The 72089-nt window shown below is 36.7% G+C and overlaps 1 pseudogene; it reads right to left on the reverse strand.

Annotated features, from left to right (window-relative positions):
• Positions 1 to 13760: 13760 nt before the first annotated feature.
• Positions 13761 to 45571, reverse strand: LOC133055536 (tigger transposable element-derived protein 1-like; annotated as a pseudogene).
• Between the last annotated feature and the right edge of the window lie 26518 nt (positions 45572 to 72089).

Below are 72089 nucleotides of genomic sequence, written 5' to 3' on the forward strand. Positions count from 1 at the left end.
AAGATCCCCTGGAGAAGGGATAGGCTACCCACTCCAGTATGCTTGGGATTCCCTGGTGGCTCAGTTGGTAAAGAATACACCTGCAACGTGGGAGACCTGGGTTCAATCCCTGGGTTGGGAAGATCCCTTGGAGAATGGAATGGCTACCCACTCCAGTATTCTGGCCTGGAGAGTTTACAAAGAGTCAGATACCACTGAGCAACTTTCACTTTTAAAATTAATACAGGTTTCTTTTTTTTACACATTTTGTGTTTTAATCAGAAAATGTTATGAGTTGTTTTTAGAAAGAAGCAAAGTTTTTGTAAAAATAAGTCTTTTATCTCTTACACCTAAATCAGGGATTAGAGTTGATTTCAATATATAATGTTAGATATATTAAAGTTATAATGTTAGCAATACATATAGCATTTGTTAAATGAAACCTCTTCTGTTTGACTTAATAAACAAAAAATACTTTAGTTATTTGAAGCACATTTAAACCACATTTAAGCACATTTTAAATAAGATTTTTCTATTTAAAATAAATACTTCCTTATTTAATAATCTATGTATTCAGTTTATATATGTATAGAGTTTCTTTCTTTAGTATATATAAAATCAATGATCTTTCCATGCCAGAAAAAGTATCCAAAATGAAGAAAGAGATCAGAAAATATTATGATGATTATTTTATGAAATATAGACTTGAGAAGCATTATGTCACATCCAAATTTGTTTGACTTTGTATGTATAATTACATACATGTAATTATGTATGTAACATGAAGTAATATGACGTTGACCATCAATACAAGAAATATTTATTGTGTACTACTAGGTTCTTTAAGTGAAAATGCAGTTTTTCTTAGTTTTTATGAATGGCAGTGTAAGGGCTGATAAATATGAAATATACTGATAGTGAATGGAAAGCTCATGATGAAGGAATTATATGTTATGAATATGAAATAAATATTCTAGGAACTAAATGGTCATTCTAGATATGACATTGTAAGAATAAATAGAAAAAAAGCATTGTTTCTCCTGAAACATTTGACTGGTGAAAAATTAGATATGCTCTGTCTTAAAATTACGTGGTTATATGAATGGGGTGACTCATTTACATGAAAAGAAACAAACACAACAAACCCGTGTAAATAATGAATGGCAGTCAAAATGTACAATGTTCTGTTTTCCTCCTTGAATGTATTACTCTAAAATAGTCAAAGGTATTTTCAGTGGTGACCTTGTGAATATAATTAGCATATTGATAACTGCCAAAATCCATCTTCATATCTACATTTTAGTTTTCATTGGTAACTATAATTAATAAATAAATTTGCTAGGTTTTATATAGCTTCTTCTGTCAAGACATCTCCATGGTGCCAATCTGGCATGGTGGTAGTCATTGGATTAATAATTATGTCTGATGGCTCAGTCGTAAAGAATCTGCCTGCCAATGCAGCAGATGTGGGTTCAATCCCAGGGTCGGGAAGATTCCTTGGAGAAGGAAATGGCAACCCACTCTAGTATTCTTGCCTGGTAAATCCCATAGACAGAGGAGCCTGAAGGAGTCCTTGGGGTCACAAAAAGTTGGACATGACTTAGAGACTGAACAACAACTGATTAAAAATGACTTGGGCTTGGATTATGATTTACACAGTCTATATCTGGAAAAAGATTAAAGTAAAACTGAAAAAATATCATGAGAAAAATAAGATACTAGAAGATTTAAAGGAAGAAATTCTGTTGTCATGGTTTCCTTATAAAACTTATGATTCGGGATATGTTATTTGCTTTGCCTTTGAAGATTAAAAAATATGCAATTTAAAATATGAAGCTAGAAATATGCTTTTGAGAATTGTCTTCATTGAAGGCATAGTTAAAATCCCATGATTAGAGAAAATGGACAAAGAAGGGATAAAGGCAAGGCTGCCCAAGGTATTCAGCTTGCTGCTGTATACAAGGTGTGAAACTTGCATTATTCCATTTCATTTTATCAGCTGGATTGTGATGCAGGTTTTATTTCCCCTTACTACAGATGAATAAACTTGGGGTCACACAGGCTATATAATCTGTCAAAAATGCCAAAATTTATAGAGTGTAGATCAAGGAATTGACCTGATGGGGCTGAATCTAAAGTCCATACTCTTAAAGAGAAAACATGTATATGGAAGATATAATAACATGCAGGGCCAAAGCAAGGCCAAAAGAGATGCAAAAGATGCTACATATTTACTAAATTCTGAACTTAACATTTTCCTTTTGTTGAGTGAATTTCATTTGCTGCCAACTAAGTTTTTTCACAGGGGCAAATATGACAACCTAAAATTGAATTGCTTTCTTGAAGAGTGAGGTCATTGCCCTTAGATTATGTGCTATGAATTAATCCTGTAGTATCAGTAAACAGAAGTTCAGCATCCACTTTGTTCTTTACTATTAATGATATTCTCACAGTGTGTATTCCTACCTGATTTCATGTTTGCTTTTCCCTTCAAAAACCCAGGTGAAACATAGTATCAACAATATTTGTAGCAATGCCTTGTTTGCAGTAGAAAAAACATGCTCACCTTTAAGATACAGTCACAGAAAGACATCTAGGGAGAACTATATCCTGGAGGGCAGAGTAGATGGTGATTAAGTCACTAGATTTTGTACTGAAGGTCCAAATATGTTTTTAAAATATTAAATTTTTTTAAATCAGAGAATAAGTGCTTTGCAATATTATCTTAGTTTCTGCTGTATGACAAAGTGAATCAGCTACAGGCATATATATATCTATTTCCACTTAAACTAAACCTCCATTCCAACCTCCCCAGCCCTTTCCTCTGGGTAATAACAGAACACCAAGCTGAGCTCCCTGTGCTATACAACAGCTTCCCTCTAACTGTGTTTTACACACAATAATGTATATATGTCAATCCTACTCTCCCAATTTGTCTCACCCTCCCCATCTCCCCTTGTGTCCACACATCCTTTCTCTCTGTCTGTATCTCTTTTCCTACCATGCAAACAAGCTCACCTGTACATCCTTTTAGATTCCAATCATCAGCACTTATCAGTGACAAGACAGTTGTTTAGTTGTTAAGTCACTCAGTCATGTCTGACTCTTTGAGACTCCATGGACTACAGCATGCCAGGCTTCCCTTTCTTTCACTATCTCCAGGAGCTTGCTCAAACTCATGTCTATTGAGTCAGTGATGCCATCCAACCATCTTATCCTCTGTTTCCCCCTTCTCCTCCTGCCCTCAATCTTTCCCAGCTTCAGGGTCTTTTCCAATGAATTGGCTCTTCGCATCAGGTGGCCAAAGTATTGGAGCTTCAGCTTCAGCATCAGTCCTTGCAATGAATATTCAGGGTTGATTTCCTTTAAAGTTAACTGGTTTGATCTCCTTGCAGTCCAAGGGACTCTCAAGAGTCTTTACCAGCACCACAGTTTGAAAGCATTAATTCGTTGATGCTCAGATTTCTTTATTGTCCAACACTCACATCCATACATGACTGCTGGAGAAACCATAGCTTTGACTATATATGGCCCTTTGTCAGCAAAGTGATGTCTCTGCTATTTAATATGCTATCTGGGCTGGTCATAGCTCTTCTTCCAAGGAGCAAGCATCTTTTAATTTAATGGCTACAGTCACCATTTGCAGTGATTTTTTAGCCCCACCCCCCCAAAATAACGTCTGTCACTGTTTCCATTGTTTTCCCATCTATTTGCCTTGAAGTGATGGGACCAGATGCCATGATCTTCATTTTTTGATTGTTGAGTTTTAAGCCAACTTTTTCACTCTCCTCTTTTGCTTTCTTCAAGAGGCTCTTTAGTTCCTCTTCACTTTCTGCCATAACGATGGTATCATCTGCATATCTGAGATTATTGACGTTTCTACTGGCAATCTTAATTCCAGCCTGAGCTTCCTCCAACCAGGCATTTTGCATAATGTACTCTGCGTATAAGTTAAATAAGCAGGATGACAATATACAGCCTTGATGTACTCCTCTCCCAATTTGGAACCAGCCCGTTGTTTCATGCCTGATTCTAACTGTTGCTTCTGACTTGCATAGAGGTTTCTCAGGCGTTAAGTAAGGTGGTCTTGTATTCCCATCTTTTTATGAATTTTCCACAGTTTGTTGTGATCCACTCAAAGACTTTAGCGTCATCAGCAAAACAGAGGTAGATGTTTTTTCTGGGATTCCCTTGCTTTTGTTATGTTCCAGTGAATGTTGGTAATTTGATCTCTGGTTCCTCTGCCTTTTCTAAATCTAGCTTGTACATCTGGAAGTTCTTGACTCACATACTGTTGGAGCCTAGCTTGAAGGATTTTGAGCATTACCTTGCTAATGTGGTGGAAAACGGCTAACAGTTAAATTATGATAGCTACCACTTACTGAGTTCCTCTTGTGCTCTAAGCAATACAGTGCATACTGTACTCTGATTTTCTCAAATCCATATGACAATGCTTTAAAATAGCTATTGCTCCTTTCCTTTTGCAGTGAAGGCAGCTGATGTGAATTATAGTTTTAAATTAGGTCTGCTCAACTCCAAGTTACTTACTGTTACTCACTGCCATCTGTGTTTTCTCCAAATGATGTTAAATCTGTTCCTTGATTCTTCTCATTCACTTATGTTTCTTCCATCTTCATGCGAACCTGATTTAAGAAGTCTCACTACTCTTCTGACCTCAGCATCTTCTCTTGATTCCTTCCCATCAATATCTAAGACTCAAGTCTTTGCTATCTCAGATGGTTCCTTTCATTCTTAGGCAAACTTTGTTGCTGTATAGAATCCCTCAAAACTTGTTTACTACCCAGATCTCAGTTGAATACAATGGTGACTGCCACCATCACTCCTGGGAAATTAACAGCTTATGCAAATTTTAAACAATCAGTTTAAAAAATAAATAAATAAATAAATAAATAAACAATCAGTTTTACTAAATCTTATAAACCCTAGTTAGAGTTTATTTCACTCGACGACTCTTAACAGCATATCACATTCTTGACCACACTCATTAATCCACACAAAATGCTGGTTAATAGATGGGCATTGAATTTAGTTTTTTTTTTTTTCTTCAGTCACTCAGTCATTTCCTGTAATGTCCATGGGGTACTGAGACAAGAATGCTGATGTGGTTTACCATTCCCTTCTCCAGGGGACCACGTTTTGTCAGAACTCTCCACCATGACCCTTCTCTCTTGGGTGGCCCTACACGGCATGGCTCATAGTTTCACTGAGTAAGACAAGGTTGTGACCCATGTGATCAGTTTGGTTAGTTTTCTGTGATTGTGGTTTTCAGTTTACATGTGTTTGAATCTAGCTTACATGTGTTTGAATCTCTGTCCCATCTCTTAACTGTAAAATTCTGAACAATGTTTAAAATTTTTTTTGGAAAATGCATAGGGATCTATTTGGAAAAGACAAAACATGCAGACACAAAAATATATTGGCATGCATGTAATTAAAAATCAGAAGCAATAGAAAGTTTCTCATGTCTACTTCAGATTGGATTCACTGGGAGAGCTTTTCCAAAGAGGCTGTATTTAGGCTGATAATCTCAGACCAATCAGAATGAACAAGCTTGCTCTTTTTAATAACTCAAAAGGCCTCTATGTCTAGAGAATCCTGAGCAAATAGGAGAATAATATGACATGGGTGGGAGAGATAAGCTAGTGTTAGAAGATGTAGGTCTTTGCAAACAGAGGTAAGGATTCCATATTTTAGTCTAAAGGTAAAAGAAAATGAATGTAGAGGTTTAAACATAGAAAGAAGAGCCGTAATTTGAGTTTTAAATGCTTACCCTTGCTGTATATATATAACTGATTTTATATGAGCAGTTGATCAAAAACACTCATTAGTAATCTACATCTCATTTTACTATAAATCTGAAATTCTTAGAAGAGTATGAGACTAGATTTAGAGATCTCTCTTTTACATCAAGAGAAAATCAAATGAAAAACACTTAGCTCAATAATGGGTGAGCAACTGAAGCATTCAGTCCTGATGGCTTCTGCTCTATTATCTATACTGATGAATTAAGAATGGAAGGTTGTAACCAGTTCCCCCCACCGAATGTTGGTAGGAATCCTCATGCCATTCATTGATGAAATTCTTTGAAATTCACCAACATTGGTGAATTTACTAATAACTGTTCAAAAAATTTTCAAGAACAGTTCAAGGGATTTTTCTCATAGTGATTTATGGTTGTTAAAAGGATTAATGTGAAAATGCAACATTTATAACATAGTAGGTGCTTCTGGTGAGGGCTTCCCTGGTGGCTCAGTGCTAAAGAATCGCCTGCAATTCAGAAAATCAGAGTTTGACCTTTGGGTCAGGAAGATCTTGGAGAAGGGAATGGCAACCCACTTCAGTATTCTTACCTGGGAAATCCCATGGACAGAGGAACCTGGTGGGCTATAGTCTGTGGGGTCACAAAGAGTTGGGCATGACTTCATGACTAAATAACAAGAACAGTAAGGTGCTTCTGGTATGGATAGATATAGATTTATATTTATTTGTATATTTATATACTCAATGCAATATAGGGCTCTCATTTTCTGTAAGCAAAATGGAAGGCATACGTCACTACATATAGTTTGTTTAATTGTATGGCAAAAATTACCCAAAACTAGTGTATATATAGAAAAAGATTAGCTTGGGAAATATTTGCAGCACAATGATAGCAAAGGATTAATACTTACCATAAAGAATAGCAAATGTGCATTTATGCTTATCATAAGAATAACAAATGCAAACTAATTAAAAGACAATCAGTAATATTGGCCAAAGGATATGGTGTTTTGAATACAGGGAGTATAAATGGCCAGAAACATATGAAACGATACTTACTATTAGTAATCAGAGAAACACAAATTAAAATATAGCACATTAGCTTGACAAAAATTGTTAAAAGGAAATGCCATCTAGTTATGGGGATAATTCTCATTCTGGTGGATAGAGTAGAAATTCAAGTGATCTTTGGAAGTAAACTGGGAATTGGCTTTAAAAAAAAATCTGTCAATAACTGTTAAAATTTAACATACTATAATATTTGACCCAGAAATGACATATTTTAAAATGACCTTATAGAAATAAAATAGCCAAAATATAACATACATGCAAGAATTTTTACTCCAAGGATCTTTTTTAATCTTTTAAAAATGTTTATTATTTTTTAATTTAAATTTTACAATGTTGTGTTGGTTTCTATCATACAACAGTGCACATCAGCCATAATTATACATACGCCCTCTCTCTCTATAGCCTCCCTCCCCTCGCCTTATCCCATCCCTCCAGGTCATCACAGAGCACCAGATTGGACTTCCTGTGCTACACACAAACTTCTCACCAACTCTCACTATGTTGATGCTACTCTCTCCATTCTGATTCTCTCCACTTTGTCCACAAGTCCATTCTCTACATCTGTGTTTCCTTTCCTTCCCTACAAATAGGTTCATCAACACAATTTTTCTAGATTCCATATATATACATTGATATACTATATTTATTTTTCTCCTGACTTCCTTCACTCTGTAAAACAGGCTCTAGGTGCATCCACATCACTAGAACTGACTCAAATTCATTTTTTTATGGCTAATATTACATTGTATAGATGTACCACATCTTCTTTATTCATTCATCAGTTGATGGACATCTAAGTTGCCTCCATGTCCTTCCCTGGTAGCTCAGCTGGTGAAAAATCCACCTGCAATGCAGGAGGTCCTGGTTCAATTTCTGGGTCAGGAAGACTTTGGAGAAGGGATAGGCTACCCACTCCAGTATTCTTGGGCTTCCCCAGTGGCTCAGCTATTAAAGAATCTGCCTGCAATGCGGGATACCTGTATTCAATCCCTGGGTTAGAAAGATCCCCTGGAGAAGGGAAAGGCTACGCACTCCAGTATTCTGGCCTGGAGAATTCCATGGACTGTGTAGTCTATGGGTTTGCAAGGAGTAGGACGCGATTGAGCGACTTTCATTTTCATGTACATTGGGATATATGTGTCTTTTTCTATTATGGCTTTCTCAGAGTATATGCCCAGTAGTGGAGTGACTGGGTCATATGGTAGATGTATTCCTAGTTTTTTAAGGAATGCCCATACTGTTCTCCATAATGGCTGTATCAGTTTACATTCCCATCAACAGTATAGAAGGGTTCCCTTTTGTCCATATCCTCTCCAGCATTTATTGTTTGTAGATTTTTTTGATGATGGTCATTCTGACTGGTATGAGGTGATGCCTCATTGTTAGTTTTGATTTGTATTTCTCTAGATGAACAGGGAGGCCTGGTGTGCTGCGATTCATGGGGTCGCAAAGAGTTGGACACGACTGAGTGACTGAACTGAACTGAACTGAATATTTAGTGATGTGGAACATCTTTTCATGTGCTTATTGGCCATCTGTATGTCTTCTTTGGAGAAATATCTGTTTACGTCTTCTGCCCATTTTCTGGTTGGGCATTTTGTTTTCCTAATATTGAACTGTATGAGCTATTTGTATCTCCTGTAGATAATCTTTTATCAGTTGTTTTGTTCTGTAAGGATCTTTCTATACATGGATTTTATTATGTTTATAGCAACAAAAAGAAAATAATAATAATCAGTGCAGAGTTATTTTCAGTGCAAAGTTTCTTTCATAGTTATTTAGTAACTATATCAAATCTGAATAAGATGCATATTAATTTAATGAGAAAAAAAGGCCATTATATTTTTAAGTTCAGGAATTTATATAAATTATAAAAATACATTAATGTGTATAATAGCTAACAGACTTTATGGTAAACAACTATACCAGTAAACCATGCATACATAATGTGTACATTTTAATGTATATCCATATGAGAATTCATGAAAGTATGAAAAAGTACACCTCATGCTGTTATTGGTTAATTCAATATGGTGGAAGTAGATTAAGAACACGTGCCTTATACTTTAAATTGATTTGTCAGCTTAAATAAGCATTTCTACTTTCATAATTTATATAGGTAATAGATTTTTAAAAATAAAATATAAAATTTTAATGGAATAAATGGAATAGTCAGCTTTTACAAAAAAATATTTTGAAATTCTTTTCTGTATTTTCTGGCTTCAGACTAAATTTCCAATGCTGCTTTTTCAAACTCACTTTCATCGTAAATTGTTTATTTGAATATTTCTCTGATCCATGGTATCACAATTCTAATTAAAGGTTAAAATAACTGAAGTGCAGTTTGTGCTCCACAGAGCCCTAATATGGCTTAGAATATGTAGCAATTTGGCAGATGAAGCAAACACAAACCTACTTTCTTTTTAAGAAATGAGAATTGTATCACTTCAGTAGAAGACATTTTTCTTTCAAGTTTCTCTGCTTTTTCTGAATATTACAAAACATTGCAACATAATCAAATAACCAAACAGTGCTTATTTATCTTTTTAATATAGCAGTGCTCTGCCAGCCAGTGTACCAAAGAAATTAAGCAGCAATTATCACTTTATCCCTGCTGCTCAGAAACTAATAACAATACATTAATAATGAAATATAGTTAAATATAAAGGGTCATGTAACAAGATGAAGCAATACAAGAAGTAAACACTATACAATTAAATACAGACCTTCATAGATTCTCATCACTGAGACTGGTATGGCTGTAAGAAGAGCCAGAATTATGATTAGGAAAAAGAGAATGGGTGAAGTTAAAATACAGCAAAGATATCTAGACTGTAGAGAGATGTGTTAGGATCTTATATTAATTGATTCTTACATAAGGAATAGGCTGAAAATGTCAATTCCAAAATATAAAACAAGTTCAGTTCAGTTGAGTTGCTCAGTCACATCCAACTCTTTGCAACCCCATGGACGGCAGCCCACCAGGCCTCCCTGTCCATCACCAACGCTCAGAGTTTACTCAAACTCATGTCCACTGAGTGGGTGACACCATCCAACCATCTCATCCTCTGTTGTCCCCTTTTCCTCCTGTCTTCAATCTTTCCCAGCATCAGAGTCTTTTCAGATGAGTCAGTTCTTCACATCAGATGGCCGAAGGACTTTCAGCTTCATCATTAGTCCTTCCAATGAATATTCAGGACTGATTTCCTTTAGGATGGACTAGTTGGATCAGTCCAAGGCACTCTCAAGAGTCTTCTCCAACACTGCTGTTCAAAAGCATCAATTCTTCAGTGCTCAGCTTTCTTTATAGTCCAACTCTGACATCCATATGGGATTACTGGAAAAACAATGACCTTGACTAGATGGACCTCTGTTGGCAAAGTAATGTCTCTCCTTTTTAATATGCTGTCTACGTTGGTCATAACTTTCCTTCCAAGAAGTAAGCGACTTTTAATTTCAAGGATGCCATCACCATCTGCAGTGATTTTGGAGCCCCCCAAAATAAAGTCAGCCACTGTTTCCTCATCTATTTGCCATGAAGTGATGGGACCAGATGCCATGATCTTAGTTTTCTGAATGTTAAGCTTTAAGCCAACTTTTTCACTCTCCTCTTTCACTTTCATTAGGATGGCCTTTAGTTCTTCACTTTCTGCCATATAAGGGTGGTGTCATATGCATATCTGAGGTTATTGATATTTCTCCCAGCAATCTTGAATCCACCTTGTGCTTGATCCAGCCGAGTGTTTCTCATATGTACTCTGCATATAAGTTAAATAAGCAGGGTGACAATATACAGCCTTGGCGTACTCCTTTCCTGATTTGGAACCAGTCTGTTGTGCCATGTCCAGTTCTAACTGTTTCTTCCTGACCTGCATACAGATTTCTCAAGAGGCAGGTCAGCTGTTCTGGTATTCCCATATCTTTCAGAATTTTCCACAGTTTATTGTGATCCACATAGTCAAAGGCTTTGGCATGGTCAATAAAGCAGAAATAGATGTTTTTCTGGAACTCTCTTGCTTTTTCAATGATCCAGCGGATGTTGGAAATTTGATCTCTGGTTCCTCTGCCTTTGCTAAAACCAGCTTGAACATCTGGAAGTTCACAGTTCACATATTGCTGAAGCCTGGCTTGGAGAATTTTGAGCATTACTTAACTAGCATGTGAGATGAGTGCAACTGTGCAGTAGTTTGAGCATTCTTTGGCATTGCCTTTCTTTGGGATTGGAATGAAAACTGACCTTTTCCAGTCCTAGGCCACTGCTGAGTTTTCCAAATTTGCTGGCATATTGAGTGCAGCACCTTCACAGCATCATCTTTCAGGATTTGAAATAGCTCAACTGGAATTCCATCACCCCCGTAAACTTTGTTCCTAGTGATGCTTCCTAAGACCCACTTGACTTTGCATTCCAGGATGTCTGGCTCTAGGTGAGTGATCATATCATCATGATTATCTGGGTCATGAAGATCTTTTTTGTACAGTTCTTCTGTGTATTCTTGCCACCTCTTCTTGATATCTTCTGCTTCTGTTAGGTCCATACCATTGCTGTCCTTTATTGTGCCCATCTTTGCATGAAATGTTCCCTTGGTATCTCTAATTTTTTTGAAGAGATCTCTAGTCTTTCCCATTCTGTTGTTTTCCTCTATTTCTTTGCATTGATCACTGAGGAAGGCTTTCTTATCTCTCCTTGCTATTCTTTGGAACTCTGCATTCAAATGGGTGTATCTTTCCTTTTCTCCTTTGCCTTTTGCTTCTTTTCTTTTCACAGCTATTTGTAAAGCCTCCTCAGATAGCCATTTTGCTTTTTGCATTTCTTTTTCTTGAGGATGGTCTCGATCCCTGTCTCCTATGCAGTATCACAAACCTCCATCCATAGTTCATCAGGCACTCTGTCTATCAGATCTAGTCCCTCAAATCTACTCTTAGTTTCACTGTATATTCGTAAGGGATTTGATTTAGGTCATATCTGAATGGTCTAGTGGTTTTCCCTACTTTCTTCAATTTAAGTCTGAATTTGACAGTAAGAAGTTTATAATCTGAGCCACAGTCACCTCCTGGTCTTGATTTGCTGACTCTATAGAGCTTCTCCATCTTTAGCTGCAAAGAATATAATCAATCTGATTTCGGTGTTGGCCTTGATTCATGGACCTATCATTCCAGGTTCCTATGCAATATTGCAGCGTCGGACCTTGCTTCGATCACCAGTCACATCCACAACTGGGTGTTGTTTTTGCTTTGGCTCCGTCTCTTCATTTGCCTGGAGTTATTTCTTCACTGATCTCCAGTAGCATGTTGGGCACCTACCAATCTGGGAAGTTCGTCTTTCAGTATCCTATCTTTTTCCCTTTTCATACTATTCATGGGGTTCTCAAGGCAAGAATACTGGTTTGCCATTCCCTTCTCCAGTGGACCACATTGTGTCACTACTCTCCACCCTGACCCATCCATCTTAGTTGGCCCTCCATGGCATGGGTCATAGCTTCACTGAGTCAGACAAGGCTGTGGTCCATGTGATCAGATTGGTTAGTTTTCTGTGAGTGTGGTTTTCAGTCTGTCTGCCCTCTGATGGAGAAGGATAAGAGGCTTATGGAAGCTTCCTGATGGGAGAGACTAACTGAGGGGGAAACTGGGTTTTGTTCTGATGGGCGGGGCCATGCTCAGTAAATCTTTAATCCAATTTTCTGTTGATGGCTGAAGCTATGTCCCCTCCCAGATATTTACCTGGGGCCAAACTATGGTGGAGGTAATGAAGGTAATGGTGACCTCCTTCAAATGATCCCATGCATGTGCTGGTACACTCAGTGCCCAGCCCTGCAGCAGGCCACCACCGACCCACGCCTCTGCTGGAGACTCCTGCACACTCACAGGCCAGTCTGGGTCAGTCTCTTGTTGGGTCACTGCCCCTTTCTCCTGGGTCCTGGTGCACAAGGTTCTGTTTGTGCTCTCCAAGGGTTTATTTCCCGGTCCTAGGTAAGTTCTGGCAGTTTTATGGTGGGGTTAATGGTGACCTCCTCCAAGAGGGCTTACGCCATACCCACGTCTGCTGCACCCAGGGCCCCTGCCCCTGTGGCAGTCCACTGCTGACCCGGACCTCACAGGAGACGCTCACACATAGTTCTGTCTCAGTCTCTGTGGGGTCCCTGGGTCCTGGTGCGCACAAGGTTTGCTTGAGCCCGCTGAGCGTCTCTGGAGGGATTGGGCTTTGATTCTTAATGCGAATTCACCCCTCCCACAGTCTTGCTGGGGCTTCTCCTTTGCCCTTGGACATGGCATATCTCCTCACAGCTGCTCCAGCACCTACCATCTTAATGGGATTTCTCTGGCCTCGGACGTGGGGTATCTCCTCAGCACCGGTCCAGGGAAGCAGCAGCCAAGCGCAGCCACAGCTCCTGACCTTGGCCGTGGGGTATCTCCTCTCAGCTGCTGGCTCCAGGGCCTCGCTGGAGGTCATTTCAGTCCCATGCAAACTCATCTACAGTTGGAGAAGGATGGGGCAGCAGACCTGACATGTGCAAGGCTCAGCAAAACAGTGTCTTCTGACTTTGCATACAGGGAATTTCAGCCAGGGTTTGGACGGCAGTATCCAGGGAAAAGCAGTTACTGAAGAGGAATTCCTGTCCTCAGTGGGATGAACCTTGTGGTCATAGGTGTGTGGCACCCGCTCTGCAGGCAGAGGTGCCTGCTGTCCTGCGCTCCTCGCTGCAAGGCTGAGGTTCCAACTGGAGGCTCTGCAACTGCTCCTGGGTTGCAATCTTGGTGGATCTGGAAGGGATCTCTCCGGGTGGTGGTGGGCGCCGATGAGACATAGTAGGAGAGTTGAAAAAACTGCTCTGCCTGGGAGCTGGGCGGCCTGGCCCCCGCAGGACTCCCAACGCCCCGGTTTGGGCGCCCCTGGTGCTCGAACATGCTGACGGCCCGCGCAGGTGCCCCGCCTAATGCCGCACAGACACTTCCGCCCTCGGGGAGCGCAGGACGCCCTGGGGCAGCCCGGCACCGCTGAAGGCAGATCCACCCGCGCCGGGCACTCTGGGGGACACCGTGTCTGGAGGGGCGCTGGCAAATAACATACAAAAAAATAAATAAATAAAAACTTCAAAAAGTAAATATACAAACAAAGCCTAGATTCTCTGCAGGACAGAGTCAAGTAAACAGAATTAACCATTGTCTAAAAGTGTCCTAGTTGCCCTACATTTTGTAAGTGGATATGTCCACTGACTGCAAAAGAAGGTAAGGATAGGTAAAATCCATTCACTTGAGGTTAAAGGACATGGAACACCATATTAAGTTAGACGAATAAGGTAGGATGGCAAAAATCCTAGTCACCTAGGGATTATTTGAAAAAATCCAAGAAAAAATCCCACTGTTGGCATCCAGTCTCCATCAGTCTCATCTTTTTTGTTGTTGTTGTTTCAGTTTTTGTGAGCAGAGCACGATCATTGATTGCTTTTGTTCCTGATTGTCACTTTGAATGTGTTTGTGTAGCAGAAAGCCTTGATGTTAAAGATGGTGTCTCCCTCTAAAGCAAAGAACAGGCTTACTTATTGTTTGGGATAATAAAGATAATAACTCTCATAAGTAGATCTGAGGACATACATATTCACTATTTTTGAAAGAGCTGTGTTCCATAAGCTTAGCGTTCCTCTCTCTAAAGGACATCTACCAGGGTTTACTTGTGTTTCCCCTGGAACTCGAGACAAGGGAAACTGATACATATGGTCTGCTGCTTACTGTGCTCTGGGTAAAAAGTCCTTTATCTTTGACCCAGGAGTCTCCCGTCTTCCCCCCAGCATCTATGAAATTTAGCAGGTTAACTTGTGAGCTTGCAGGTAGAGTAAAACCGCTGACTCTTCACAGATTTTAGTAGTATTGGTTACAATGGGGCAATTATACAGACATAGATTTTTGGAAGAGGAAATATGAGGGCATCTTGGCACAAATAAGAGGATTCAATTGAAATTGATGGAAATCAGCAGTGAACATATTGTATTTTACAGAAGTATTTGTTTACAGTGGGTTGGAAACTTCAAAAAAAAGAGAAAGAGAAAAAAGCAGGGGGAAGGAAGGTAGAAAGGAAGAGATGGAGGGAGAAAGGGTGGAAGGCTGTTTACTATTATGGTTTTTGAGTCACTGCTTTAAGGAAGTATTTTGGATTCAAAAATGCATGTGGATTGTTATAACAAGAAGATTGTTCGGGTCTGATAAATCCAGTGCTATTGTAATTCTAGTTAATAAATATTGTGATTTGCTTAATGTGTGTGGATTTAAAATTGTGTTTGCTTAAGATATTTTGATTCTAACAAGTAATAGATGTGCAAGTTCAGCTTTAGGCTTTTCATTATTTCTAGTTAACAGATGACCTAGATAATTCTTCCCAACAAAGTTTGACCTTTCATTTTAAAATGTGTTAGCAAAGCCATTCAGTATCTTGGCATATCATTTCAAATCTATATGATTTGCAGGCAAGTATATTATGTGTGCATTTCTGTGATCTTTCTCTATAGAAAGTCCCAAATCAAGAGATTTATGGTAACTTTAGGATGATAATTTTTTTTTTTTTTTTTTAGGATGATAATTTAAAATAAATGATAAGGAAGTTCTGACTTACATATGTAGCTGTTATATGTGGAAAGCTTGTTAATGTAAGCAATATTATTATAATTTTGCAGACCTTCCTTGACTTTATTGGTTAAAGATTGAAAAATATCTCAAATGAGACATTTTGGTTTTTGTAGTGTTAAAGGCTACATTTTAAAGAGGTCTTAGCAAATTCTGTCAAAAAAGTAAAGTAGATGATTGAAAAAAACAACAATGAACACATCCATGTGCTAGGTTTCATACTGAATCTTTTCAAATTCTGTGACTTATTTGAGCTTACTTTATTTATTTTTTTTCTTTTGGATAAAACTCAAATATTATATAATATAAAATGTGTACATTACTGAATAGGAACAGATTTGGGAGGAAAACAGAAAAAAAAAAGGGTGGATTGGTCCTATATGTCTGAATTATCTTACCATATTCCTTTTCTTTTTCAATTTTTAATTTAATTTTTTATTTATTTATTTTTTAAATAAATTATTTTATTTTTAAAATTTTATTTATTTATTTATTTATTTATATTGTAGTGGTTTTTGCCATACATGGATATGAATCAGCCATGGATTTACATGTGTTCCCCATCCTGATGCCCCCTCCCGCCTCCCTCTCCATCCCATCCCTCTTGGTCTTCCCAGTGCACCAGCACCGAGCACTTGTCTCATGCATCCTGGGCTGGTGATCTGTTTCACCCTTGATAGTATACTTGTTTCAATGCTATTCTCTCAGAACATCCCACCCTCGCCTTCTCCCACAGAGTCTAAAAGTCTGTTCTATACATCTGTGTCTCTTTTTCTGTTTTGCATATAGGGTTATCGTTACCATCTTTTTAAATTCCATATATATGCATTAGTATACTGTATTGGTCTTTATCTTTCTGGCTTACTTCACTCTGCATAATGGGCTCCAGTTTCATCCATCTCATTAGAACTGATTCAAATGAATTCTTTTTAATGGCTGAGTAATATTCCATGGTGTATATGCACCACAGCTTCCTTATCCATTCATCTGCTGATGGGCATCTAGGTTGCTTCCATGTCCTGGCTATTATAAACAGTGCTGCGATGAACACTGGGGTGCACGTGTCTCTTTCAGATCTGGTTCCCTTGGTGTGTATGCCCAGGAGTGGGATTGCTGGGTCATATGGCAGTTCTATTTCCAGTTTTTTAAGAAATTTCCACACTGTTCTCCATAGCGGCTGTACTAGTTTGAATTCCCACCAACAGTGTAAGAGGGTTCCCTTTTCTCCACACCCTCTCCAGCATTTATTGCTTGTAGACTTTTGGATTGCAGCCATCCTGACTGGCATGTAATGGTACCTCATTGAGGTTTTGATTTGCATTTCTCTGATAATGAGTGATGTTGAGCATCTTTTCCTGTGTTTGTTAGCCATCTGTATGTCTTCTTTGGAGAAATGTCTGTTTATATCTTTGGCCCATTTTTTGATTGGGTCATTTATTTTTCTGGAATGGAGCTTCAGGAGTTGCTTGTATATTTTTGAGATTAATCCTTTGTCTGTTTCTTCATTTGCTATTATTTTCTCCCATTCTGAAGGCTGTCTTTTCACCTTGCTTATAGTTTCCTTTGTTGTGCAAAAGCTTTTAAGTTTCATTTGGTCCCATTTGTTTATTTTTGCTTTTATTTCCAATATTCTGGGAGGTGGGTCATGAGCTTCCTTTTTTTAAAATGTGTTCTTTGGTTAACATTTATTAGCCATACCCTGCTGATAACAAGAAATGGATTTAACAGGCAGCTGGATGAGTGTGAATGTAGCATAGCTGAAATCACTGAGTGGTGATCCAAAGACTAATTGTCCATAGCTCCACTACTTATTAAACATGTTACCAAATAAAATTTATATTAAAATTCTCCTTAAATTATTCTGTAATGTTATTGGGTTCCAGTATCATTGTGCACTGAAATATTGGTTGGTAATATGTATATACATATATATGCATATATCTATACATGTATTGTATGTGTGTATATACACACACATACATGTATATAGTAAACGTTGTTGTTGCTATTGTTCAGTTACTTAGTCATGTCTGACTCTTTGTGACCCTATGGACTGCAACACTCCAGGCTTCCCTGTCCTTCACCATCCTTCACCATCCCCTGGAGCTTGCTCAAACTCATGTTAAACACACAAAATCATTTACAACATTAATTTGTGGAGCTCAGTATTCAACCCATCAGCACTGAACTGATGCTAATCCATAATCTTATACTGAAAAAAACTGAGTGACAAAGGAAATGTATTTGAAAACATAACTTAGATAAAAAATTATGATTTCCTGGTGTTGTTGGATTTATAGTACTGTTTATCAGTTCTGTCTGATCAGCATCAGGTCCCATACTCTTTAGAGACTTTTCCAAATGTTTGTTTCATTATTAAAAAAAAATTCTGCAAATCTATCCACTTCATTCTTAAATCTGCGTCTATAAAATACTTGCCTCTTCTAATATTCTATAGTGAAGACTGAGTTGTATATACGCTAGCCAGTTCCCAGCTCACATAAGGTATTCTATTTATCATATCCCCTTTTCCTATACTGAAATCACTACCTATCTACCAGTTTCTCTTATACTGTAATCTGTTCAAATATTCTTAAATTACCCTCCTTTAATGTCTCATGTCTTTTTACTTTCCATCTCAGGCACACAACTTGCAAGAATAATTCCCACTCATGATCCGTAGGTAACTGTGGTCTATATACCAGCCCTAGTGGCAAAGGCAGACGACAACCTGATTGCTGTTTGAGTGGGGTTCTATCTTTGTCTTACTTGAGCTTTCAAGAGTTTGACACTCTTTCTTTTTAAATACTCAGATTCCAAAACAGTATGTTCTTATGTTCTCCCAATTCATACCTCTCTTTTTGTTCTCTTAATTAAAGAAAAGTTGATCCTCTTTTTCTTTCTCTTAGACATGAGTGTCTTTGCAACTGATCCTTTAGAATATTTTTTTATTTAGCATTAACAACCCTTTTATAATTTTGATCCAACCTTTTCAATAATAGCTACCAAATCTTTTTCTAACCCAGACCAGTCATATTGATGTTTATGGAGCTTAGTAGGTACATATTAAATAATTCATTAAATATTGACCTACATTTCTGAAGAACATTTCAAGTATATCATTTTATGAATTCAACTAATCATATTTTTCCCAAATTTGTTATTTTCTTTCAGTGGATCTTTCTATTTCCCAAACAGGAACTTAAGAGTCGTGCCAGAACCTTCCCCAGTTATTTTCCCTGTGTCAGCTTAACTATGGAGTCCTGTCGATGACTTCTTGCTGTGTTTCAACTCTATTATTCTTTTCTTTTAAATGTTAACTTAATCTCTCATCAACTCTTTTGCAAATTATTATGTACCCTCCTGCTTCTAGTAGTGCCCTTTTCGTCTTTATTCTTCATATTGCCATCTGAGTCTTTCCTTTACAATACAAACTTTAGCTTGATTCTCCTGCTTATAATGGTTATGACCCCTAATTTCTTATACTATAAAGCCTAAGTTAGCTTACAAATCCTTTTTTCTTATGGTTCCTATGTAAATTTCTTGCTTCATCTCTTTTAAACTTATTTTATGTTTTAACAGAGTAGATATTTTATATACCCATTCCTTTTAGCTAGGAATACTTTCTCACACACACATGCATACACACACACACACACACACACACACACACACACACACACACACACTTTGTATTCCTCATCTGCCTGACAAGGATAGCTTGAAAAGCTTCTCTATGTTCATACTTGGGTTCAATTACTACCATATCTGTGACAGTGCATGCATTGTGTTTCTTACTATTGAATTTATTCTATTGAACTGTCACATATTTGTGTCCATATTTGTTGGATTACCATAGTGTTCTAGAAGCTTCTTCTTGCAAACAGCATCTTATTCTGTCATGCGTCTTCAGTGTCTGGCATGAAGGGACTCAAGAAATGTATGAATAAATAAGCATTTATGTTTGTGAGGAATGATATTTGGCTAATGTAGAAAGCTAATGAATCATCATCCAAATACGCACTAATAACATTTCACAAAGAGTTGTGAGCATGCTACAAAGAACCTGAATTCTCTTTGCTCCAAATTAGTGTGTATTCATACTTCCCATCTGGCTCTGTCTTATTATCTATGACAAAGATATCACATAAAAATCTCTCTAAATTCAAATATAATCCTCTGGATATAGATATCACTGAACATATAGACAATCTCCATACTATAAAAGTGTTCTACTAATTTTTTTTTCTCTGAATTCAGCCATTTAGAACTAAGGAGCTCTTTTCTATGAAAGTACTATTGTGAGCTGTTTTTTTTCCCAAGCTGGTCTCAAAAACCTATTCTACCCATAAAATATCTGATTATAATGGTGAGCTCTTTTTCAATTGTACTTAACTATTATTCTACAACGAGTGTGTTCAAAAACATACATTATCCGCTTTTGAAGACTTTCCATCTCCCACCAAAGTGTTCTTTAATCAAAATACTTAATCTTAGGCAAGAAACAGGATGTGGATTTGAGGTTTTTATGTTTCAATAGGTTATCTACATTTTTGCAATAGTGTTTTCATGCACTTGAAAATGTAACCATCTAGTCTTCCTGCACACAGTGGTAGATGCTATAACACAAAGATCTAAGACACTGGCTAGGTTTTAAGAACATTAGAGAAAATAGGGAACTCAGTATCCCCACTTGCCTATCACATAAAAAACTCAATAATGATAAATGTGGCTGGAGAGATATGAGCTTTTGAATATCATGCTAAGAGGTTTACTCTTAAGTAAGATGCACTAAGATGTCATTAAAAGCTTTGAACACACTTTAGGTAGTTTAGGAAGTTTGGGATTGACATGTACACACTGCTATATTTAAAATGTATAACCAACAAGGACCTCCTGTATAGCACAGGGAACTCTGCTCAAGATTATGCAGCAACCTAAATGGGAAAATAATTTGAAAAAGAATAGATACATATATATGTATAACTGAGTCATCTTCCTGTATACCTGAAACTCACACAGCATTATTAATCAACTATACTCCAATATAAGATAAAAAGTTAAAAAAAGAGAACACTGGCATAAATTGATAATTATAAAACAATCTGCTTATATGAATATATAATTTGTATGACAATTATATCATAAAGGAGGAAGAAATAAAGGGAGCTATATTGAAGCCAAAAAAAAAGAAAATCCTTTGGACATTTACTTTAGGAAGTTTAGGAAGCAATAGGTTTGAAAGCTTAGTAGGGAGAATGACTGTTAGAGGACCAGTTATGCTGCTGCAGTAGTTCAATCTTTTTCCTTAAAATTGAAGAACTGGAAGCAAATGTCTCCAATGTCGAAATAAAAGCTTATGTGGGCGCAAAAGTGCTCTGTGAAACTTTATGTGTAATGGTTTCATAAGATGAATGTTACTGGTTCTTAAAACGTCAACACTCTCAGGAATTACTACATATAAGATATGCAAGAAAGTGCAAGTAGTTCACATTGCTGCTGCTGCTGCTAAGTCGCTTCAGTTGTGTCCGACTCTGTGCGACCCCATAGACAGCAGCCCACCAGGCTCCCCTGTCCCTGGGATTCTCCAGGCAAGAACACTGGAGTGGGTTGCCATTTCCTTCTCCAATGCATGAAAGTGAGAAGTGAAAGTGAAGTCGCTCAGTCGTATCCAACTCTTAGCAACCCCATGGACTGCAGCCTACCAGGGTCCTCCGTCCATGGGATTTTCCAGGCAAGAGTACTGGAGTTGGGTGCCATTGCCTTCTCCTATAGTTCACATTAGGTACCTTTATATTAGGCTCCTAAAAACAAATTACTATCATTTGAGAAAATATCTCCTTTTCTTGGTCTTTCACAATGACGTATAATCAGGTTGCATGGAAATGTGCACCATGAGGATGAAAATGCTTTGAAAAAGTATGTGATTTCCCATCTCTTATACAGAAAGCATGGGTGATTGCACAAAGTATTATAGGTATGTCAGTTCTGAAAGTCTGAAAATAATGCTACCAAGTAATAAAAAAATTAACAAAAAAAGTAAATTTTAAAAAATGGAAACAGATGCTTAAGTAAATTCTGATATTAAGCATCTCAGGGCACATCTAACTTTTTGGATCACTGAGATCCCAATCTGAAGTAGCTGCTTACAAGAAAATACTAAGCTCTATGAAGAAATGTGATAATTAAAGAATGTTGTGGCCACATGTAAGCCATCACACTCTGGCATTTTCCTTTCCAAGATTCCACAGCAGAAGAAATTTAAGCATGTTGGTTTATGGCATCTATCTTTTTATATCAAAAAGGGGAAAAATATTTGGCATATTATTTTTTCTTTTTACATACATATATACACACACAAGAAAAATGCCACCATTTATACTAGAAAGCTGTATTATACATAAGATATGTATTTTAAAATCCAACTGAAACTTTTGAAGGGAAGTTTCTTTTGACACTGAGAAAACTCCCTGAATATGATGAGCTTACTAAGTCTCCCTTTCTTTGCAAGTTGAAAGCTATAGAATTTTAGATACTGAATCCTTGGTAAGCTATATCATTTTGATGTCTGCTTTTCCTTTCAGGCCTTTGACTAGATAGTCAAGCCATTGTTTACTGCCCAAAACCTGCACATATTCTTATCTCAAGCCACTTTTTCTTCTACATAAAGTAGGTGGCCAGGTACCCTACTCACAGTTTGGCCCACTGGAAAGGTATTGTCTGAATATCTTCCAGAATCACCCCTGAATGCGACTGTCATGTAGCTCCCGTCCATTCTTCACATTTGCTTTTAAATAAAAATGACCTCTCTATCCATAAATTGGAAATTGTGAAGTTTCCATCTCTGTTAGCTACTGGTATGGACTTCTTACCTCCAATATGTAGAAGAGCCTCTGGTGCTACTCTGGTGGGTGACCTGGGGTGTCTGGAATCCTGTTCACTCAGGTCATCTATGTCTACCCTTCTTGCTAAATCTCAAATATAGTATTTATGTTTAGGATGAACAGCTCTTTGGCTTTGCCCAACTTTAATGACTTGAGGATATGAGCAGCTGTGTGAGCTGCTATAACAAAATAATACTGACTGGGTAGCTTATAAACAACAGAAATTTATTTCTCATAGATCTGGAGACTGGAAGTCTGAGATCAGGTTGCCAACATGGTTGGGCGAGGACTCTCTTCCAGATTATGAATTCTCTTCATAACCTTGCATGGTAAAAGGGACTGGGATCTCTCCGAAGCCTCTTTTATAAGATCACTAATCCCATTCATGAGGGTCCCACCCTCATGACCTAGCTGCCTCCCGAAAGCTTCACCTTGTAGTGTCATAGCCTTCAGGAGTTAAGACTGTGACATATGGATTTGGGGTAGACACAAACATTCAGACCATAGCAGAGAGTCTGACAGAAGTCATATTATAGGAGCCAGGAGCCGTCCTGTCAATTGGTGGCCTATCATCTAGTGATCCATCTTTCCAAAATCCCAGCAACATGCCAAGAACTGTTCCTAGAAAGGTATGCATGTATCTGCTGAGGATGGTTTGACTTAGTTCCAGAATCCCAGGGGACTTTGTTGTCATTCTTTTCACAGGGACTTGACAAATATTACATACTGTATATTTTCCAATCACTGACATCTGTAGCACCACAAGGCTTAAGGTGTCACATTGCCCCAGTGGAAGAACAGCTTGCTTTATACTTAAGACCTGCTGTACACTCCTTTTGTGTTTCAGATGCTACTCGAACTGGGTAGCCTCTGGCATTCAAATCTGTGTCACCCAGCATGTCAGACCAGAGCAATATTCCCAGGTCTAATATGTTGCCTCAAGAACTCAAAGAGACTATCAAGAACTGTGTTTCATTCATTTTGGGTAGGGATTGACATGATCCTGAATAAAAGCTGACTGAAGTGGAAGGTCACTGAATCTTAATAGCATTTATCTTCCACAGTCTGGGCATATATGTGATACACCAATTTAGCTACCACTTGCTCATCCAGATGTCATTGCTTTAATGGATCAGAGTGATACACTGTGGACTAAGGTGGCCCATTGTGAACTGGGCTTCAGCCAGAACTTCACTTATGACCTGGCCCCACAAAGCTTCTTTCTAAGAGTGTGATCATGATGATACTTCGTGTTTCCAGGTATCAGCGCCACCTTAGTCTTTATGTCCAATAAGCATCAAAATGTGTAAGAGCCACGTTCTCCAGTGTCCCTGAGTAAACTGGCTATCTTTCCTTTGGGCAAGGCCTGGAGGAAATCATTACTATCTATAGTCACCACAGTGCTGTAAGGTCCTCTGTATTAGAAACCTAGAAATCAGTTCAGTCAAAGAATTCAAGTTTAAAAATTGGCTCAGGGTGGAAACCTAAGCAGAAAATCATATTTTAAGTATCTAGCTTCTCTAATTCTTGCCTTATTCTAGGTCTAGATGTTAAGTAATATCTTTTTTGGCTGCCCATCTATTTTGTTCCCTAAAACACTATATTCTGTGAACCATTTCCACAGTTCTTTGCAAGTCAGTCCTTTTTCTATCCCTCCAATCTTACCACTTGTTAAGACAATTTTAGATTCCTGATCTATTTTGTAGTTAAGTGTGGTTAAGGAAAATAAATCAGTTTCTTGAAGAGATATCTGTACTCCTATGTTCATAGCAGCATTATTCACTATAGCTGAGGTATCGAAACAACTTATTCTCTATTGATTGGTGAGTGGATAAAGAAAATGGCATATAGATACAATGAAACACTATTCAGCATTGAAAAAAAGAAGGAAATTCTATCACTTATGACAACACAAATGAACTGTAAGGGCATTATACTAAGTCAAATAGGCCAGACATGGAAAGTTAAATACTATATAGTGTCATTTATATGTGGAATCTGAGGGGGAAAGAGTGTCAAATTTATAGAAACAGAGAATAGAAAAGTGGTTACTAGTGGCTTGGGGAAAGTAGGAAAGTGAAAGTATTAGTCACTAGTCATGTCCAACTCTTTGCAACTGCATGGACTCTAGCCTGCCAGACTCCTCTGTCCATGGGTTTCTCCAGGTAAGAATACTGGAATGGATCAGCATGCCCTCCTCCAGGGGGTCTTCCCAACCTGGGGATAAAACCTGTGTCCCTTACATCTCCTACACTGGCATATGGGTTCTTTTACCACTAGTACCACCTGGGAAGGCCAGGGGAAGTAGGAGAGGTTGGTAAAAAGGTACAAATTTTTTCAGTTATAAGTTGAATAACATTGTGTGTATAATTGATTACACTGTGTTATATAGGTACTTAAGTAAAGAATCCTCTCACAATGTCTATATATGTCAAATCATCAAATCATCATGTCATGCACTTTAAATATCTTACAATTTTGTCAGTTATATCTCAGTAAAACTGGGAAAAACCATGATTAAAATAAGTACCACAGCCACTATAGAGAAAAATATGGAGATTCCTTAAAAAACTAAAAACAGAGCTACCAAGAACCTGCCATCCAACTCTTGGGCATGATCTGAAAAGATACATGCACGCCCATGTTCACTGCAGCACTACTTACAATAGCAAAGACATGGAAGCAGCCTAAATGTCTATCGACAGGAATGGGTAAAGAAGATCTTGTACATTTATACAATGAAATATTCTTCAGCCATTAAAAAGAATGAAATAATGCCCTTCCAACAACAGGAATGGATCTAGAGATTGCCCTACTGAGTGAAGAGAGTCAGGCTGAGAAGGAAAAATATCATATGACATTCTTAACATGTGGAATCTGAAAAGAAATGATACAAAAGAACTTAAAGCAGAAATTCATAGACTTAGAGGATAAACTTATGGTTGCCTGTACACACTGCTGTGTTTAAAGTGGATAACCAACAAAGCTCATGGAACTCTGCTCAGTGTTTTGTGGCCGCCTGGCTGGGAGGAGAGTTTGGGGGAGATCGAGTCCCTTCACTGTTCAGCTGAAACTATCACAACATTGTTGGCTATACTCCAGTATAAAATAAAAAGATTTTTAAAAATCTAAGAAAATTAATAAGGCAAGGACTTCCCTGATGGTTTAGATTCCCTGGTGGCTAAGATGGTAAAGAATCCATCTGCAGTGCTAGTGACCCGGGTTCAGTCCCTGGGTTCTTCCCTCCAGGAAGATTCCCTGGAGGAGGGCATGGCTACCCACTCCAGTAACGCCTGGAGAATCCACATAGGAAGAGGAGCCTGGCGGGCTACAGTCCATGGCGTCACAGAGAGCTGGACATGGCTGAGCGACTAAGCACATCACACTCCCTGGTGGTTCAGATGGTAAAGAATCTGCTTGCAATGCAGGAGACCTGGGTTCAGTCTCTGGCTCTGGAAGATCCTCTGGAGAAGGGAATGGCTACCCACTCCAGTATGCTTGCTGGAGAATTCCATGAACAGAGGATCCTGGCAGGCTACAGGCCATATGGTTGCTAAGAGTTGGACATGACTGAGCAACTAACACTTATCACTTCTCAAGTACCAGTAAATGTCAAAGTAAAAGCAAAACATGAAAACCTGTGATCTAGGTGTTTTTGTTAATAATACGCTCTTTCCTTCTCGAGTCTACATTGCATGATAAATTTTCTGGTCATCCTGATTAGAACACATAACAGATATATACTCTTAATTCTGTCAGTGATAAAGCTATATAATTTATTGAACATTCTATGCCAGGAATAAACATTTATCTTATTTAATCCAATAAATTATCATCTTTCATTTCAAAAATGAGGAAATTAAGTCTAAGAGGAATGAAATAAATTGCCAGAAATTGCCTAGCTGATAAGGAGTAGAAGCAGAATGTGAAACCAAATGAGTCTGATTTCATAGCTTCTATATTCTATTCATCTCTGTTGACATGTTCTTATAATAATTCACTGAAAATAGTATTATTTCTATCACTGATTTCACTGGGGCTTAGTTTCCTCATCTCTAAAAGGAAGAGACTGTATGATTTCAAATGTTTCTTTTAAATCTAAAATTCTATTACCTAAATTCAGTCAGTTCAGTTGCTCAGTCATGTCTGACTCTGTAACCCCATGGACTGCAGTATGCCAGGCTTCCCTGTCCATCACCAACTCCCAGACTTACTCAAATTCATGTCCATCACACCGGTGATGCCATCCAACCATCTCATCCTCTGTCATCCCCTTCTCCTTGCACTATCAGTCTTTCCCAGCATCAGGGTCTTTTCAGATGAGTTGGTTCTTCGCATCATGTGGCCAAAGTGTTGGAATTTCGGCTTCAGCATCAGTTCTTCCAGTGAATATTCAGGACTGATTTCCTTTAGGATTGACTGGTTGGATCGCCTTGCAGTCCAGGGGTCTCTCAAGAGTCTTCTCCAACACCACAGTTCAAAAGCGTCAATTCTTTGGCACTCAGCTTTCTTTATAGTCCAACTCTCACATCCATACATGACCACTGGAAAAACCATAGTTTTGACTAGATGGACCTTTGTTGGTAAAGCAATGTCTCTGCTTATTAATATGCTGTCTAGGTTGCTTGTAGCTTTTCTTCCGGGGAGCAAGCATCATTTAATTTCATGGCTGCAGTCACCATCTACAGTGATTTTAGTGTCCCCCAAAATAACATCTGTCACTGTTTCCATTGTTTTCCCATCTATTTGCCATGAAGTGATGGGGCTGGATGCCATGATCATAGTTTTCTGAATGTTGAGCTTTAAGCCAGCTTTTTCACTCTCCTCTTTCGAATTCATCAGGAGGCTCTTTAGTTCTTCTTCTCTTTCTGCCATAAGGGTGGTGTCATCTGCGTATCTGCGGTTATTGATATTTCTCCCGGCAATCTTGATTCCAGCTTGTGTTTCATCTAGCCCAGCATTTTTCATGATGTACTCTGCATATAAGTTAAATAAGCAGGGGGACAATATACAGCCTTGATATACTCCTTTCACAATTTGGAACCAGTCTGTTGTTCCATGTCCAGTTCTAATTGCTGCTTCTTGATCTGCATACAGATTTCTCAGGAGGCAGATCAGCTGGACTGGTATTCCCAAGTCTTTAAGAATTTTCCACAGTTTGTTGTGATCCACACAGTCAAAGGCTTTGAATTAGTCAGTAAAGCAAAAGTAGATGATCTAAATTAAGAACTTGGCTTAATACTATGGCTATCAATGAAGTCGATGTGGCCTGAATTTTGCAATCACAGCAGAAATATAACCAATTAAAAATAAAGTTGTATAGGATTCTTTTAAAACAAGCTGCCAAATTTCCTGGAAAGTTCTATTATTTTTTGAAAAATGATGTTTCTGAAGGGGTAGCACCTTAGAGATAAGTTAATATTGTTCAACGATATCAAATGTTGAGGCACAGCCATTCTTTTTTTAATTTTTATTTTTAACATAGTTTCAACAATCAAATGATCTATAAAACCTATTTAAAGCAGTGGCAGTCATATGCCCTTATCCCATTCTTTCAGTTCTTTCTTTAGATATTTATCTTCATATCTATAAATAATACACTTACAGTGCTACTCTGAATTTTTTAAGCCAATATATATTGGCTTCCTCCTATGAAAACTAAAGACTAATTTCTCTCTTGTTCTCCATGTTTCAAATCACTGTCTGTGTGCACTTAGACACCCAATCACACACTTCAAGCTTCTCCTCACCTTCTCAAAATATGTTTATATTTAACTGTAAAAATGTAGTTAGTATTTGTGGCTTTAATTATGACAAATAAAGTTTGAAGACTAGTCACAGTTTAGCCTTACTGTGTGTATCAGGATGGTGTTTATATTCTTATAAAGTTTTCTTCACAGTCTGAGAATTTATCACTAACTTATTCCAAAATCTCTTCAACCTGTCCTTACTTCAAACATTCAAACACATCAGATCATTGGCTGATTTGATCTCTTAGAGAAATCTAAGGGTGGCTAAAATTCTCCGATCTGGGCTCACTGCTTTTGAGGCTTGTGACTCAGTTGTCCCACTTAGAGCACCTTTCTCTCTCCTCCTTGAGAGTTCTTTCTCCTATTTTTGCACTAAATTTTCTCCTTAGGCTACATGGCTTTCTTTTTTCTCTCTGAATTTCCTTCTTTATTTTGGTGGAGTTCCTCAACCAGTCATGTCCTGAGAAAAGAGACAATGAAGATCATTTTGAGGTTCTGTATGTCTGGAAAAAAAAAAAAAAGATTTTCTACCATCATATTTGTTTGATAGTTGATTGAATATACAATTTTATTTTAGAAACATTTCCTTCAGGACTTTGAAGGTGTTGCTTTTTATTTTCTCCTTGCTGCCTGTGCCACTGTTGAGTTACTCGTGGCCATTTTGATTCCTGATCTTTTTCGTGTGACCTCTACCTTCTTTCTCTCTGAAGATTTTAGTAGCTTCTCTTGGTCAAACTTCAGTTTTCAAGCATTTTAATGTGATATGCTTTGGTAGAGGTGGTACTGGGCAGCAGGTGATTTCTTTGTGTCTAGGAAACATGTTCTACTCTTCTGAGAAACTTTTTTGAATAATTTCTTTGATACTGTACACCTCTCCTTTTCTCTGTTTCATTTTGGAAATACTGTTTTCAAGTAATGGAATACTGACTCTCTAATTTTCTTAACTTCTCTCAACTATTTCTCATAAATTTTTAAAAAATTTCCAACTTTCTAAGAGAGTTCTTCAGTTTTATTTTCCAATCTTTTAAATGAGCTTTTAAAATATCTCTAAATGTATACATACACACACACATTTATTTTTCCCCCAAAAAGGTCTTGTTAGCTCTCTAAACACTCATTTGGTTTCATGGCTTATAATATCTTCTCTTATCTAAGTATATTAATAAATTACTTGAATTTTTTGTCCCTGAATTTTTTTTGTTTTATTAAAGATTCTTTGAACCTTTTCCTGTCATATATTTTGCTCTCTAACTTACCTGTTAGTGCTTTCCTCAAATTGAAAAGTGTTAAAATTTATGATTAGTGCCCTGAAAGGACAACTGGAAATTCTCTGGGCATGGATGCAACTTATGTGATGACAGGCTATCAGAGCCTCAAAGAAGACTCTTCTCTCTTCTGAGAGAGTGAAATGTATTTGTGAACATTCTGATGGCCAAGAGAAGAAGGAGGGATCAGGAAATCCCAAGTTTAGTATATGAACTTTCACATCATCTTCTATTTTTAAGTAGTAAATGTCCTTTTAAATGAAAGGTAGAATGGAAATTTCTCTTATTTCCTGTTTATTCAATTTATACCCCAAATTATTAGATATTTCTGTGAAAGTTAATTGTGAAAGTCTTTTAGATAAGCATACTCAACATAAAGATAAAATATAAAGAATATTTGTAGATAAAGATGTTAGGGCATTGGAGAGAGAGGACAGAGGAGCCTGGCAGGGTACAGTCCTTTAGGGTTGCAAAGAGTCAGACATTACTGAAGCGAATTAGCATGCATGTTCAGACATATGACTAGAGATATAGTATAATGCATAATATGTATAGTATCATATAGAACATACCGAGTCATATTTGGCAAAGTGTTCCAATGAGGATCATGATGGAGCACAAGACAATCATAATTCTCCCAGGTATATACTATGTATCATTCTGTTCTATAAAAAATATCATTTTACATCTTAAGTCTGATTCTAGAGAAGAATTAGAATTCCTTTATAATTATATTCATTTGTACCAGGACTCTGTTGTGTGTGGGGAAACGTTGATTTCTTCCTGATAACATAAGTCTTCACTAAGAACTGGAATTCTATTCTCTGCTACTACTTCATGTGGTAGTAGGGTATCCTGTCAAAGTAGTTCTTTGTGTCCTTTTTTTATTACTCTTCAACAGTGAAATCAAAGATAAATTCTCATGTAAAAAGATTGCCTTCAGTATAATCATTTCAAAATTTTCAGTGAAGATTGAGCTTTCAGGTTTGATTCTCTCATCTCTTTAGATAAAATTCACAGGTATTGTCATAGGATGTATGATGGGTGATAGAAGGAAGAACTGGTGAATTTTAGAAGCTTTTTCAGTATGGGGGATGGTGGTTTATAATGTATATAAATCTTTACAGTGTTCTCCCTTGAACCAGGTGTGGAATATGGCAATCCTACTTTTGTGAAAGTATCAGACCTCATAAAATCACATCTTATAAAATTCAGCAAGTCAGAGTATTTCTGCCTTTTCTAAATTACATGGGAATTTCATACAATGGAGTAATTGAGATAATCCATGTAGCAATAACTTTTTTTGCTTTCACCAATCAGCTGCAAATCTGTTACTGTAATACTTATTTTCTGAAACTACTAACCTTGATGAAATATACCTGAGCCCTAAAATTTTATAACACAAATGGTGGGATTTTTAGAATGTTTTATTATGTGAGAAAGCCCCTCATGACTGCATATGGCAGAGGAAGACTTTCTCTAGTCTTTCCCGACAGAGCAAACAGGAATTTGACTTCCATTGTGTTCAGTTATTCAGAAGAGCCCTTACTTTTCATCAACAGATTTGCTCCTTTGCTTTCCCTAAACCAAGCAGAGATATTTTGCTACTTACAGAAAATAACCTAATTTGTTTATCTCATCAGTTAATGCTGAACAGGCTTCCCAAGTGGCTCAGTGGTAAAGAATCCACCTGCCAATGTAGAAGCCACTGAAGACGTGGGGTCGAAGATCCCCTGAAGGAGGAAATGGCAACCTACTCCAGTATTCTTGCTTGAAAAACTCTATGAACAGAGAAGCCTGGTGGGCTACAGTCCATGGGGTCGCAAAGAGTCGGACGTGACAGCCACTGAGCATGCATGCATGCACTCAATGCTTACAGCAAGGGAAGATCCAGGTAGTAGGTGGACAGGTGGTAGTAGGACAAGTGAGTTCACTTCTCAGGAGGCCCAGCTTCAATTGAGACTCTTCTTGTGAAACCTTTGGACTTACATGAATTGAAGTGAAAGTCACTCAGTCATGTCCGTCTCTTTGCAACCCCATGGACTATACAGTCCGTGGATTTTTCCAGGCCAGAATACTAGCCTTTCCCTTCTCCAAGGGATCTTCCCAACCCAGGGATCGAACCCAGGTCTCCTGCATTACCAGCTGAGCCACAAGGGAAGCACAATAATACTGGAGTGGGTAGCCTATCGCTTCTCCAGCAGATCTTCCCAACCCAGGAATCAAATCAGTGTCTCCTGCACTGCAGGCAGACTCTTTACGAACTGAGCTATCAGGGAAACCCCTTTGGACTTATATATCCATTGCATTTTTTTTACTAGGAGTCACTTGGTACAGCTTCTCTGTTGATTTAAAAGGTTAAACTATCTGTGTTTACACTATACTTGTCAAATATTAGTGTATTTACCACATTAAAATTCAGTTTTATCATCCAGGAAGAAGTCTGCTGAAACTTCTTACTATGTATAAAATAGCAACAACAACAACAATAAATATTTTGCTCATAAATCACATTACCAAAAAGCTCATCAGCAGTATGCATAGGAAAATAAGTTAAAAGACACTTAATATTGATTCAAATTGCAATAGTTCAGGCAGTGCTACTTAATCGAACTGAAAATTTTTAATACTGGGTTTATTAATACTGATTTTGATACTTTAAGACAAGCTATAAAAAATATTGTACACATTGGCAACAACTTCTCAGAGGAGTAGAGTAAAATGAATTAATAACCCAGTAAATTAAAGAGCGCATAAATAAGCCAATGCAGTCTACTGTAATATAAATTCTCCAAAAGAGTTAAGCTTGGGGGGAAAAGTTTGTTCAGTTTTCATCATTTTTTGCCTCACAATTTTGCTGCAGTTTTTTTTTTTTTCTTTAAGTTTATAAGTGACTATGTTGGCAGTGATATCGAGTCATCAGAATCCTCGCTCAGTGATTACACATTTTCTGTTCATTTTGATATTTAAAGGTTATTACAGAAATGCACCTTTTCCTCTAGCCTCATTTTTTCAACTTATAGCACACGTCAAGAGTTAAATGGAAGGATTCATTTATCCTAAGTCAAAGTGTGTCTGAGAATCTATAATAGATTGTGGTATTTGGAAATACTCTGATTCTCTAAGCAATTTTATATAAACTAAATTGGATTTGCAAAAATGCAAATAAGGTTAATTTAGCTGTTCTCCTTTGTTCATTGTTATTACCATCAAAAAAAATTTATTAAAAATTGTTATTTCACTTAACCTAGTTGTGGTTGCTATCCATAAGCTATAATTAGGTATCATTATTGACTATTAATGACAGACTCTGTGATAGTATTGATAATATACAGTAAATCAGAAATTCTTATTGCAGTTTTTCAATGGCTTATCAATGCAGACAGATTATTTAGACCAAAATACTTATCCTCACATGTGTAAATCAAAGTTATTAAATTGTCATATATTTGTTTTCATTCTTATTTTACATTTAACACAAATAATTCAGCCTCTAATCTATGAGGAATCAGAGTGTTAGGATTCATTTATCTCTCATTTATATATTTTCATATGTAGAAATGCACTTATAAAAACAGAAGTCTAAAATCAGAATGTGATCCTGTAGAGTGAAGTGGTTTTTAAATTAAATCTAATGTTCTACATTACTTCCTTCATTTTGAGATGGCTTTACAAATCCTCTGCCAACACCGTCACATAAGAGAATTTCAGATCAGAGATTTTCAAAATGAGCAAAACAATAATATAAAGAGAAAGTTTTCTTCTTGAAAATAACTGAGCTCATGAAAAATAATATGGAATGAGAAATACAAATAAAGTGCAAGGTGGGGAAAAGTTCTTAAATGAACATGAACTCAGAGAGACGTTGTAATGGGATACATGCTCTGTGAACCCCCAGAGAGAAACAGCAATGTGGAATTACCATTAGTTTTCTGAGAATGTGGAAACTTTATTTCTCATGCCAGGATATGTGAAGTGAAGCCGAGTTCCCAAATGTGAAACTGTCTGGCAGGCAGAGTTTTATTTTTAAAAATTTTACAACTGTTGGTTAAATTTCAGCCATTTTGAGATACTGGATGGATTAAAAAAAAAAAATCCTATTGCAAAAGTATTGATTTGTATTCATTCAAAGTTTGATACTATCCAGAAAAGTTAAATAGAACCAAATAGCTAGATAACTTAGGAAAACACATTTGCTTTTGACAGAAAAACAAACAATAAAACCATTTGGTTTTTACCTTTAAGTATATTGCGGTGCTCTTACTGAGTAAGCAATGAAATGACATTCTCAGAATAAGAATAGGGGTAGAAGAGGGCACAAATGCCTCAACTAAACAATAAAATATCAGTGAACAGTTTTGGCTGTAAATTACCACCTTCTTGAATGAATATGCTAGTTTCCTCATTTCTCCCACAACTATCTGTTTTTTCTATCATTCTATAAAAATGAAAATATTTTCAAATAAGGTGAAACATTACTCTCATAGAAATGTAACCTTCAGGTTCCACTATAGAAGTTGAGTGTGGAACAGTGTTTTAAAATAATACCGTGTTCATGTGGTCATTCCATTTTTATGTTTTAAAAAGCATTATATTAATTACAATGATATTTTAAATATTTTAAATCATTCTTATTTTATATATTTTATCCAGTTTGCCTTCATTTCTATTTTTAGCATTAAAGTTTTAAATATAATAGTAATATTTTTAAAAAATGATTATCAGTATGGAATCTATGCTAATGAATAATAGAAGACTGCATTCACAATTAATGAGCAAAACAAGATGCACAGAAGGTTTAGAAAATATAGAATAGTTTAATCTTGAATGTATTTATTCATTATGTCTATAATTTTATTTTAACATCCATATATGATCTTTAGGATGACAAAACTCACAGCTCGTATAGCTGGCATAATTGAGCATTTATGCAGTTAATAGTCTCATACTCTCAGAAGTCACACATAACATATTCAAGAAACAGAAAGTTGGATTTTCCCCAAAACATGGAAACTCTTATGAAACAGACACAGAGAAACAAATTTTCATGGTTACTTAGATACCTGGAATTCTCTCACCTTTGGAAATTTGCTGAGATCCTTTCCCATTTGTAACTTTAACTCATTCAGGCGCTGTTACTACTTTTAACTTTTTGTGAGATGTTTCTATTTATTTATTTTATTTTTTCTTCTTTATGTCCTCATTTACCTCCATGTCTGAACTTCCTTCCTTCCTTTCTTTTTTAAAATTCTCATTTAGGGAACCAATCATTTGAAAATCAGCACTCTGCTCTGTGAACCTCGTCTTTGAAGTGCACCTCAGTGGTAGATACATACTCCTTGGACTTAACAGTTTTTACCCATGGGCACTTGAATGTATTGCTGACCTTAACTGCCATCCCAGAGGCCCTGCCCTACATACAGTATCCTTGGGTTCCTGTCTCTGGACTTTCCCAGTGCCATCCTTTATCTGCCATTCAAACTTAGATTTTCAAGATTCACCTCCATGATATCATTAGCTAATCTCATCTCCAGATTAAATATGTAACACAAAAAAGAAAGACTTCCACAACATCCCTTAAACCTATGCAGCACAAATGATAACATTGCTTTTAAAATCTTTTCTCTCTCTTGTTAACCAATGAAACTCACATGAGAGCTTGTATGTCAGTGATAACATCTGCAATTATATTATTTGGGAATTCTTAGAGATCTGAGTTCTTTTTACAAAATTGATCTTCAATATTAAAAGCCTCCCTGAATAATATACACTATCTTTATAAAATATACTGAGCTTATGATATACATATCATAAGCCTCTCCAGTTTGTGAGTAAACTAGTCATGTTAACTTCTATCTTCAAATTGTGCTGATCTCTGAACTCCACTGCACAGCTCCAGGAAAACCAGTGAATTACAGTGAACTCCCTCCTAAATACTTGCAAGGGTCCAACATGTAACTTTATTATCCATAGTCTTGGCTAGTTTATGGCTTAGTTTTGCTGCTGCTCCACTGGGACAGCTCAAGCCTGCCCAGTGTACCAAGGTGTTGCTTAGAAATGGCAATTCTACTCCTATCTTTTTTACCTTCACTGCAGTTACTATTGCAGTTGGAATTCCACTTCATCATTCTTCTGAACTGAAAGAAAAGTGTCATTATCCATGACGGGCATAGGAAGAAGATCTCTTAATAAGGCTCTTTGAGACTCAGAAATTTTCAGTACTGACTTTTGCCCTTTCCGTTATGGCCAGCTAATGCATCTTTCAGAACCTGGACTTTAACACACAGTCCTGATAGAGATTTTACCATGAAAACTCTATCTGGTTACCATTGTCAGAGTTCTCACTGCCATTATTATTGTTGCCATTTTAGATACAATGAGAGATCTTCTGATATTGCAGTTGAGGACACAACCTAGGCTAGAAGTTTATAGCGTGAACCTACTTTATGCCTTCTTTTTACTGCTCTCCATTGCATTCAGCGTTGTTTATTTCATTTGTCCAATGTTCATAGTTACTGTCTATGGGAGGGGTAGTCCAATGGAAAGTGTGCTATCATTACTGGAAGAGGATTCTGTATTGTGTTTTGGATCTTCCTTCCCATTATGCTGTCATGCACATTCAGTAGATTGTGCCATATTTAAGTTTATTGTGGGAAAATTCCTTTAGATTTAATACTTTTATATAGATCCAAGATTTATTTTCAATGTGTTTACATGAAGCAGTATCAATCATTTTTTACCTTTACATCTTTTTTTCCTGTTCAGTGTATTCTTATATCTTACTAATTTTCACACTAGCTCTATTATTCTCCTATTAAGAGCTGTCCATTTTTTCCTGTCATAATTCTTAATACATAGAACATAAAAGAAGCATGCATACAAGGGTATGGAATGACTTCATAGAACCACAATCCTAGTATGTTTTCCACCATCTACTTCCGACTCTGTAAGATAATTGGCTTTAGTTCACATCAAATCCTTTTGAGATATGAATGAAATAAATACCAAGAATATACTCTTACTTTTTCCGTTTCTAACTTTCTTTTTGAAAAATTAAATGTTTTAGGCTTTCTATTATTTTATCCAGCTTAAAAATTCTGTAACTTTATCTTTTGGCTTATTTTCTCCAAGTTTTTCTGCCCAATTTTAATATCATGCTTCATTTTTCTTTTCTTCCTTAGCTCATTTCCTCTACTTCCTTCAGGCTACCACCAGACCATGACTGAGTATGTCAGGGGTCCTAAAGGTGGACCATTTCTGCCAAATATGTCACTCCTTTAATGAGAACTCATTCTCAGAATCTCTCCATCAACTTTCTCAGAGCAGTTCTACAACATGAACTCTTCCTATCTCATCCTGTTTCTCCCTGCTCTTTCTTCATAGATGTCAGACCAGCCAGCATGTTGTAAAGGCTCTTTCTACCACTCTTAAGCCCTTCTCCTTTACTTTAATGGTTATTTACCATAATAAATCTCATTTGTGTCTAATTATATATAAATATCTTCTTCTGAGATGACATGACAGAATTATACTGAGAATAGTCCAAGAAAAGAAGAATAAAAATGGATTTGGGGTCTGGCTCACTTGTTGCCTGGCTGGTAAAGAGAACCCAACCTTCCCTAATGGAAGGGAATACCGCTTTTGGTGTGGTAATCCAGTAATTTGAATGATGGCTATGCGGGGTGGGACTGGGGTTGGGGCAATGCTATAAGGAAAATGGGTTTATTTGGTTATTTCTTAGTTACACTGATGTAATGCAGAGGGAAAATATGGTGGACTATGAAAGTTAATTTGACCATGTATAGTATGGACAGTAAGAGTAAGATTGCTTCATTTTTGCATCCCCTATCTCTCTCTCTCTCTCTCTCTCTCTCACACACACACACACACACACACACACACACACACACACACACACACACACAATGAGCCTAATGGCTAGAAAGCCTCAAAGAATTCTAAAGGCAGCACACTGCACTCTTGGAATTATTGTTTTGGCCCTTATACTTGGAGGCTCAGAAGACTGTTAGGCTTGAGTGGGTTTCTGAAAAAAAGGAAAGAAAAAGAAAAAAGGCTTCACAGCAGGTCCTGGCTGTAATGCAAGCAGCCTGTGGCTTGGATCACAGTATCTGGCAGACTTTATGGAGTTAGAGATTTCAGTGATGAAAAGATACAAGTATTTTCAAGAGTCAATGAGAATCATAATGCAGTTCCTTGAGGCTTGAGTGCAAGGCCATGTGATCTGCATTAGAAAATTATATATTTTTCAAGAAACAGCTCTTGGGATGCTATTGAGCCCTGGTAGAAAATGAAGGCTGTCTATGGTGCCGCAAATGAACATGCATCCAGACATACCCATTATGGCAGGGCTTATCAGACAGGTTCAGTCCCACAGTCCAACAGGGCCAGCGGCAGTTCATTACTAGCTCAGGTTTAAATGGGACATCAAGGATCAATCTGAGAAGGATAAGTGGGCATGAATGAGCAGATAGCAGGTAGCCCAGATCTCCATACCACCCACTCTGACTATATCCATACTCAACCTTCACCTGTACCTGTGACCATATGGACTATACCTATGACTAGCTGAAAAAGAAGAGGAAAATCCTACCTGCTTAATGGGTGGATTATTCTTGTGTGTGGATACAAGCAAAACTAGATGGTGTCTGCATTACAACTATTTTCTGGGAATGAGTTGGAAGACAGAGAACAGGAAAAATCTTCTAGTAGGCAAATCTGCAAGTGATTCACCTGTCATACTTCCACTGGAAGCAGAAGTAGCCCTAGGCAAGACTATATTTAGATCTTTGTACAATGGTAATGATCTGATTAGTTGGTCAAAGTCCTGAAAGGAAAAAACTGTAAAATTGAATGAGGAAGTCTGCCACCGAGACAAGTTGTTTGATGGATGGATATAGGCGCAAAGTGGGAACATTTTTGTATCACGTGTTAACACCTACCAGAGTATAACATTCAGAGAAGAGGTAGAAAAACCAAGGAGAAAAATGACTTAGTCAATAGATATTAGGTAGATTTTGTTAATGGTCAACTGCCAAACTGGCTCAGTGGGCCCCTGTACAGAGCAGACATGGTGTCAGAAGTGGAGACTACACCAAACAATATATTCTCAGGCCAACCTGACCACTGTCCCCTCTGAATTTCCTACCTGCCGGTGAAAGAGATCAAAATAGAGCTCCGAATAAGTTATGAGTTTTCAAGGAAACCAACTGGCCACCTGGTGGAGAGTTGCTTGCGTTGGACCCCTCCTATCTTGGAAGTACAGATCTCATATTCTTACCTGCAGAGCCCCATCCAGCACCACAACTGGGGGCTTGATGGAGTGTGTGATCTCTGAGTGTTGAAACCTGTAGAGGAGTGTTTTTTGTTTTTTTTGTGTGTGTGTTTTTTTCCACATTTTCTTAGCCTCTTTCTTGCAAGCTTTAAAATTCAGCAAATGCTGATAAAATGCAAACAGTAACAACAATATCAAGTTCACTTCCCTGAGCCTACCTCCTCTCTAGATCTTGCCCTGTATTGGCAGCCCTGAACACAGATTTTGTCTGTCCAGCCATTTGGTATCTCCAGTTGTTCTTCTAGATTCTCTGTTGCCTTCCTAGGGCCCTTTGACTGTGTTTTCTTTTCACACAAAGGCAAAGATTGGCAAATGTCCTAAGAAGAAGAGCAACATGAAGGATGATGACTAATTTCTCCATGGTTTCCTTGTCTGTGGAATCTTAGCTTCTCTTGGCATAGTTGTCTTCAGTTCAGTTTAGTTCAGTTGCTCAGTTGTGTCCAACTCTGCGACCCCATGGACCAGAGCACACCAGGCCTCCCTGTCCACCACCAACTCCCAGAGTTTACGGAATGATGTCATCCAACCATCTCATCCTCGGTCGTCCCCATCTCCTGCTTTTAATCTTTCCCAGCATCAGGGTATTTTCAAATGAGTCAGTTCTTTGCATCACGTGGCTAAAGTATTGGAGTTTCAGCTTCAATATCAGTCCTTCCAATGAACATTCAGGACTGATTTCCTTAAGGATGGACTGGTTGGATCTCCTTGCAGTCCAAGAGACTCAAGAGTCTTCTCCAACACCACAGTTCAAAAGCATTAATTCTTTGGCACTCAGCTCTCACATCCATACATGACTACTGGAAAAACCATAGCCTTGACTAGACAGACCTTTGTTGGCAAAGTAATGTCTCTGCTTTTTAATATGTTGTCTAGGTTGGTCATAACTTTCCTTCCAAGGAGTAAGCGTCTTTTAATTTCATGGCTGCAATCATCATTGACAGTGATTTTGGAGCCCAGAAAAATAAAGTCTGCCACTGTTTCCACTGTTTCCCCTTCTATTTGGCATGAAGTGATGGGACCGGATGCCATGATCTTAGTTTTCTGAATGTTGAGCTTTAAGCCAACTTTTTCATTCTCCTTTTTCACTTTCATCAAGAGGCTCTTTAGTTCCTCTTCACTTTCTGCCATAAGGGTGGTGTCATATGCATATCTGAGGTTATTGATATTTCTCCCGGCAATCTTGATTCCAGCTTGTGCTTCCTCCAGCCCAGTGTTTCTCATGATGTACTCTGCGTATAAGTTAAATAAGCAGGGTGACAATATACAGCCATGACGTACTCCTTTCCCTATTTGGAACCAGGTTGTTGTTCCATGTCCAGTTCTAACTGTTGCTTCCTGACCTGCATACAGATTTCTCAAGAGGCAGGTCAGGTGATCTGGTATTCCCATCTCTTTCAGAATCGTCCACAGTTTATTGTGATCCACAGAGTCAAAGGCTTTGGCATAGTCAATAAAGCAGAAGTAGATGTTTTTCTGGAACTCTCTTGCTTTTTTGATGATCCAGTGGATGTTGGCAATTTGATCTCTGGTTCCTCTGCCTTTTCTAAAACCAGCTTGAACATCTGGAAGTTCACGGTTCACGTGTTGCTGAAGCCTGGCTTGGAGAATTTTGAGCATTTCTTTACTAGTGTGTGAGATGAGTGCAATTGTGTGGTAGTTTGAGCATTCTTTGGCATTGCCTTTCTTTGGGATTGGAATGAAAACTGACCTTTTCCAGTCCTGTGGCCACTGCTGTTTTCCAAATTTGCTGGCGTATTGGTATAGCACTTTCATAGCATCATCTTTTAGAATTTGAAATAGCTTAACTGGAATTTGATCCCCTGCACTAGCTTTGTTAGTAGTGATGCTTCCTAAGGCCCACTTGACTTTGCATTCCAGGGTGTCTGTCTCTAGGTGAGTGATCATACCATCATGATTATCTGGGTCATGAAGATCTTTGTGTACAGTTTTTCTGTGTATTTTGCCACCTCTTCTTGATATACTCTGCTTCTGTTGGGTCCATACCATCTCTGTCCTTTATTGTGCCTATCTTTGTATGAAATGTTCCCTTGTTATTTCTAATTTTCTTGAAGAGATCTCTAGTCGTTCCCATTCTGATGTTTTCCTCTATTTCTTTGCACTGATCACTGAAGAAGGCTTTCTTATCTCTCTTTGCTGTTCCTTGGAACTCTGAATTCAAATGGGTATATCTTTTGTTTTCTCCTCTGCTTTTCACTTTTCTTTTCACAGCTATCTGTAAGGCCTCCTCAGACAGCCATTTTGCTTTTTGCATATCTTTTTCTTGAGGATGGTCTCGATCCCTGTCTCCTATGCAATATCACTAACCTCCATCCATAGTTCATCAGGCACTCTTTCTATCAGATCTAGTCCCTTAAGTCTATTTCTCACTTCCACTGTATAATTGTAAGGGATTTGATTTAGGTCACACCTGAATGATCTAGTGGTTTTCCCTACTTTCTGCAATTTAAATCGGAATGGTTGTCTTGGCATCTTCCGAAACTTTTCAAACAGGATATTGTGGTACTTTACTCAGATTTTCTAGGTTTCCACAGGGCTGGACATTTTAGTGCCACAAGATACTTCTTCCTAGCTGGAAGTAGGAGTTATTTTTATAATATACCAATATCAGTATTCAATTATCTACTAAATATTTCTTTTAATCATTATACTTTTATACTTCTGTAAATGGGAAACCAATACCACCTGAAATTAACACAAAGTAATTCGAAAAAATAGTCAGTAATTAACAACTTTCAGCTTATGGCATGTGACAGAAAATAAGTTTTTGAGATACTTTACGTGAATAAATGTTATCTCATTATAGTCTAACACCCTCAAAGGTAGATATGAACATATATGAGTAAAACTGAAGCACAAAGAGGTTGAGAAACTTACCTGGGGTCATCAAGCTAGTAAGTAGTAAAGCCAGCAATTGGATGAGGATTGTCTGCCTTCAAAGTACGAAGACTTAACAGCTATATTTTATTACAATAGTGAAAATATTTCAGTAGTATTAAATTTTAGTTAAATTCTGTCTCATGGTAAGGAAGAACGAAAAGTGTTAGAACAAAGTTCAAGCATGCTGGCAACAAATTGATTTTTCTCCTTCATGAATTAAAGGTTGAAAGAAAATTGATAAAGAAATAGTTACATGATTCAATACTACTTTGTTCTCTGCCTTTCTCCCAGTTAAAACCATCTTATGTATACATTCTGAACTTTGGAAAACACTGTTCTAACCAGTAAGTTTTAGCAAAAATGGTTGTACCATTTGATTTTTCTAAGTAAATAGAGGGATGGGTATGCTTTGTCTAGAATATTACTGTTAAAGTTCTAAAATGTTTTCTCATAAAATTTCTATTAGGAAGCTTCAGATAAATTTATTTTGTGCTGAAAACTATAGAACATTGACTTTACGCTGTAAAAAATCTTTAAGGTTATTTGGTCCAAATGAACAAATTCTGATCTTTGTGGGTTTTGGAATGATGAGGATTGCCAATACAAGAAAATCTAAACAAATAAATTTTAAATGTATCTGAATCATTGTGGCAAACCAGTAAAAGAAAAAAAAAAGAAGTTTTAAAAAAATATATTTATTGTAGTTGAATTCTCTAGGTTGTCTATAGTAATCAAATTAATTAGATAATTTATGAGATTTTCCTAATTTTTTTCAGTGCCCCTTTATCCCCTCAAAAAACTGCTGTAAGACTGTATTGGTTGATGCTGATTAAGAACACCAGTTAGTTAATATTTCTTTATGACAAACATCTGACACATCAATTAGTTTTTTATTCATTTTAAGTGAAAACAAATGATTGAAACTCTTTTGATTTGAAATAAACTTTCTTATCATTTATTTTCTTAATTTCTGCTACTCCAAAAAAAATTCTTTAACCAGACATATCAAGTAACTGTAACTTATCCCTGTTTCTTTTTCACTTAGAGGCACTGTTTTTAACCAGCTGTACACAGAAGGGTTTGAAAAAATTAAAATATCATTGAGTAAGTTTTGGATAAAATGCTGTAGAAGTATCATGTACTTTGCAATCTTGGGGCTGATATTTTGGATTGTTCAGTTAATGGGAAATATCTGACATTTAACTTAATTCCTAAAGTCAGGCCTGCTGTTAAACAAGACAGCAAGATCATTTTTACTTCCTGTTAGAAAAAGGCTGCCTTAATTTTCCAACCTTAAGTAAATATCTCAACAATAATCTCACTTCTGAATTTTAATTTTCAGATACATAGATGATTAAATGATATTAGATACATGGATAGATAAAGCACTGGAGCCTTGCTGTGAGATTGATGCCTAATGGCACAGTGCTTTTTTCCCTCAGGGACAGTGTATTATTTAATGAGAACTGAGTTGAAATCATTAAGTAAAAATAATTGCAGCAAAATCCAGAGTTTGTAAGAGATTTACCTTTCTTTTGTAAGATGAGAGCATGGCAACTGTAAAAAGGAAGGTGGGAAAAAAGATGCATCATCAACTGTCTCACCTATTAGAAAAAAATACAGTTGCCTGTACCTGGGAGATATTGCAGATCTGGTTCCAGACTACCACAGTAGAGGGAGTGTCTCATAACATAAAGTGAGTCACAGTTTTTTTTGTTTGTTTGTTTCCCAGTGCGTGCAAAAGTAATGTTTATATTGTGCCATAGTCTATTGTGTGAAATAGCATTATGTCTAAAACAATGTACATGGCTTAATGAAAAGACACTTTATTACTAAAAAATGCCAACTATCATCTGAGTCTTCAGCTTTGCTTGTGTTAATGGCTGCTGACTAGGGTGGCGTTTGCTGACAGGGTAGCTGCAGCAATTTATTAAAACAAGACAACAGTGAAATTTGCCACATCAATTGACCTTCCTTTTTTACATAGTATTTCTCTCTAGCATGCAATGCTGTTGAGTAGCATTTTATTTACAATAGAACTTATAAAATTGGAGTCAGCCCTCTCAAACCCTGCCACTGTTTTATCAACCAAGTATATATAATATTCTAAATCCCTTGTTTTCATTTCAACAGTCTTCAGAGCATCTTCTTCAGGAGTAGTTGCCATCTCAAGAAACCACTTTCTTTGTTCATCTGCTAAGGTTTTATCATGAGATGGCAGCAATTCAGTCATATCTTCAGGCTCCACTTCTAATTCTCTCGCTGTTCCTACCACATCTGCAGTTACTTCTTCCACTGAAGTCTTGAGCTCCTTCAAGACATCCAGGAGGCTTAGAATCAACTTCTTCCAGACTCCTGTGTACATTGATACTTCGAATTTTTCCATGAATCATGAATGTTCTTAATGGCATCTAGAATACTGAATTCTTCCCAGAGGGTTGTTGATTGACTTTGCCCATCAGAAAATCACTATGTATAGCAACAATTGTCTTAAAAATTTATTTCTTAAATAATAAGACTTGAACGTCAAAACTACTCCTTGATTCATGGGTTGAAGAAAAGATGTTGTGTTAGTTAGCAGGCATGAAAGCAACATTAATCTTATTGTACATCTTTACCAGAGATTTTGAGTAACCAGGTGCACTCTCAGTGAGCAGCTGTATTTGAAGGAAATATATATATTTTTTATCATTAAGTCCTATCAGTGGGCTTAAAATGTTCAGTAGACCATGCAAACAGATTGCTGTCATTTAGGCTTTGTTGCTCTGTGAAATGTGAAACCCCCTCCCGAGGAGAGAAAACATAGCTCCGCCATTTTGAGTAAAACCCCCTCCCGAGGAGAGAAAAGGAAACTTTAAGACAAAGAAACTCAACGAGCCAATCAGGGGAGGACAGGAAGTCCCTCACCTCCCCTTACTCTAACCTACCAATCAGTAGCTAACAAGACACCCTTAGTTGAAGAATTAACCAACCCCCTTAAGCTTCCCGTCCGGCTTCCCCTGCTGCACAGTATGAATTAACCAATCCCCTTAAGCTTCCCTTCCCGCTTCCCCTGCTATACAGTATAAAAAAGATTCACCGCTTTCACTCGGGGCTCCTTCGCCATTGTGTGAAGAGAGTCCCTGCTCGAGCTTGCAATAAAGTTCCTCGCTGTTTTTGCATCGATCCGCGGCTCCTGTGGTGGTTGGTGGGATTCCGCGATCCGGATACAACAGCTCCATTTAAAGAAGACAGGCAGAGTAGGGTTAGCATAATTCTTAAGGATTCTGAGATATTTGGAATGGTAAATGAACAATGAGAAGTCATCAACTTCATGAACCCCTAACAAGAGAGCCAGCCTGTCGTTTGATTTGAAGCCAGGCATTGGCTTCTCTTTAGTTACGAAAGTCCAAGATGAAATCTCCTTCCAATAGGAGTTTCACTTGCATCAAACATCTGTTGTTTAGTGTAGCCACTTTCATTAATTATCTTAGTTAGATCTGGATAATTAGCTGCTACTTCTACATCAGCATTTGCTACTCCACCTTGCTCTTTGATGTTATGGATATGGTCTCTGTTCTTAAATCAGTCTCTACTAGCGTTAAACTTTACTTCTGCAGCTTCATCGCCTCTCTCAGGCTTTGTAGGGTTGAAGAGAGTTAGGGCCTTGCTCTGGATTAGGCTTCGGCTGAAGGAATGTTGTGACTGGTTTGGCCTTCTCTTCTAGCCGCTCACAATTTCTCCATATCAGCAACAAGGCTGTTTCGCCTTATTATTCATGTTATCACTAGAGTAGCACTTTTTTCTTCAAGAACTTTTCCTTTGCACTCACAGCTTTGCTGTTTGGTGCAAGAGGCTTAGCTTTCTTCCTGTGTTGGCTTTAGATATACCTTTCTCACTAAACCTCATCATCTCTAGCTTTTGATTTAAAGCAAGAGACATGTGACTCTTCCTTTCACTTGAACATGTACAATCCTTTGTAGGCTTACTAACTGACATACTTTGAATATTCTTGTGACTCAGGGAATAGGGGGGCTCAAAGAGAGGGAGAGATACAGGGGAATGGTTGGTCAGTGTAGCAGTCAGAATATACACAATATTTATGAATTATGTCTAATATTGGCTCATTTTGTGATGTGCTAAATTAGTTATGATAGTAACATCAAAGGTCACTGATCACAGATCATCATAAAATATATAAAAATAATAATAATGAAAAAGTTTGAAATACCATGAGAATTACCAAAATGTAATTTCAGAGTCATGAAGTGAGCAAATGCTGTTGGGAAAATGGCACTGATAGACTGGCATGAATCAAGGTTGCCACAAACCTTCAATTTGTAAATAGCACAATAGCGATGAAGCACAAGAAAATGAGATAGGCCTGTACATATAGAGATTGAAAACCTGAGACTGATTTCCTTAAAACTACCTCTGCACATATACCAATTGGAAAAATCTCCTGACCCTCCCAAGAGTGTTCATATCCCAGTTTATGATTGTTATTGTATTTTGTATAATTTGTTTATACTTCAAGTGTTTTGAGTCATTTATATAATTCACCTAATTTGAAAATCTTAAACACTGCATCCTAGCATTGGGTATTATTTTTCATTTTGAATTTGAAGTTGACTGTATTTTCAGTTGCCCTGAAAACATCATCAGGTTTAGGACAACATGGAAGACATGTATTTATGTAAGAAACCTATCAGATGTCAGCAGACCCATTCTTCCAGCACATATGGCCATTATTTTCATTGTCTTTTTCAGTTTTAAATATTTCCTTAGTGTAGTTAATATGATATATCAGATACATTCAGATCTGTCTGTAGAATAATAGAATAAGTTATAACCTAGCATCACTCCAAATTTGCTAAATGATTCATTTTATTTCATTTAATAGAACAAGACAAGAGGAGACATAGGCAAGTGGTGTTTTGAATATCACTACACATGTCCAGGAATAGATTTTTAAATGCATAGCAAGCAGCCTTTTATAATTTTTCTTTAAAAATCCCAAGCGAACAGATTTTAATTGGAGTGTTTAATATATAACAGGTTTTTATCTGAAGAGGGCATTCAGTTTGACTCACAATAGGAGGAAAACATTCTGGATCCATGTTCCCACTTGGGATAAGACTCCTGTATTGTTTCTAAAGTCCCAATAGATCTTTGAGAGAGGTTACTAAAAATGGGGTTAAACGGTAATGGAGAAAATAAGAGACAGAAAATTTTTAAAAGCCATGAGCAGCTGAGTCCCAGGTATATGATGTTACAGCTAGGATCACAGTTTTTAACAAAGGAAAAGCTTTCGTGCCATAGAGAATAACAATAGCAATATTCAAAGGCCCCTTAAAATGAAGTAGAATTTTTTTTGACTCTTGTTTTAACAAGGAAATGTTATAGGAATTTAAGAAGTAGAAGTTAAGCTCATTCCCTCAAACAGGTTTCAGGTGTATTGAACCCTATTTCATTGTTGCTGACTAGTTTCAGTTTGGCTTTGAATAATTCATTTCTAGATTTTTTTTTTTTTCTTCAGGAAGCAGACTCGGTAAAGAAGTCTGTCCTCTTCCATTGCTGACTCATTATATTCCTTCTTCCTTCCCACCTGACAAGTACATTTCTAATTGAAATGCATAGTAACATTTGCCTGTTCAGGAAAAGAAATGGAGAAAAATAGTTTATAGTTAATCTTATTTTAGTTTGGCTGCTTACCTTCAAAATTAAATCCTCTTAAAGTCCTGAATAAAGAAAAAAGAATAAGGTCACATTTGTCAAGCAACATACATTGTAGACTTATTTATAGCAAAAAATAGATTATTATTTCTAAAATAAATGCTTTCTATAATAGCACACTTTGTTTTATATCCCAGATGAGTGGGTGAAAGAGCAATGCATTCTGTATAGAATGCTAAGAAAACCACATCAGTCATGCTGTACTATTAAGGAAACTCATATACTTCTTCATTATTTATAATGTGAAAATTGAAAAGTTGGAACAAATTTATGAAAACTCATTGCCAAGTACAGACTTTGGAGTTTTCAGTATTGTTCACAGTTTAATGGAACTGACTGCTCCTATCACTGTGCAGCTTTCCTCTGTTAACTGGCTTCACCATTATAATCATCTTTGCTCTCCAAATAGCCTTTTTCTTTACATGCCTATTTCTGTCCGTGCCACCATCAGCCTTCCAGTGACTGAGTCTCAACTGTTTGTATCGTTTTTAAGCCTTTTCCTTCTTTGCCACCCACATGCATGGAGAAAAATGTTATATATTCCATTTCTATGGTTTCCTTAAGGCATGCCTTCATTTCCATTGGCAGTGCTAGGTGAGTTCAGACATCTGTTAACTTTCACCTTATAAGCTGTGGTCTCCAAGAAAAACCCAGGCTGCTATTTCCTATGTAAGTAAAGTTTTATTGGAGCATAGCCATGCTCATTCATTTCACTTTGTCTGTGACTGCTTTTGCTCTTTACCAACAGAGTTGAGTAGTTGTGACAGAGACGCTGTGACCTGCCTGCCAAGATAAAACTGTTTGCTATCTGGCCTTTCATAGAAAACTTTTGTCATTCCCTGACCTAGAATGTTGTTATATGCATTCTAACTAGTCTACTCATGCCCAGGCTCTTCTAAAGTCAATCCTGTTGGTTGAATCTTTTTAAAATTTAATATTCATGATAATCCCATTTTCACATTCCTCCTAGGTTCATCATCATCATAAAACATATAATTCTGATTCTGAAAAGAAATCCTGTACCTGTACACCACATAAACTGGGGTAGATTTTGTATCCTGGGGATACATAACTTTGCACATCCCAGTCCACACAGAATATCCATCTTCCTTCTGCAATGATACTGTAGGATGTTCAGTTCAGTTCAGTCACTCAGTAATGTCCAACTCTTTGCAACCCCATGGACCACAGCACGCCAGGCTTCCGTGTCCATCACCAACTCCCAGAGTTTACTCAAACTCATGTCCATTGAGTCGGTGATGCCATCCAACCATCTCAAGCTCTGCCTTCCCCTTCTCCTTCCACCTTCAATCTACCCTAGCATCAAGATCTTTTCAAATGAGTCACTTCTTCACATCAGGTGGCCAAAATATTGGAGTTTCAGCTTCAGCATCAGTCCTTCCAAAGAATATTCAGGACTGATTTCCATTAGGATTGACTGGTTGGATCTCCTTTCAGTCCAAGGGATTCTCAAGAGTCTTCTCCAACACCACAGTTCAAAGGCATCAATTCATCAGCACTCATCTTTTGTTATGGTCCAACTCTCACATACACACATGACTACTGGAAAAAACCATAGCCTTGACTAGACAAACCTTTGTTGGTAAAGGAATGTCTCTGCATTTTAATACGCTGACTAGTTTGGTCATAGCTTTTCTTCCAAGGAGTAAGTGTCTTTTAATTTCATGACTGCAGTCACCATCTGCAGTGATTTTGGAGCCCCCCAAAAATAAAGTCTGTCACAGTTTCCATTGTTTTCCCAACTATTTGGCATGAAGTGATGGGACTAGATGCCATGATCTTAGTTTTCTGAATGTTGAGCTTTAAGCCAATTTTTTCACTCTCCTCTTTCACTTTCATCAAGAGGCTCTTTTTCTTCTTCGCTTTCTGCCATAAGGGTCTCATCATCTGCGTATCTAAGGTTATTGATATTTCTCCTGGCAATCTTGATTCCAGCCTGATCTTCCTCCAGCCAGGCATTTCACATAAGGTACTCTGCATATAAGTTAAATAAGCAGGGTGACAATATATACAGCTTTGATGTACTCCTTTCCCGATTTGGAACCAGTCTGTTGTTCCATGTCCAGTTCTAACTATTGCTTCCTGACCTGCATACACATTTCTCAGGAGGCAGGTCAGGTGGTCTGGTATTCCCATCGCTTTAAGAATTTCCCACAGTTTATTGTGACCCATACAGTCAAAGGCTTTGGCATAGTCAACAAAGCAGAAGTAGATGTTTTTCTGGAACTCTCTTGCTCTTTTGATGATCAACAGATGTTGGCAATTTGATCTCTGGTTCCTCTGCCTCTTCTATTACCAGCTTGTATATCTGGAGGGTCATGGTTCACGTACTCGTAAAGCCTGGCTTGGAGAATTTTGAGCATTATTTTGCTTGCATGTGAGATGAGTACAATTGTGCAGTAGGTTGAGCATTCTTTGGCATTGCCTTTCTTTGGGATTGGAATGAAAACTGACCTTTTCCGGTCTTGTGGCCACTTCTGGGTTTTCCAAATTTGCTGGCATATTGAGTATAGCACTTTCACAGCATCATCTTTTAGGGTTTGAAATAGCTTAACTGGAATTCCATCACCTACACGAGCTTCATTTGTAGAGATGCTTCCTAAGGTCCACTTGACTTCTCATTCCAGGATGTCTGGCTCTAGGTGAGTGATGACACCATTGTGGTTGTCTGGGTCATGAAGATCTTTTTTCAACAGTTCTGCTGTTATTCTTGCCACCTCTTCTTAATATCTTCTGCTTCTTTTAAGTCCATACCATTTCTGCCTTTTATTGTGCCCATCTTTGTGTGAAATGTTCCCTTGGTATCTCTAATTTTCTTGAAGAGATCTCTAGTCTTTCCCATTTTGTTATTTTCCTCTATTTCTGTGCATTGATCACTGAGGAAGGCTTTCTTATCTCGCCTTACTATTCTTTGGAACTCTACATTCAAATGGGTATATCTTTCCTTTTCTCCTTTGCCTTTAGCTTCTCTTTTTTTCTCAGCTATTTGTAAGGCCTCCTCAGACAACCATTTTGCCTTTTTGCATTTCTTTTTCTTGAGGATTGTCTTGATCAATGCTTCTTATACAATGTCACGAACCTCTGTCCATAGTTCTTCAGGCACTCTGTCTATCAGATCTAATCCCTTGAATATATTTGACATAAGGCCTTTTTAAAAATAATACCTACTCCAGGGAAATCAGTCCTGAATATTCATTGGAAGGACTGATGCTGAAGCTGAAACTCCAGTACTTTGGCCACCTAATGCAAAGAACTGACTCATTTGAAAAGACCCTGATGCTGGGAAAGATTGAAGACAGGAGGAGAAGGGGACAGAGGATGCAATGGTTTGATGTCATCACCGTCTCAATGGACATGAGTTTGAATAAACTCCAGGAGTTGGCGATGGACAGGGAGGCCTCACGTGCTGTGGTCCATGGGGTCGCAGAGAGTCAGACATGACTGAACAACTGAACTGAACTGAACTGAACTCCAGGGATCTTCCTCCAGTTCATCCAGCCATATATGAAGTTCAAACTTTCCTCAAAGGATTTTCCTTAATCTTCTGTTTGCTATAGTCATTAGTCTTTCACTCTCATTAGATTACAGGCTTATTGAGGAATGGAACTTTGCCTTATGTCTCCTTAATGTGCTATTAGTCATGGTTTGGGTCTTTGCATTTGTTTATTTATTTAATAGACATTTGTTTTGCAACTTATTTTTATTCCAGACACAATGCTAATAAATGAGGATACAAAGAAAAGAAGAGTAGTCTTGGCCCTGAGAGAGTTTACTCTTTATTATTAGATTTTTAGGAGTAAGCAACAAAGTGTAATGAATTTAAAATAAGTATATGCCCAAGAGGAAAATCCTTAAGTCTGATTGAATATAAGGGAAGGAATCTCAATGAACTTGGCAACTGAATTGTTTGGAATAGAGGCTAGCAAAGTACAAAATAACAGGAGCATTTTGAAGAAAAATATATTGTGAAATAGCATAGGGGAAGTTCAGGGGACTATGGATAGTTCTACAGCTCAGTAACTGAACATGTGTTGTGAGTGAAACTATAATGGAAAGAAGAAACAAATCATTAAAGTAGAACCCTGAATGTCTTATTGGGGAGTTTAGTCTTCATGCTGTAGGAAATGATTCAAAATAAGTTTCAAAGAGTATTGGTATTGAAAGATGTTAGTAATTCTTAATAGGAGAAAAAGGAAGACTTGAAACTGACCAGGACCATATGGGACCTTCCTAGGAACAGACCTCTAACCCCATATACCCACCTTTTTTTGTGAAAAACTTTTGCCCCCTAAACCTTCTCTGATTTCCAATGATCAGATTTAATAAGTGAAGTGAGAAAATGCAGATACAAGCAAGACAAAATGATAATGGTTTAGTCATAAAACAAAGTCAAAGACACTCAATCCCTGCTCAAAGTTTATAGACAATATCCTGAGCCACATCCATAAGTTGTTTTGCAGGTACTGAAGTCCCCACCAGGGAGGAAGTTAACTGAATGCTGACCACCAACATTTAGATCCTGGATCATCAGTTGAATTCAACAGGTTGATAATTGAGATTCCCAAAACATGATCCTGTTACCTCACCATTAGCCAATCAGAGATTAAGTATGAGCTGGTCATGCACCCCAAAACCCTCTTTCTAACATGTGTTTAAAAACCCTTTCCTGAGAGCTCATGCTCAAAAGAATCATGAAGTTTTTAATCTTCTGAGCATGAGCCGCCCATTCTCTTTGTTTGGCCTTGTGATAAATGCTGTACTTTTCTTTGTCACAACCTGGTATCAGTAGATTGGTTTTTCTGCATGTACAGCAAGCAGACCCAAAATTGGTTCAGTAACAGACCAGGTCAATTGACCCTGGGAAACACTTGATTAAACAAAAGTAATTAAAGTCATCTCTGCAGGATTTGCACTGTTAACTACCAAGTAAGGGATATATTATGGGGCACATCTCAAATTTATGTTGACTGTGAACTTGATGAAATCCTTTCTTTCAAAACTTCTCCATGGATTGATATAATTTAGAAAGTTCTACACACAACTACTCTATGTAAGAATGACATTTAGTCATTTCCCCAAGGACAATAAGGAGATGCCTTGGCAGAGAAAGAATAGAGACAGGAAAATAAGGTAGGATACTATTGCAACAAGAATGAGAAGGGCAATGACAAAGAATGAGGGGACAAATGCAAGTGATATTTAAATGTAAATAGAAATAAACATAATTGTTAACTATATGTGAGGATGTTTTGAAAAGCATGATTATATTACCTCCTTGCCTAAAACCCACAAGTAGTTTACTGTTCTCACAGAATCTTGATAAGTTCCATTTTATATTCATGTTCTGCTCCTTTATTCTCCTCTTCCTAATCTGTCATCACACTTTCCCAGGCTTCTTTCCCTCTAGTAACTCTGGCCTTCCTTTAGTTTCTCTTACTTTCTAAGTTTTCTCTGATCTGACAGCCTTTATACTTAAAATTCCCTGCCTAGAAGTCTCTCTTTTCCATTCCACAATCAGTAAACTTAAAACTTATGCTTTAGATCTTGGCTCAAGTTTCTCTTTCTCTAAAAAAGCCTTTCCTGATCTCCTCTAATAGGTTGAATGTTTCATTATTTGCTGTCCTGCAATATTGTATCTCTCATTCTAAATTGTTGTTTTGTTTCTTTTTTTTTAATATGAGAAGGCATTTTATTTTAAATATAGTGGTCTAGATTTATAACATAGCTTATTTTCATGGTATTCATGTGAGTATGTGTGAAATTATTTGTTTAACATATGTCTCATCACCTAGAGCGAAATCTCCTGGACAGCAGTGTTACCACTGAACCTTTATTAATACAAAGAGGAGTTGTTGTTACATTAAACAGCTTTATGATACTAATTTAATATAATAAGAAAATAAATGGGAAAGGAAGAAGTCAAAGATAACTCTAAGCTGTAGGACTTGGCTATGAGTACATGGTTATGTTTATTGAGTAGGAAACACAAAAGCACAAGAAATTATGGAAGATGTGATTGTATTTGGCTTTTGATGTAATAGTTTTGCTATCCCTAAGCAATCAGAATGTGAATCTAGAGAAGAGGAGGAAAAGTATGAGTTAGTAGTAAGCGTTTGAATCCCTGATTGTAGTTAATGAGATAACCCAATAAGAGTATGTCTATAAAATGGGAAGCTTTGAGAAATAACTGTATAATGGTAAGACTGTGTAATAGGAATCTCTGAAAGAGATGTGATTGTACTAATGGAGTGGTGGGAAGAAAAACTAGGAAAGAGTATTTAGACACCAGTAGGAGAATGATTTTCAAGTAAAGAGGAAACTTCACTGACAGACAGGAGAATGCTCCAATTGTAAGCAAACTAACTTGTAAGATACATATTTCAAAGGGACATATAGATGGAGATAAACAAGGTTGTATGCAGGGGTAGTACATACTGTTTGGATATAATTAAGATTCTAGAATTTTTCCTCTAAAGAAGAGAAAAAAAATTCAAGTCATTTGTTAATCACTGAGTTTCAAGTGTGAGGATAGGAGGTCATAGATTTAGGAGGTGGCTAGGATATAATGGACTTATAAAATAGTAAGATCAAGCTTTTTATATTGTACTTGTATGAATCTGACTACATTCCTTTGGGTTCCACACATATATATTGAAGTTAATAATAAGTATGTTCAAAGATGTATGGTTTAAATAAAATATAAATTTGTAGTGTTATTTCATAGTTTGGTCTATATTATATAGTTGCATGGACACTAAATCTACCCTAATAAGTTGAAGATTAAGAAAGATAAAAATGCTGGCCTAAGTTTTCCCTAACAATAATATCTTAAAAATTGTATAATATAACAAAAAATACAATTAGAGTACATTCTGAAAATGTACCATAGCCTTTGCAAAAATCTATGTAAAAAGGTCAAAAAGAATTCAGAAAAGCCATTTTATAAATTTCTTTCATCTGCAGTATAAACCAGTATTATAAACAGAGTCCAAATTAAAATTAAATTCTAGATATTTAATTTACTGTAGACATCCAAAAACAGTTTGAATGATTGTTATCATCTAGCCCTATTTAAATCAGTCAATATTATTTATAAATAGCATTGCAATAGGTAAGAAAATAAGACTCAAGAATGTCTGATTCTACTCAGCATTATAACATTTCTGCAATAAAGGGTTTCATCTACTTCAGAGTTATCTATTACACAGTTTTATCTTAATAAATAAATAAATTTATAGAATGTTTTAAAAAGTAGTTCTGCTCTAAAGACATGTTTTTTCAAGTAGCATTTAATCAGTTCTTTCTTAGGTAGTGTTTCTTATGTATTATCCCTGGACTAATTTGAAGAACTTAATCAAAAGTAATTAGAGACATGGAGGATGAGATAAATATATCCCCAGATAATCTATCCTGTCTTCTTTAAACTACTTAATTTCCAATGATAATGCTGTATGCTTTCATATTTGATTTTACTCTAGTATTATTTTAATGCTACTTGACTGTACATAACATTTGAATTTCTTTATTAAAAGGTGGTATATAATACTCAATCATTTAAAAACATATATTAATCTGGTTAAGGTCATGTATAAAGATCTGTCTAAAAGTGAAAGTTTCTTCACACTGTGTTTCCATCATAAAGTGAAATGATTGATATTTCCCTTGAAAGTTAAATGTTAAATTGTGTTGAAAAAATTAACATATGCAGAAAACATTCAGACTGTTTTAAATTCTATTTCCCAAGTTAAATAAAATTTAAGTAATTTCTAAACACTTTTTGAATTCTGTTTCAATGCTTTGTATTTTGTGTGCTCACTCATGTCTGACTCTGTGACCTATAGACTGTAGTCTGCCAGGCTCCTCTGTCCATGGGATTTTCCAGGCAAGAATACTGAAGTGGTTTGCCATTTCCTACTCCAGTGGATCTTCCTAGCCCAGGTATAGGACTTGCATCTCTTGCATTGGCAGGTGGATTCTTTACCTCTGAACAAGTAGAGAAGCCTGCCCTATATTTTACATATTAATATAAATATGAATCTGAGAAAATGTAGTAATTATAACAGATATATGCATATCAAATATATCACAAAGTTTCATCTTTAGTAACGATCTATCATTTTATTTATGATACATCTTTAATCATCATAAATTCTACAGAAGAAAATAAGAAAAAATATACTTCTAATAGCAAAACACACTCTACAAAGATAATTTACTTTCTGGAAGCACTAAAACTTGAATATTTTCTGTGAAGTAACAGAGTGGACATTTTCTATGTATTCTGATTAATCGTGTTAGCCAAAATGGATGAATCATAACTTTATTTGTCAATGTTTTATTGTTCAGATGAACTAGTACTAGTATATTCATTTCAAACTTTTCAGTGGATGATATTCAAACATTTATGAATGTACTTTAAATAGGTTTAAATAGGTATAGTTTAATATACTCACTTTATAGTTATACTAATTATAGAAGACATATGATAAAGAAAATATATTAAGAAGATCAAAAAAGTTAAATAGAGGCAAGAATATAATTGTAAGAAATGAATGCAATCATTTTGATTTCAGGACCTGGTCTCAAAATAATTTAAATTTCATCATTTTGAGCAAACATACATCTGTGAACCCTTTGGGAAACTTACCTTAGCTGACTATAATAGAAAATGATAATGAAGAAATATTCATGTTTAAACCCAAATATTTTTTATGATGAATACTGCCCAAAATAATGATGGCTGGCCAGTCTATGTATGATACACTTTTAATCCATACAGAAAAAAAAAAGAAAAGTACATAAATATAATAATTCAGATCATTTTGCTCAGTGTTGAAAGAAATATGATTTTAGTATATCTTGCAGTGACTGCTGAATAACTGCATAGCAACAGAATCTGGCTCTGTCATTTCTTTAATTTTGAAATACTGACAGTAACTAAAAGGTCATTAGCAGAAAGAATATTCACTGTCACCTCTGAATAAGACATGAAGTAAACAATTTGGAAGCATTCAGCATGACAAGTTATAGCTATGTTGCTCCTGTTGTTTAGTCACTAAATCATGCATGACTCTGCAGCCCCATGGACTGCAGCATGTCAGGCTTCCCTGTCCTTCACCATCTCCCAGAGTTTGTTCAGATTCATGTCCATTGAGTCAGTGATGCTAATATCTATATGTTAATATAGATATTATAGATAGGCACACATATCTATATGTAATATCTATATGTTAGTACAAAGCCCCGCTAGCCAGTTACTCAGGATCCTAAAGAAGCTTAGGTTACTCTCAGACAAATTATTGTTCTAGTGGAAAAACATTAACAACACAATCTCTTCAAAACAAAGTTTCCATTTAGGTGCAATCAGCAAGGCTTAATTAGAAAACATGAATAATTGAACATGCTTGCTGCTCTCTCTGAGCTGCAAACTTAAGAGTGATGGAGAAGCAGCTTCTTCTTAGACAAAAGGGCATGTTGTACTGAATCATTCTCAAATGTTTCCCCCCCTCTGACGGCAACCTTTTCAGTGATAATTCAAATGAATGCCCTCTGAGCAAATGCTATAAATATAGGTCTTCAAAGACAAACAAAACAAAACAAAAATTCCCACAATCTCTGCAGAAGGCCAAGTTTCTGAAAATATAATAGAGAAGGGGAAAGGAAATGGTATGGATTGAAAACAACTTAGAATATTGATGTCTTCAGAGAATTAATCATTCTAGTGAACAGTATTAACAGATCAGGCTCACAAATATTCTCTACTGGAGCATAGTTTGAAAACTGGCATCTATTTTTCATTGTATGTTAAGTCTTTCCCTCGTATGCTAATAGAGCAAATCCTCAGTGCTTGCCTACCATCCCTGGAGACTGTTTCAGGTTCAGTATGTTTAGGTGCTCTTTTGAAAGTCAAATTAACCTAGGAACTTTTTAAAAGAGAAAAACCGATTTAGGAAGCTTCATTGAGGCCTTCTCAATGGGCCTTATAGATGCTAATAAGAGCAATTAAGAATATCAGCAAAAAACTTGAAAAAAAAAAGTCTATTATTTCAATGAGGTAAATTTTTTTAAAAAAGTTATTGCAAATGAATTTAAAAAAATTCTTTGGATGGTTATTTAGAATGGGATAAATAAAATAGACATTTATGTGATTAAAACTAGATTTTATATTACTACACTTTACCTGAAGTTGGTTTCCCTGGTGGCTCAGACTGCAAAGAATCTGCCTGCCGTTTTGCAGGAGACCCAGGTTTGATCCTTGGGGCAGAAAGATCCTCTGGAGAAGGGAATGGCTACCTACTCCAGTATTCTTACCTGGAGAATTCTGTGGATATAGGAGCCTGGCAGGCTACAGTCCATAGGGTCACAAAAAGTCAGACAGACTGAGTGACTAACACTTTCAAAATGTCACAAAAGAATTGGTTGAGGTGATTAAGAATATATCCATTGTTAAGCAGTGTATGAATGAACTCAAAAGATGTGTAGACACAAATACACCCAAATACCTAAAAACATTAACAACAACAAAAACTGCAGAAATATAATAAAAAAATTAAAAGACTGGTATTAACTACTTAGCTAACCTCATCTCACTGATTTCCCTGGGTCCATGCACAACACTGCTAATTCTCTTACTTTTTTTTTTTTAATCCTCTTTTCCTATTCAGAGCCACATGTGATCTTCTTGGATCCCCTGTTGATGGGGAATACTAGTCAATGGAGCCTCATCTCTTTCTGTGTTTATTTGTTTGTCTACTGTAATGAGGAATTACAATCCATTCCCCAAAAGATACAGCCACTGCTACTGTTATTTCTTGGTGACCTTGCATGGCCCTCCATGGCCTCTCTATGACCTTCCATTATATTGCCTGTGCCTCTGTCAACTTACTTCCTGTTAGGTAGTTAGAATAGGAAAAGGAGTCCGAAATGGCAGTGGCTAAAAGACAAAGAAGGGAAAAGCCCAAGAAAATAGAACAAAGGAAGGTCCGAGGACCTGAGTGAGGACCTCAGGTGAAATAAACAGCACTCCCGGCTAGCCCGATTTACACTGGGCAGGCCCAGGGGGAGGAGAAAAAGCATATCAAAAGAGGAGCCAAAACTGGGCTGGAGGCCTCTCTTCTCTTCAGGTCTTTTGGGTCAGCATACCCTCATGCCTCCCGGATGTATTTTCCTTTACTTTCTAAATAAAACTGAACTGTAACACGGAGCTGTAACACTGGTTCTTCCGAGGCCTGTCACACTGGTCTGTTGCTTCAAATATTTTTTGTGATGAGCCAGAACCGAGGAAATTACAAACTCCCCCGACATTTCTCTTTCCATGTTGTGTGCTATGCCTCTGGACTCCCGGACCGGAAGAAGGAGACATTACACCTTTAAAGCCTAAGATTCAGGGAGGTCACAGGACAGTTTTTTCTCATTGCTGATACTAACCTTGACTGAGCCCATCACAGTGAGACTAGTACACACTGACTAATTCTACTTTTGCTTTCTTGGGTCTCTCAGTCCTTCCTCTTGCGTCTCTCAGCATTCCTAGAACAGCCAACACAATTATCTCTGTTGGAAATAACTTTCCAACAACTTTATTTTAGAAGGTAGTTCCTCACACAGGCCTCAGAGATCTACCACCCCTATCTCTGCAACTTGGTCTTCAAACTCTAAGATGCCAGGATGGGACATTTCCACAAAGTAACTGCCTAGAAAGGACCTTGAAACACCTTCAAATTTTTATCCCAGAGATTTGAACCACATACAAAAAATCCCTTAGCCAATTCCCATTTACTTACTGCCATCCTTGAACATTTTATGCATGAAATTTTAAAAGGGATCATTCAAAATATCTCAATTTGGAGAGACAATAGTTCAGGAGTTCAGAATGCCTACTGATCAAATATTGGAATGCCGAGATTTCACACTCAAGGCTGCTACTTCCTACCTAAATAATTATCATCAAGTCACTTTACATCTTTATGCTTCAATTTCCACACCTGTAAAATGGTGCATTATTTCTCTTGAGGTTAACAGGAGAAATAAATGTGCTTAATTATGGGAAGTGCTTAGAAAATGCCTGCCACATAATAAGCACTGTATCCAGTGTTAAATATTAATATTATGATGTGTTGATAGGAAACAGTTGGATGTTAATCTTTTTTCTTTTGCTAATTCACTGAATAATTTTTAAGCATTTTAAGTTCTTTGCAGTGTATTTTTTTTAAACAAAGAATTGCCAGCTTATATCAAAGATCTTTTCCAATATTAAATATATAAATTACTCAGAAATTTCCTTGGGTAACTGTGTCTTTGAAACTGAAGCAAAGCTTTTCTCAAATTATTTATAATTAAGAGGATTTAGGACTACTTTGTCCTTGAATTACCTAAGACAACTCTTAGATATGATAAAATAATTACTTTTAAGAAATTTTACAGACTATATCCATATCTTACAATATAATTTCATTTTAAAACTGAGTAGATATTTTTCTTACATTACTGTTTTCTGGCCCTATTACTGCTATATGCAATGTTTATCTTGAATAACTATTTACAATTATTTCTAGGAAGAAGAAGAAGAAAATGTTGAAATTTGTTGTTTCTGCTAATGAAATCCTATGTGAATAAATGAATCTGATATTTTTCTCATTTCAATTCATTTTGCATATAATATCATATAGCCTGAAGTACAAACAAAAACTATAAATATGAACACACATTTCTTAGCTTATAATAACTATGATATGTTTCCTGTAATGAACAAATAACTTACCAAGACAACAGTTTCAGAAAACATCCCTTCAAAAAGAAATTATTTAGAAAAAATACAATCTTAGATTTGGAAAAGAACTGAGAATGTCAAATATTCCACTCAACAGCTATAAGGCATCCTTTTTTCTAACAATCATTGACCTTGCTCAAAAATACCTGGGGTCAGGAGGTTGTTATTTAATAAGGCACCCTATAACCATTGCATCAATGAAAAAATCAAACTGAATCAGAACTCAGCTCCATGTCATATCCCTCCATAAATTCTACTTCTGCCATCTGAAGTAAGAAGCAAGTGCATTATCTTAAGATATATCTTATGATATGATGTCCAGTTTCTATTGTCATTGTCATTCTCTAATCATGTACTTATTTGCTAGTTTCCCTCTGAAAATCTCAAAGCAGTTTCAAAATTCTTTCTCATTTCATTTTAGATATAAAACATATTTATGACATGAATACATATTTAGTTAAACATAAAACATATTTAGACATAAAACAATTTAATGAAACACATAGTCAAAACGCAAAGGTTACATTTATTTTTCTTCTTCCTATTCTGCTACTTTAGCAGTTTCCTTAGACAATAGTAGCAAAAAAATACATATTGAATACATTTAGTCCAAAATTTAGAATGACCTGTTTTAGTATATCCTTGAATCTAAAGCATACATTTAATGTCTTTGTTTTTCATATTACCATCAAGCACTGGGTTATTGGTTTTGAAGTTCATTCCTCTACTTACCAAGATTTATTTGTGGCTGAAGTTCAGTTCTCTGGACTTTCTTTTATTGTGAAAATCAGTTCTAAAATGAGCAGTGAAGATGTTGTGCTCTATTATAAGATTAAGAACCAGGAAATGAACCTGGTTAAATACATTTCTCAAAGTTGGAAATAATTATGAAACACAAAATATTCTCTGCTTTGCAGCTTGTGAGAAATTGAGCACATATCTTCTCAAAACTTCCCCCAGTACCTCATCTCTGAATGGATAGTTACGTATCTTCTATCTTTAGTCACTCTGAGTGAAATCCCAAGAGTAGATTATGTAAGTATAATGATAAATATTTAAGAGATGATGTCACAAAAGCTGTCACACTCAGGATTTCAGGTGATTGCTTTTGTATCTGGAGAGCATAATAATAGGGGCTACTCATCTACTTGTGGGGATTAGAGAGGGAAGGTGAGGAATAATTATAACCAAGAGGAAGAGGAAATGTAAACACACTGCTTTTTGGAATTTGAAATAATCATGATCTAGCCAAGTTGATTTTTACAAAAATTTCATGAAAACACCAAAAATCAAATGATATGAAATTACTGAATTGCTTTTAGCAATGGTGCTTGTGGGATTTGGGGGGAGAACCTGTTGTGTTTAAACAAAGTTAATGTTGGTGAATCACAAAATTATGGGAAGAGAAATAGACATTCTGATCATTTTGTACTGTGAAGTACATGTTTTATGCATTTATGAAAATGCCTCCATAAATTAAACAGTATATTAAAGAATGAGAGAAAAGGCAAACATCTTATTCAAACCAGTTGTATTTCATTTCCCAGTTTTATTATATAGCATGGAAAAGTAATTTAAGATTCATAACTAAATCCTGTCTTGCAGCAGAGAACAATCTTCTATTCCATTTTTAAACTTATTTTTAAAATGAAAAATATGTATTTTACTGAGAATGATTTTACATCTCACACTAAACTTTGGCAAAGAGCCATAAAGAATGTAACATTTTGGCCAGAAATCCTGAGCTTTATCCTGTGTACTTTCATTTATCTGATACAACCTAATGATAGTTCTGAAACAATTTAGGCCATACCAGTTTTTTTTTTAAAAAAAAAAAAAGATTTTCAGTTAAAGTGAAGCAAAGTTCTACTGAGGGTTTTGACATCATTTGTAGTAGTTTCCAAGTGAAACAGACAAGTGCTAATGTTACCAACTCAAAGATGGTTAGGTACTGTTCTGAAGGCAACTATCACATGCAACTTGAAAACAATCTTAGAATTTAGTTTAGAATTTTCATGAGATCTGGGAGAGAATTTGATTGCAGATTATGTCTGGGCACCTCAGAAAAGAAATAATATAATTACATATGGTAAAATTAGAGTTCAAACTTCTTATTTGTATACTGGGAAAACAAAATCAACTAAAAGAAAAAAAAAAGGATCTTTTAACCTTAACATTATATATGATATTGATTGATCATCCTTTGCTTTGTTGTTGTTGTTCAGTCTCTAAGTTGTGTCTGACTCTTTGCAACCCCACAGACTACAGCATACCAGGCTCCTCTGTCCTCCACTCTCCTGGAGTTTGCTCATATGTATCCATTGAGTTGGTGATGCTATCTAACCATCTCATCCTCTGCTGCCCTCTTCTTTTGCTTTCAATCTTTCCCCAAATCAGCAAAGATTTCAAGTCTTTTCCAAGGAGTTGGCTCTTCACATCAGGTAAACAAAAGTATTGGAGCCTTAACATCAGTCCTTCCAATGAATATTTAGGATTGATTTCCTTTAGGATTGACTGGTTGATCTTCTTGCAAGACTCTCATGAGTTTTCTCCAGCACTACAACTGGAAAGCATCCATTTTGGTGCTCATCCTTCTTTATGTTGCTCTGCCTTCCGACCTGGGTCGGGGGAGGGCTCATCTTCTGGTGTCATATCCTTTTGTCTTTCTCATACTGCCTATGGGGTTCTCCAGGCAAGAATACTGGAGTGGTTTGCCATTTTCTTCTCCAGTGGATTATGTTTTGTCAGAACACTTCATTATGACCCGTCTGTCTTGGGTGGCCGTGCACAGCATGGCTCATAGCTTCATTGAGTTATTCATCACCTTTGCCATAACAAAGTTGTGATTCATGCATCCTTTGCTAGTCAGGTCTATTTGTATGCCATTCTGGTCAACTGAGTATGACACTACATTTGGCACTATTAGGAGAAGTATAATATGACTTTTACTTTATTCAGTAAATAACAATATTTCAAGAGGATCATTCAAAGTTGCCCTCTTGGACTATAAAAACAGCCCAAGGGCCCAATTACTAATAACCCATATTCTCTAAACACTGTGTGAATGTGCAGTTTACAATTTTTAATCCTAATCTATGCAATGGATCACTAGAATTTTGTGTAAGTTATTCTTTAATCTCTTCAGATAGAGACTACTCATGTCTAGCAAACACATGATGGAAAAAATACCACTAATCACCAACTCTGGGGAATTAATCTAAAGAAAATAATTCAACAAAAGAAAAGTAAATGTAAAATTATAATTATATATTATTTATAATAATTAAATATTATTTGTAATTGCAAGCCATTGTAAATATACTATGTCCAGCAACAGAGTAATACTCAAAGATTTTTGAGCATCTGTTGAGATAATTATTGTTAGCCATCAAATTATATTTATGAACATAACTGATAATTATGAACATAATTCTTGAGAGTCCCTTGGACTTCAAGGAGATCAAACCAGTCAATCCTTAAGGAAGTCAGTCCTGAATATTCATTGGAAGGACTGATGCTGAAGCTAAAACTCCAATACTTTGGCCACCTGATGCAAAGAACTGATTCATTGGAAAAGACCCTGATGCTGGGAAAGATTGAAGGCAGGGGGAGAAGGGGACGACAGAGGATGAGATGGTTGGATGGCATCACCGACTCAATGGACATGAGTATGAGCAAGCTTTGGGAGTCAGTGATGGACAGGAAAGCCTGGTGTGCTGTAGTCTATGGGGTTGCAAAGAGTCAGACACAACTGAGCAACTGAACTGAACTGAACTGATAATTATGAAGATACTTATGAAATAATGTGAACTGATAAAGGCATAATATGATAATGATATAAGATATAAGTAGGCATATGAAACTGAGTAGAAGGACAAATGGACTTAGTCTTGAGAGGTTTTTGTAATTATAAATAGATTTCTTTCTTTTAAAAATGTTCTATACTAATGTTGTTACATAGACATATATATATGTATATATATATATATATATATATATATATATATATATATATATGACTTTATAGTGCATAAAGTCAGTCCAGTCATCTGATTTGCAATAAGGCAGAAACTGCAGAATCCTAGCTCTGTCAGAAAACTGTCCATGCCCTGTGAATGTCTAATTAAAATCATAAGATATAAATTTGACTTTACTCTCTTCTAGGTAAGTACTGCACAATCAACTAGGAAACGAGGTCTCTTGTGGTATATGGAGGGAAAAGAGCCAGAAAATATATAAACAATAACATTCTATTAAAAATTGAGCCATAGGTTCTCACATAAATAATATTAATATAATTATTGAGCCTGTAGTTGCCCTTCATTTTGCCTATATTACTTATGTCACTTAATTGCTGCAATTATGTTACATGATTGCCATATTGTCAACTCCATTTCATAGATGAGAAGATAAATTCCTAAAGAAATTAAATGACTTGCCTGAAATCATAGAGCAAATAAATGGCCTAATCAGATTTAAAACCATATCTGTCTAACTAAAGAGACTGTTATCCCCATATTGTACATTTACAGTACATTTATACATTTACTCCACAGAAATCCTAAATATGTTGGTAGGTGGAAAGCGATAGAAGTTACAGTGTAGTTTTGTTGTCAGGTTCAAATTGTTCATTGTGAGCATAAGCACAGCCATTTACTTCTGCCAGTTTCAGATTCTTCTTGGTGAAATGAAAACAATAGGATTACCTTTCTTTTTCCTCCAAAGGATTATTACGAGGTTTCAAGATATAAAACGTGTCCTTTGGTCCATTTATTCAGCCAGTACTCATTATATAGCTATTTTGTACCAAGCCTTCAGGGAGGGCCCAAAGATACAAAGATAAATCAGTATAGGAAGACAGAAAAACACTAATTAAAATACTTATGTAAATCAATCATTATTACCAAAAGTCTTAAATACCATGAAAGAAAAATAAAATAGGGCAGGGTCTTAAATAGTTCAGAGGGTAGAGAAGTCCTCCCCGAGGAAGTATTGCATCATCCATATCTGAATTACAAGAGGATAATTAATACACAGAAAGTGTGAGGGAGACTTTCTGACAGAGGGCAGCATGTGTTAAGACCCAGAAGCAGAAAGCAGTGTGTTTGAGGAATCAAGATAAGGCAAATAAGTGACATTTTGCCCCTGAAGCTGAGGAGCTGCATAAAATGATACTTGAGAGAAGAGCAAGGGTTAGATAATGACCCATTTAGACCCTTTAAAGATGTTCTTTTGAAGAAAAGTAGTGATGAACTATTCAAAGATTTTGAGTAGAGGACCTAATCAGATTTGGGTTTTAAAAAGAATTGAGAGATTCTGTGAGAGGTTTGGATTTCATTGATGTAGGATGATGAAATTGCCAACACAGAGTTTGAAATAGGAGATGCAGGTAGTTTAGATGATGGCTGAATTCTGAGGATTTCCAATATTTAAAAGTTGGCTCAAGGAGAATCAGTCAAACAAGCTCCTTGACAAGGAGCAGCTGACTGAGAGGTGAAGGAGATTCAAGGCCGGCCAGGGTACGAAGTCAACAGCTACGTTTCAAGGAAGCAGTGGTTAATGGTGCCAAGGGCAGGTTAAATAGCAAGTGAGATTGGAAATAAAAAGTGCCATTGAATTTAGGGATGTTGAATTTACTATAATGGAAGATGATTTCTTTGTTTTTATTATGCCCAGGGATTTAGGTTTAGGTCCTGTTAAAAGATAAATCAATGCATATTAAAAATTTAAGTGTTTATTTCAGCAAACTTTGATTTCTACCAAGCAGGGCCAAACTGGAAGTGGCTCACAGCTCTCTACCAACAGGAGTTAGGGGCAAGTTGTTTTAGAGAATATGCAAAAGCGAAGCGGAAATTATTTGATTGGTTATTGCTTAAGTGGTTGCATGACTTGGGAAAACCTAGTGGACTACTTGTGATTGCTTGTTCTTCTCAGCCTTAAGGCTTTTACAGGAAATGACTCTGGTTCAGGTTTCATTTGCTTACTCAGGGTACCAAACTACTAGAGCCACCTCTGTCTAATGGCCTCCTTGTTTGATTACCTCAACAGTTCTGCTGCTGATCTAACGTGTTTCTTCCACACTTATATTTTCCTTGTTCAGTAACAGTGGACTATCACCATTGAACTTTGGAGAAACTTATAAGGGCATTCCTTTTAAAAACATTTTTAAGCTTTTCAAGAAAGAGTGAAAATAAAAGGCATTTGGTATCAACAAAAGCAAATCAGTTTCTTTTGACAGCTTGGATTTTCCCTGTGTTATGCCAGTTAGACAGGTGATTATTTTCAAGGGTGACTAGCTGTTTACTGCTGTGGAAAGGGAATGTTACCTGCTATTCCAGTAAATGAAGAATTTTTTTCTTCAGAGAATTTTTTCCAGAAGAACTGGAACCAGTCATTCCAGTTTTCCACAGATCCAGCCACCAGCCCCTGCAGCCTCCCCCCACTTCTCCAGAAGGGGACCTGAGGGGAATTCAGGATGGAGAAAAACAGGAAAGTTTCTGTGCTTCGGATACTGGCCCTGGATAGTTAGGATGCAAGTCTCAGGAATAATTTCAGTGAGCCCAGGCTCTTGTATCCTCTCGTACATAGAAAAGTCTTACGTCATTAACATGACATGTCTCCTCCTTGCGATTAGCAGCACTCTTTTGATGTTCGACTACATGTCTCCCTACCACCACTCCAACAAAGACCTCCTATATATCCTGGCTCCCCCCTTAACTCTGCAGAGCAGTACCTCAGAGCTATTGGGAGGTTATCTCCCAGGCTACAGTCCTCAGTTAGATACCTGAACAAAACTTAAGCTGCAGCTTTTAGGTTGTGGATTTTTCTTTAGTCACACTACTTAGAGAGATGACTCAAAAACTTTCATTATATGCAATAAGATGACTGAGATTTAACTCTAGAACTTTAGGCCAAGGGCAGTAAATTGAGCAAAGTTCATTTGTTCTCATTTATTTTCTTAGTTAACTCCCAGGAATTATTTTATAACTCCCGATATGAAATGCAGTCCTATGACCAAATAGATAAATTCAAACTGATATCCATCCTTTCTGGGAATTCCAGTTTTTAAAGGTTTCAAATACTTTCACTTGATTCTGTTGTTTTAATAAATATTATTTTCTGAAAAGAAATCCCATACCTCTTATCTACAGAGACTATCATTTATTTCTTTATGAGCTAATACATAATCAAATTAGCAACTTTTTATGTCTTCTAAAACTTATTTTCCTTGTTTGTAAACAATTGCTTAACAAAACCAGAGTTTTCTTCCCCCATTTTACTTCTGTAAAGAAAAGTACCCCAAAATCATAAGTAAATTCAGATTTTGCTTGCAAAGACATTTTAACATCTGAATTGTACTTACAAACCTTTGAATATATTCTCGTGGCCAATCATGGTCCTATGGGCAAGTAGTAGTTATTAGGATTTGTGAGTAAATAAAGGTATAAAGAACATTGTATAATAGTAAGTTTCTGATTTCAGACTAGTTTGACCTTGTATCATCTAAATAATGTCACATGTTAAAAAATAAACTGCTGAAGTAGAAAGAAAACAACAAAGAGAGAGAACATGAATTTAATCAGTCAGACATTTTACTGCCTTGAGGAACTAAACTATCTCCTTCTATGTGAACTGCATGATATTTATAAAAGTGCTGCTCTTTCTTTTGGTCTCATGCTATTTCTCCCCATCAGCTTTCCAAGGCCCGCTTGTGCGATCACTCAGTTGCTCAGTTGCTCTTATTGTTCCAAAGAAGTTGCTGTCGTGTGTATTAAATGTCACAGACACTAACTCAAACTAACGCATTCTTACTAGTTAGTTTCTAGTTTAATGAGACTTGTGAAGGACAAGCAAAGCTCTTCCCAAGTTTAATTTGTTAAGTACTAAAAACTTAGAGCAAGAGCATATTCAAATCTGTCATGTGAAAGTACCAATATGCTAACATTTATGCCAATATAGTATAGGTGTAGAACCTATATCATTATAAATGGAACATTAACATAATGTCAACTTAATTATCTAGTATTCAATAAATAACAATTTTGAGCTATAATTTTTTCATATTTGTATAAAGAGGATATTACTTCAAGATTAAAAAAAAATATAACCAAAGGAAAGAAATACCTGCTGTGTCAGTTGTTAAAAATTGTATTTTGGATAAATTTCTTCACTTTTGTCTTTCTTATCCTTCCTTTTCCATTGTATTCTAATTCTGAATTTCTTAATCTATGTAGTTTAACAGCAGGAGTCTCCTGTTTCACTTGCTGTTATTTTTCAGCAAATACTTACAGGGTACTGTTTGTCAGATCTTCTCCTAGGCTCTGTTAACACAGCAGTGGACAAAAACAAACATTGCCTGTACCTTTGTGGCACTGAGTATCATGTTGTGAAGAAAGAGCCAATCAAATCATCTCTGAAATAAGCTACAAATTGTAGTTTTGCAGTTGTTGTAGAGGAAAGATACATATGGGAACTTGGTAAGACCAAAGAAGTCAGGTAATGTGGATCAGCTGCACTAAGGAATCTACTCAGAAGGAAGGCATATCTGATGGAACAGATGCTGCAAAGGAATAAACATAAGAAACATAAATAATTTTGCTGTGACTGGAGCAGGAAAAAAGAGCAAAAACCAAACTAAAGAAGTGATTAAGCATAGACAGTGTACTATTTTGGGGGGTGAGGTTAAGGATATTGTTTCTATGCTAAGAGTAATTGCAAGACTTTGAACTGTGTTGAGCATCTGATAAAATTTTGAAAGGATTTTGACTACCTTGTGGAGAGTGGACAACATTAAGTACGAATAAACCATTGTATGTTAGTTTTATGTGTTATTTAGGTGAAATGCAATGGTAACTACTCAGGGTGATGGAGAGCTCTTTAAGAGATATAACAGAGTGGTGATGGGTTAGATAGAAAAGCTTTCAGTAAATATCAGTGGTTCTCAAGTTAAACACTTGTTTTTTTGGCTCTGTTATTTAGTGAGATAAATAAGTCTAGCTTTATAAGGTTGCATACCGTCGTTGAATTGTCTATGTATTTAGTTTGTTTAGCATCAAGGAAAGGTAACTGTTCTCAGGAACAGGGGTCAGAAACCTACAACCAAATCCAGACCACTGCCTATTTTCATAAACACAATTTATTGTATCTCAGCATTATCCATCCATTCATTTATGCATCATCTGTGGCTGTTTTTACACAGTGTTAAAGTTGAGTAATTGCAACAGAGGTAATATGGCCCACAAAGTATATAACATTTACTGCCTGGCCCTTTACAGAAAAAGTTTACCAGATCCTGCTCTAGAAGATGGAAATGGTTTTATCATATTTTTATTTTTATTGTTATACATCCTATTAATGTTTGTGACCAAAAAGTTGATTTCTCCTTCTAATCATCAGCATTAATTAACTTGTTTGTTCATGTCAAAGTTAATTCTTAAATTTCCACTACTTGGAACACTGGTTGTATTGAGGACCCTGCTCCTATTAATAGTTTAAGGCAACTCACAGTTGCATCCAGTCAGTGTGAAGGCATTACATGATGTGGCAGCTTCCTTTACAAAGCATCTTTGCCCAAAAAATATTCCCCCAAAGCAAAACAAACACACAAAGAGTCCAATTTTTGTATAATTTTTAATACTTTAGGAAATTACTCAAACATAACAATTTTTTTTTTTCCCTTCAGTATCTTGTGTTTCAGTAGTATGTCTTTCTCTACCTTGTAAGATAACTGAGGCAAAAAATACGCCAACGGTTACACAGCCTGACAGAGCCAAGATTCTAACCCGCAGTGTGTGTTAAGAAGCCATTATTTTGAACTCAATCTATTTCATGTACTAAAAGACCACTGTAGTAAAATTCTAAATAAAGATTTAGCCAGGTATAAGCCTTGTAACCCTGTTGCCTCATTCAGTCCAAATAACAATAATGAGGATTATAATTAGAAAATATTTTAAAATCTAGTACATATTGTGTTGGCCAAAAAGTTTGTTTGGGTTTCACTTCTCCTAGAAACAAAAAAATTTTTTGAAGGTATAAACCATTAGAACTGTTTGTGAATTCTCTATTGCAAAGATCAGGGCTTCCCTGGTGGCTCAGATAGTAAATTGCCTGCCTACCCATTGCCTGCAGTGCAGGAGACCTGGGTTTCATCTCTGGGTCAGGAAGATCTCCTGGAGAAAGGAATGGCTACCTACTTAAGTATCCTTGACTGGAGAATTCCATGGACGGAGGAAAATGGCAGACTATGGTTCATGGGTTCACAAAGAGTCAGACAGGACCAAGTGACTAACACTTTCACTTTCATAGCAAAGATTGCATTTCTAAAGTAAGATTATTGAATGTTTATGGGATGAAAGAATTAGCTGAGTCCTTTATTGATGACAACTCTTCCAGTCTGGCTTCTTAAATAGTCAAAGGGGGTGAATTAAATTACATTTCATGTAGTAGTACCTTTCAGTAAACCTTAATGAGTGCAGTACTGCTTCTCTGGGGTGCAAAAGTATATCAAACACAGGGAAGCCTGATGTGTGAATAATACTGTTTGGGATATATTCAGCGTCATCTTCTTGTATAAACAAAACATGTAATTGAATACAATTATATTAACAAACATCCACTTACTCTAAAAACAACTGGAAGGAAATACAACAAAATATTAATTTGGTGCATCGTTTATTCTTATCTAATTTCTTTGTCTTCCAAATGTGTATTTGTGAAAATGCATTGCCTTTTCAATAAAATGCACTTTATATAAAAAAGATTTAAAAATATGATTAGATATTTTTCAAGATTTGTACACATTAAATTTAATCTCCATTGCATATCTATCGTATTGTTAGAAAAGAAAATGATAAATTTGTAAATTATAAAGAAAATGTACTTTCAAGTTTAGTCAGTTCAGTTCAGGTCAGTCACTCAGTCATGTCCGACTCATTGTGACCACATGAACCGTAGCACACCAGGCCTCCCTGTCTATCACCAACTCCAGGAGTCCACCCAAACCCATGTCCATTGAGTCGATGATGCCATCCAGCCATCTCATCCTCTGTGGTCCCCTTCTCCTCCTGCCCTCAATCCTTCCCAGCATCAGGGTCTTTTCCAATGAGTCAACTCTTCGCATGAGGTGGCCAAAGTATTAGAGTTTCAGCTTCAGCATCAGTCCTTCCAATGAACACCCAGGACGGATCTCCTTTAGAATGGACTGGTTGGATCTCCTTGCAGTCCAAGGGACTCTCATGAATCTTTTCCAATACCACAGTTCAAAAGCATCAATTCTTCAGCGCTCAGCTTTCTTTATAGTCCAACTCTCACATCCATACATGACCACTGGAAAAGCCGTAGCCTTGACTAGACGGACCTTTGTTGGCAAAGTAATGTCTCTGCTTTTTAATATTCTGTCTAGGTTGGTCATAACTTTCCTTCCAAGGAGTAAGTGTCTTTTAATTTCATGGCTGCAATCACCATCTGTGGTGATTTTGGAGCCCCCCAAAATAGAGTTAGCCACTGTTTCCACTGTTTCCCCATCTATCTGCCATGAAGTGATGGCACTGGATGCCATGCTCTTAATTTTCTGAATGTTGAGCTTTTAGCCAACTTTTTCACTCTCCTCTTTCACTTTCATCAAGAGGCCTTTTAGTTCTTCTTCACTTTCTGCCATAAGGGTGGTGTCATCTGCATATCTGAGGTTATTGATATTTCTCCCAGCAATCTTGATTCTAGCTTGTGCTTCCTCCAGCCCAGTGTTTCTCATGATGCACTCTGCATATAAGTTAAATAAGTAGGGTGACAATATACAGCCTTAATGTACTCCTTTTCCTATTTGGAACCAGTCTGTTGTTCCATGTCCAGTTCTAACTGTTGCTTCCTGACCTGCATACAGGTTTCTCAAGAGGCAGGTCAGGTGCTCTGGTATTCCCATCTCTTTCAGAATTTTCCACAGTTTATTGTGATCCACACAGTCAAAGGCTTTGCTAGAGGCAAAAAAAAAAAAAAAAA

Source organism: Dama dama, chromosome 5 (assembly GCF_033118175.1).
Source record: "Dama dama isolate Ldn47 chromosome 5, ASM3311817v1, whole genome shotgun sequence".
Classification (NCBI taxonomy): domain Eukaryota; kingdom Metazoa; phylum Chordata; class Mammalia; order Artiodactyla; family Cervidae; genus Dama; species Dama dama.